Source organism: Coregonus lavaretus (assembly GCF_964263955.1).
Source record: "Coregonus lavaretus genome assembly, chromosome: 1".
Classification (NCBI taxonomy): Eukaryota; Metazoa; Chordata; class Actinopteri; order Salmoniformes; family Salmonidae; genus Coregonus; species Coregonus lavaretus.
In genome coordinates this window covers 9,586,905-9,642,794 of record NC_139988.1, presented here as the reverse complement: position 1 = coordinate 9,642,794, position 55,890 = coordinate 9,586,905, and the positions used below count along the sequence as shown (strand labels likewise).

General features: G+C 43.2%; 4 protein-coding genes across 4 annotated transcripts; 1 reads left to right on the top strand and 3 right to left on the bottom strand.

Annotated features, from left to right (window-relative positions):
- The first annotated feature begins 18,357 nt into the window (after positions 1–18,357).
- LOC311136606 (ras-related protein Rab-4A) lies at positions 18,358–23,619 on the top strand. The gene is made up of 8 exons (XM_084170797.1): positions 18,358–18,526; positions 19,028–19,108; positions 19,286–19,400; positions 19,809–19,871; positions 20,233–20,387; positions 21,056–21,151; positions 21,311–21,455; positions 22,790–23,619. The coding sequence occupies exons 1-7, from the start codon at positions 18,511–18,513 to the stop codon at positions 21,424–21,426; spliced, it is 642 nt and encodes a 213-aa protein (XP_084026923.1). The 5' UTR covers positions 18,358–18,510; the 3' UTR covers positions 21,427–21,455; positions 22,790–23,619.
- A 1,184-nt stretch (positions 23,620–24,803) lies between these two features.
- LOC311136617 (centriole, cilia and spindle-associated protein-like) lies at positions 24,804–28,914 on the bottom strand. Its single transcript, XM_084170807.1, has 4 exons — positions 28,866–28,914; positions 27,828–28,187; positions 27,103–27,377; positions 24,804–26,629 (listed from the first exon to the last, which is right to left on the bottom strand). Exons 2-4 carry the CDS (start codon positions 28,162–28,164, stop codon positions 26,459–26,461), a joined length of 783 nt encoding a protein of 260 aa, XP_084026933.1. The 5' UTR covers positions 28,165–28,187; positions 28,866–28,914; the 3' UTR covers positions 24,804–26,458.
- A 983-nt stretch (positions 28,915–29,897) lies between these two features.
- LOC311128387 (actin, alpha skeletal muscle 2-like) lies at positions 29,898–31,908 on the bottom strand. Its single transcript, XM_084160505.1, has 6 exons — positions 31,746–31,908; positions 31,266–31,590; positions 30,976–31,137; positions 30,634–30,825; positions 30,354–30,535; positions 29,898–30,199 (listed from the first exon to the last, which is right to left on the bottom strand). Exons 1-6 carry the CDS (start codon positions 31,872–31,874, stop codon positions 30,056–30,058), a joined length of 1,134 nt encoding a protein of 377 aa, XP_084016631.1. The 5' UTR covers positions 31,875–31,908; the 3' UTR covers positions 29,898–30,055.
- Positions 31,909–32,709: 801 nt separating this feature from the next.
- LOC311120439 (ATP-binding cassette sub-family B member 10, mitochondrial-like) lies at positions 32,710–53,748 on the bottom strand (the record flags this gene model as incomplete). Its single annotated transcript, XM_084157848.1, has 16 exons — positions 32,710–32,827; positions 42,299–42,439; positions 42,738–42,772; positions 42,858–42,901; positions 43,073–43,253; positions 43,371–43,450; positions 43,557–43,766; positions 43,880–43,975; positions 44,301–44,436; positions 44,652–44,798; positions 44,979–45,180; positions 46,825–46,951; positions 47,123–47,314; positions 47,681–47,861; positions 48,892–49,127; positions 53,454–53,748. 16 exons carry the CDS (start codon positions 53,746–53,748, stop codon positions 32,710–32,712), a joined length of 2,421 nt encoding a protein of 806 aa, XP_084013974.1.
- Positions 53,749–55,890: the final 2,142 nt, after the last annotated feature.

Below are 55,890 nucleotides of genomic sequence, written 5' to 3'. Positions count from 1 at the left end.
TATGCCATTTAGCAGACGCTTTTATCCAAAGCGACTTACAGTCATGCGTGCATACATTTTTTTTTGTGTATGGGTGGTCCCGGGGATTGAACCCACTACCTTAGCGTTACAAACGCCGTGCTCTACCAGCTGAGCTACAGAGGACCACGATAGAAACTGGTTTCTCACCCCACACCCCAATTTGACCCCAAGAATGGGAGGAATACTTTACAACCTCCTGGAGATGCCTGACATCAACATGTTTAGTTCAGTTTATATACTGGTCAGTTACATTTCAACACATTCAATGAACGGAGGTGATCAGACGTCAAGGTCAAAAGGAGCTGGGCGCAATGGATGAAAAGATCAGTCAGGACACAGACAGTGTCTGGAGGCTGCAGACAGCATGTATTCCAACACTGCTCACAGGACCCAATCTGTTATCTGCAATGAGGTGGCTATTACAGTCATTTAAAATGTAAATGATATTCCACTGTCTGTCCTATCTGGTGGTAGTTTGTTATTCAGCAAATTAAAGAGATGCCTGTTGGAACCTGGTGGACCAATCAAATCAACAACCTGGATGTTTATGGTAGCTTGCCTATTTCATGTTTCCACTGTAAATATGATTTTTATTAGATATACATTTTCGGAAACCCTTTACAACCTCCCCTGGTTTTATGAACATTGATCCACTATGACCTGTGGGGTGAGAAACCTGCTGGGTCATCTCTTTTATGTACCGTATTTTCCGCACTATAAGGCGCACCGGAGTTTAAGCCGCAGCAGCTAAATTGAATGATGTGTACATACAGTATATAAGCCGCACTGGACTATAAGCTGCAGGTGTTTTAATGTTTAATTACCATATGTAAGGGTTCGTGCACAGAGGGGATTGTCGGGAAAGAGATGGCTGCTTGAGGAAGCTCCCATTTATTAACATTTCAACAAACAAGTTGCATATTTGCATAACGTATTCAAGTGTTACCATTTAGTGCAATAGTAGCTACAGAACATATACTGTGCTGTGTAAACTGTACTGTATCACATAGCGTTTCAGACACACAAACTTTTCAACTTTTTAATCCATAGATTAGCCGCACCGTTATATAAACCGCAAGGTCGAAAAATGGGAAAAAAGGCGCGGCTTATAGTCCGAAAATTACGGTAACTATAACAAACATTAGACTTCATTAACCCACACTTTAAATGGAATATAGAGTCTCACTGTGTGATGATAATGAATAGAGGTTGATATCACATGCACTAGTCTGATTATACACACAGATGTCCTCTTCTACCAGATAAATGTTTGCAGGGAAAGAGCAGAGAGCACTGCTTTGTCACAGCATGTGATTGACATAACAAAGGGAAGTTTATGCTCCGTCTTGTTGGAAGCGAGATATGCTTATCACCAGTGTGCATTAGACAGGCCTCTGCGTGAACAGCCCCTCTGTATGCATGCTATGTGGTGCCTTATACCTGATTCACATAGGGTTTGTGGTATGTTGCTTGAAAAAATTATTGTGCAATGTTTATATGGTCCCTTTTCAAACAGCCCAATTTTGACTACATTCTTGTCGGCATTCGCATTTTATATAGCCATTGCTTAGCCACAACTGAGTAAGAGACATTCAACTTTGACCTTGTTGTTGTGACCTTTGTCATGGTAACCTGACATCATGTGACAGCAAGCTCTAAATTTCTCAGACAAAATTGCACTGCTTTCATTTCTTCACATTCACAACAGTAAGTTAGCAGCTCACCATACTTCTAAATAATTTGTAATTACCTTGTAATGTTTGAATTTTTCTGTTATGGTGAATAAAATGTTGTCAGATATGTTCTGGTAATTATGAGCTGGCTAGCCAGCTAGGTAGCTAACAAGTTAGCAACAAACCAAAACATTGTCTAGAAAGTTGCTTTTAGCTGCCTGGCTTGTTAGATTGACATATCCTAATAAATGTTTAAACGGATGGGTTGGTGCAAAAAATAGAGCAGGTAATATTGCTGTTTGGACCAGGCTGCTGAGATGTCATACAGACTGACGTTGCTTATATGTGTATTTCACACTACGTTGAAGTCAAAATTGGAATATAATGCTTGTATGGATGTCAACCCCAACACATGTTCATATCAACTGCGTTACAGTTAAAAACAACATTGACTACCACCACCGATTTCTGTATGCTAGCTATGCTAACCAGCTTATATGAACAAGAGTTAGCATTTAGCAGTCACTTCCTCTAAACCTGTAAAAGATCCAACTTCTACATGTTATGCAGCGAAAACAGCCAAATATATCAAAATCGGACTTTAGTAACCACATTGTGGGACCTATTACAATACACAATCGTAACGTATTTTAAGAATATCCACTTTGTTAGATCAGATTTGTTGAATGTGCTCCAATCTGGTCAATGGAACGTCTGCGTTTGTTGTCGGACAACAACAATAGAATGTTCATGATTTAATGCGTGCCAAACAAAGACAATAAGATGAAAAGGCAACGTTTATACTGAGGGGCTGGCGGGACTTTTAAATGCATTACCACAATCATGACTAGGTTGGTTGGCGGAAATAAAAGTACAGGCTTTGTTGCCTGCAATACCTTACAGATATAAAGAAAAGTTGGCGGGAATGCTAAAGTTGGTCGGTTTTCGTCTCTGTTTGAAAGGGATATTTGTAAAATGGAATTGAATTTAGGAGAGGGAGGAAAAGTTGAAAACAAATTGTATGGTTTATTGAAACCATTTACATCTCAGTCAAAACCACTTGATGTAATAATAACTATGTCTGTGATTATATTCTGGAATCAGTTGTGCAACGTTCTGTCTGTTTGCTAAAGGGAGTTTGTAAGAACAAGGGAAATCTACAAGTTGAATGTTCTTCATGCCAGTGAATATTCATCTTCATCCAAAACTCTCTGTAGGCCCAAGGCTGTCTCATGATCAGTCTTATCAAATTGCATCGTTAAGTCATGGTTACACTTACATCATAAAATTGAGAAATCACAAATGTTTTTGTATGAGAACAGATCACAGTGTCAAAAAAGATTTGTTGAGTCAACTTAAAAAAGTTTGTTACCCTGCTGCCTTAAGTCAAGTCCAATCTGAATTTCATGTTGAGTTAACGTCATCTAAAGTTACTCCAACCTACTGTAGTATAATAACAGAAACGGACACATTTGGATTTAATGACTTGTTGAGTGAACTTGATACTTTTAGTCAAAAGTAGCATTCTTGTAAAATTATTCACTGTGAGCACACTTGGGACTCAACCTCATCTGGGATTTGAACTCACAACCTCTCAGTTGGGCAGCAACTTGAATTTCCTGCTACACCACCAGCACCAGGTCTGTGGGCATGAAAAAGATCGGCCAAGAGTACGTTAAGCACTTTGCTAAAACACTGTAAATGTTTTTGTTGAGTCACCTTAAAAAAGTTTGTTTCCCTGCTGCCTTAAAATGTTAAGTCAAGTCCAATCCTGATTTCGTGTTAAGTTAACTTAATCTAAAATGACTTCGGTGTCAGAGGAAGGCCCTAAAAATGGTCAAAGACTCCAGCCACCCTAGTCATAGACTGTTCTCTCTGCTAGCGCACGGCAAGCGGTACTGGAGCGCCATGTCTAGGTCCAAAAGGCTTCTTAACAGCTTCTTACCCCTAAGCCATAAGACTTCTGAACACCTTATCATGGCTTCCCGGACTATATGCATTGCCCCCCCCCCCCCCCCCACCCCACCCCTTTTACGCTGCTGCTACTCTGTTTATTATCTATGCATAGTCACTTTAACTCTGCCCACATGTACATATTACCTCAATTACCTTCGACTAACCGGTGCCCCCGCACATTTGTATTTATTACAGATCCCCATTAGCGGCTTCCAAGACAGCAGCTACTCTTCCTGGGGTCCAATCACAGTTTACATACAATAAAACAATACATAACACAACACATTATTACACACTACTCTACCATAACATATTTTCAATACAAAATCAATATAGCAAAATAACAATATTAAAATGTGTGTGTGTAGAGTGCGTGTGTTAGCATGTGTTTGCAAATGCTGTGTGTGTGCCTGTGTGTGTCTCTTCACAGTCCGCGCTGTCCCATAAAGTGTAGTTTTATCCGTTTTTTTAATCTGATTTTACTGCTTGACTGAGTTACATGATGTGGAATAGAGTTCCATGTAGTCATGGCTCTATGTAGTACTGTGCGTTTCCCGTAGTCTGTTCTGGACTTGGGGACTGTGAAGAGACCTCTGGTGGCATGTCTTGTGGGGTATGCATGGGTGTCCGAGCTGTGTGCCAGCATTCCAAACAGACAGCTCGGTACATTCAGCTTGTCAACACCTCTTAAAAAAACAAGCAGTGATGAAGTCAATCTCTCTTCCACTCTAAGCCAGGAGAGACTAACATGCATGTCATTAATGTTAGCTATCCATGTACTTTTAAGGGCCAGCCGTACTGCCCTGTTCTGAGCCAACTGCAGTTTTCCCAAGTCCCTCCTTGTGGCACCTGACCACACTACTGAACTGTAGTCTAGGTGCGACAAAACTAGGGCCTGTAGGACCTGCCTTGTTGATAGTGTTGTTAAGAAGGCAGAGCAGCGCTTAATTATGGACATACTTCTCCCCATCTTAGCTACTGTTGTATCAATATGCTTTGACCATGACAGTTTACAGTCCAGGGTTACTCCAAGCAGTTTAGTCACCTCAACTTGCTCAATTTCCACATTATTCATTACGAGATAGAGTTGAGGCTTAGGGTTTAGTGAATGATTTGACCCAAATACAATGCTTTTAGTTTTGGAAATATTTAGGACTAACTTATTCCTTGCCACCTATTCCGAAACTAACTGCAGCTCTTTGTTAAGTGTTGCAGTTATTTCAGTTGCTGTAGCAGCTGATGTGTATAGTGTTGAGTCATCCGCATACATAGACACACTGGCTTTACTCAAAGCCAGTGGCATGTCGTTAGTAAAGATGGAAAATTGAGAAGCATCCATTAAAGAACACCCTCTGTGTTTTGTTAGACAAGTAACTCTTTATCCACATTATAGCAGGGGGTGTAAAGCCAAAACACATACGTTTTTACAGCAGCAGACTATGATCGATAATGTCAAAAGCCGCACTGAAGTCTAACAAAACAGCTCCCACAATCTTTTTATCAGTTTGAAGCTTTCTCTTGAGGGGGCAGCCTGATGAAAGCCAGTCAATATTTAAATCACCCAGAAAGTATACCTCTCTATTGATATCACATACATTATCAAGCATTTCACACATGTTATCCAGATACTGACTGTTAGCACTTGGTGGTCTATAGCAGCTTCCCACCAGAATTGGCTTTAGGTGAGGCAGATGAACCTGTAGCCATATTACTTCAACAGTATTTAACATGGGATCCTCTCTAATCTTCACAGGAATGTGGTTCTGAATATAAACAGCAACACCTCCACCATTGGCATTTCTATATTTTCTGTAAATGTTATAACCTTGTATTGCTACCACTGTATCATCAAATGCATTATCTAAGTGAGTTTCAGAAATAGTCAGAATATGAATATCATCTGTTGCTAGCAAATTATTGATTTCCTGAACCTTGTTTCTTAAGCTACATATGTTAACGTGGGCTATTTTGAGAACTTTTCTTCTGGGATGCTTAATTGTTTTTATTGCTTTACTGGGAAGCTTAGCAGAAAGTTCTTTATGTTAGTGCAGGATGAGCTGCACACAGTGGCCTTCCTCCTCAGGTACACCGGCTCTGTGCTAACAGTATAAATCTGATTCTTAGGCACATGATTGCTGCATACAATAGCTGTAGGATCAGCAGAGGCATTCAGGGCAGTTAGAGGGACATAAGTTAGGTGACTTATATTGTGTCTACCGACGCCCCTGGTGTAATGTACATTTGCTGAAGCATTTTGACAACTCTGCGTCACAATGGTAGGGATTAGAGCTGGGCTTGAGTCATGTCTAAGTCATGGTCTCAACACAGCCTTATAATGCTGTGAAAGGATCCAGGAAGCCAAATGATTTGGGTGGATCCCATCCTCCTTATAAAACGTGTTTTGTTTCCAAAAGGTACCGAAATTGTCAACAAAAGTTACACCCATTGAGCTGCAATAATCACGTAGCCAGTTGTGAAGAGCAAGAATCCTGCTAAAGCGTTCAATGCCACGATTCAGAGAGGGCACAGGGCCAGATATGATGGGTTTTTTGTTAGTGTCTAGCAGAGAGTCAATCAGTTCTTTAAAATCCAGTTTCAACTGTTCAGAGCTGCCCTTCATAATTTCATTTAAACCCACATGGACTACGATAGAATCGATTTCCATGTCCTGACTCAGTACATTCGGGAGCAGCTTAGTAATGTCATTTACTCGAGCTCCGGGATAGGACATTGTTTTTGCACCAGGAACGGTCACATTTCTTACCATGGAGCTGCCCAAAATCACGGCCGGCGAGAAGGACGAGGAAATCCGCCCACTCCCACGCTTCACAGGATGGTGCAGGCCTCCGACAGATGGAGAAGCCCCGCTCGATCCAGAGCAGGGACAGAAGGTTGCCGACGTCGACTTCGAAATTGTTGTAGTAGGCACTACGGCCGCAGACACAGGCACCCCCAGCGACGAAGGTGCAGGAAGATCAGGCTCCAGGACAGGGTAACTATTCGTTGTTTGTATCCGCTCCAGGCCTCTCGTTGGGAGTGTAGACTGCTTTGCGGGAGGTCGCTGTCTTCGGCGTCCATGGCTCGTGACATGCGACCATCGTTGATTGCCTTTCTCCTCATGCTGTGCTCCTTCGATGGCTGTACCGGTACCCCCTGTATATAGGCTCCCTACTGTTATTTTATTTTACTGCCGCTCTTTAATTATTTTACTGCCGCTCTTTTTTTTCTTCTTAAAACTGCATTGTTGGTTAAGGGCTTGTAAGTAAGCATTTCACTGTAAGGTCTGCACCTGTTGTATTCGGCGCATGTGGCAAATACAATTTGATTTGATTTGATTCAACCTACTCTTACTGAAAAAACACATGACGTGTTCCAAAAACATGTTTTCATGTGATCACGTGAAGTTAATGTGATAACATTTGACAACATGTAAAGCAACATTTGATAACATGAAACTACACATGCGATCACATGTGAAGTGTTCCAAAAACACGTTTTCACATGATTTCACATGAAATAATGAGATTTTTCTGCAGGTCATAATATCATGTAATTGTTTCCAAAGAAGAAAACTTCAGTTTCATGTTATAGAGCTGAATGCCATTAATTACAAGTCTGTCTCAGGGCATAATATCCTCATTTCAGACTTCAAGGCTTTGAAAACCAGTGAATCCAGCATCAATGGGGTACATGAGACCTGTAAATTGACTATATAATCTCTAGAAGTGTAATTTAGATGTGTTTTCATGTACCGTCTTACCCCTGTTGAACATGTTTATGGTTTACGAGACATTGTTTATTACATTATCATCAAGCCACTGTCTCATACCTCTGGCCCACTCTTGTGTGTATCCCACACACACCCTGCCACTGTCTCCTACCTCTGGCCCACTCTTGTGTGTATCCCACACACACCCTGCCACTGTCTCATACCTCTGGCCCACTCTTGTGTGTATCCTCCACACACACCCTGCCACTGTCTCATACCTCTGGCCCACTCTTGTGTGTATCCTCCACACACACCCTGCCACTGTCTCATACCTCTGGCCCACTCTTGTGTGTATCCTCCACACACACCCTGCCACTGTCTCATACCTCTGGCCCACTCTTGTGTGTATCCCACACACACCCTGCCACTGTCTCCTACCTCTGGCCCACTCTTGTGTGTATCCCACACACACACCCTGCCACTGTCTCCTACCTCTGGCCCACTCTTGTGTGTATCCCACACACACACCCTGCCACTGTCTCATACCTCTGGCCCACTCTTGTGTGTTTTGGAGTGAGAGTCAGAGAGTGGAAAGCCTGGGACATGACGTAAACTGCCAAGGACGTCCACAACAGATCTGTCAGATGTTTTTTTTTCCACATACTGAATTTTATCTCCTGTATCCTCCACACACACCCTGCCACTGTATCCTACCTCTGGCCCACTCTTGTGTGTATCCCACACACACCCTGCCACTGTCTCATACCTCTGGCCCACTCTTGTGTGTTTTGGAGTGAGAGTCAGAGAGTGGAAAGCCTGGGAACATGACGCAATCTGCCAAGCACGTCCACAACAGATCTGTCAGATGTTTTTTTTCCACATACTGAATTTAATCTCCTGTATCCCACACACACACCCTGCTATGCCCTCTACCACCCCAGCTCCAGCTCCAGTTGCGGAAACCAGCTCCAGTTGCTTGGTTAGACAGAGGACGAGAAACACTGTGGCGAAAGCAGAAGACAACTTAGGTTCATGAATAAAGCAGCAGGTTATAAAGACAGTATTTCAACAAATGTTTGTTCCAATGGCTAATGAGTCTACTGCAGACTAGACACACATTTCACATCCAATCCTAGAAATGCTAGAGGTGAGGCTAACAGCAGAGACATCCTAACAGAGTCCCATCCTCACACTCATCATCCATTCTGGTAATGGGAGGGTGGAGCCCATAGCATGTGCTACATTGGTGACAGAGGGTGGTTGACCATGAATGGAGGGAGATGAAGAAAGGCTGAATTGGTCGGTAGATGAACCAGTGATGTCGTAGACCCTCTAATCCCTTCATCTTTGTTGTCTACTGTTTCTATGTGGTCTTCATGCTCCGTTGACCCCACCAGGCGCTCCCCTAACGCTCCCTCAACGTTTCCCTCGTTAGATTCTAATTACAGCACACTGGGACTGTTCCCCTAGCCTCACTCCCCCTAATGCTTAATGAAATCTGAAAGGTCAATGCGTTCTGCAGTGTGACGCCTTTCGCATGGAGGAGGCGGCGAGGACTTTGTAGTCTCAATGGCAGAGCAGCACATCTGCTGTGATTTAGGGGTGTCTTGATTCAGACATTTTCATGTGAACCCAATGGAAGCTTCTGAGCCTCTTCCCCACTCTCTCCAGGAATGCTTAGAGAACCTCCTCAAGCAGACCAAGCTGCAGTTAGACCGTTATTCTAAATGTTGCACGAATTGTCGAGGATCTGTACTACCAAATAAAGGGAAATGTTGCCGTGAAGTTCACTTTTGGTTGGAAGGTAACTTTGGCCTGAGTAGGTGGTCAACTCCCTAACGGTCAGGTCTTTGGTGTTTCCCATGGATGTGTGTGGGTGGGTTGGGGGATGGTTCTATTCTCAGCAAGGGTGACCTCTAAAGAGGACTCTCATTGATCTAGTAAACAAGAATCCAAAGCTTCTTCTCATTGAAATCAGCACATCTGATGATGAAGAGAATGACTGGTTCTATTGTTTTTCCAAGCACATTTTGCCTGTTTGAAGCCAGAGTACTAATACAGCACTTCCCCATCTTTAATCTGGCTATCGCTGAGTTATTCATTACCTTCTAATAAGTCAATTTGAAGAGTGTCCTCATGGGGAAACTATTTCCATTGACTATCCTATCCCACTGACAGCACATACCTGTCCGTAGTACGTAAGTCATGATAAACTGTCTCCCATGTGTGTGAATGGGTGCAGGCCCTTTTCATACTGCAGATCACCCATTCTAAAAAATGGGCTCAATAGGGCCACCAATGAAACAATTGACTTGTGGAACAGTAGGCTGACAGCTGCATCTGCCCCATTTCATATTCACATCTCAGATGAGGGGGCCCTTGCTTGGTCACTTTTTTTGCACAGTGACCGGTGTTCAACTTAATACACATTGTCCATTGCAGGGTGTCATGGTGTCCTTGTTCCTCAGTGCCCCCAACCATCAAACATTTACCAGCCAGCGTCACCCAGCTTTAAAGCCACTGCCCTCTGATGCTCAAACAATGAACTAGAGAGGGTGGAAGGAGGGCGGGTGAGAGATGAGGGGTTGGTGTGATAGGCAGAGAGGGGAGACGCCATTCCTGTAATTGTGGAAGCCTCTGCTGGACTTTGTAACAGGCGCTGTCTTGCTGACAAGGATGACACACATAAACTAGATATTCCATCCCCCGGCCCCTTCAAACACGGGGTGTGACATGACAATGACAGGATGTAAATCTACCCAGGCTGGAGGTTTACAAATCAGCTCACATGACAACTTCCTGTCCTCTTAGGATAAGCAGTGTCAGGGTTCCAATCAAGGCCCAGAATGCTCCCCTTGACCCACAGCAGACATGCCAAGTGATCCCAGCTCCCTTTGTGTGTGTTTAGTGAACGCTTAAGTGATCAAAAAGAGCCAAGTCCCACCCCCTTGCCCTCCTCTTCCATGGCTTAGTCTTTTACTGCTCTCTATCCACTGCCTCCCAGGCTATCCGTCCCCCAATATTGATGTGAGGTGGAACAATGGCAAACTCTGTGTACCATGAAGGACTGTGGGGGCATCGCCGCCTGAAAGAAGGCATTCAACTTGGGCCTTTCAGAGCAGTAGGAGGGAATGTTTCTTTGTTTGTTAATTTTCTTTCTGGTAATGTAACTCTGTGCCAATTTAATGGAACATACTGTCGGCATTGATTCAAATGGATATGTACTGTACAGTACATGTACTGAGTGCTAAAACTGTTTGCCCGAATGAACCTCTAAGCTACAAATCTACTGGTCATCATAGCACATCTAATCTGTGTGCTTATTTGTATTACATAATGAAAAATATCCCACATCATCCCACTACAAATACCAGGCAGATAGTGTGTTATAATGGACTTTGTGACTGGGAGGTCTGCAGATTGCAGTGACTGTGCACATCAAGTCTTATTTGCTTGAATCTGTCTTGAGCATATTCAGCAGACTCTTACCTTCTAGCTGAGGAAAGCATTTCAGTCAGAATTCTCTCTAAATCTGGACTATTCAAGGCTTAAGAGGGGATGTACTTCCCTGACAAACTTGTTATCCAAGTAGTTTTCAACAAAATGACACACTACTGGTTTGGAGTGATCTTGATGCCAAACCATTTCAAGTCATCGTAACATTACAATGTTATTGTCCAGGCATTACAAACTGTGGCCTTTACAGGCTAGATCAGCTTATGAATACATGCAGTGTGAGCCATTAAAGAGATGTTGTTGGCAGCAGAAATGTCCAGCTCACTGTGGTCCTGGGGTCCTGTGGTCCTAGGGTCCGGGGGCCTGTGGTCCTAGGGTCCGGGGGCCTGTGGTCCTAGGGTCCTTTGGTCCTAGGGTCCTGGGGTCCTGGGGTCCTGTGGTCCTGGGGTCCTGGGGTCCTGGGGTCCTGTGGTCCTAGGGTCCTTTGGTCCTAGGGTCCTGGGGTCCTGGGGTCCTGTGGTCCTAGGGTCCTGGGGTCCTGGGGTCCTGTGGTCCTAGGGTCCTGTGGTCCTGGGGTCCTGGGGTCCTAGGGTCCTGGGGTCCTGTGGTTCTGGGGTCCTATGATCCTGGGGTCCTGTGGTTCTGGGGTCCTGGGGTCCTGTGGTCCTGGGGTCCTGTGGTCCTGGGGTCCTGGGGTCCTGTGGTCCTGTGGTCCTAGGGTCCTGGGGTCCTGGGGTCCTAGGGTCCTGTGGTCCTAGGGTCCTGGGGTCCTGGGGTCCTAGGGTCCTGTGGTCCTAGGGTCCTGGGGTCCTGTGGTCCCCCCCAGAGCAATCTGTCAAGTTTAAGGAAAACTTTCAGTTTCTCTGGAGCCTGTACAAGGAGACCATTCAGGGTGTCTGCATCACTGTTTGACAGTGGTGTTAAGAGTGCTAGGCCTCAGCTCTCCATCAGTTCCAGAGGAGTCATTCTTCTGGAGGGTAAATAAGGTTCATACCATTAGGTGGCCAGTTTGCCTGTGGGAAAGCAGCCGACCATGTCCCAGCAGGGTTCAGCAATGTCTGCAGGCAGCTCAACTGAGAGCCATCATTGTTAATATACTGCCAGGAGTCTTAAGGTCTCCCCCAGATTACCGTTTTGTTTTGTTCAGTGTGGTATCGAATTACCACGAGTCATCTATCTTGTATGGATGCTGTCTTTCCTCAAATCACTCTCAACTCTTAAACATGGCCAAAGAAAGATAATTCTTTAGTTAGTTTGGTTGTTTGGAATTTCTGTCACAATGTTGATACTGCGTTGTTGACGGTCTGGTCCCTTGTGGCCATCTGTTGTTGAGAGCTGGTTGTTTTGGAGGGGCTATTTGTTTAAAGGGACAAAGTCCGTTGATGTGTTTATTTTCACACAATTATTTCAAAAACATTTCTACAGTAACCCTAACCCTAACTACAGAGGGCTTACAGCATTCACCCAAGTCTGTGTGGTGAATGAGAGAGAGTATCACAACCAGGTCTACTCTGAATATCATCTGAAGAAGAAATTATATTACAGTTATATTAGTTATATAGTTACATTAATCTGCCCATACAGATAAAGCAACATCATTTACACCTCCGTCCCCTTTCTCTGTTGTTCTTCCATAGCTGTAATATATGATCATACCCCAATTTAGATATTAGACCAGAAATAGATGTGACAAGTAGGAGCATATAGACAATGTCCACCACCCAGTCATTACCATTGTCTTTCCCTGTGCTCTGCCCCAGGGTCTGACCTGACCTGAACACAGATGCTAGCCTCTCACTGATTCACAGAAAGAAACCTCCCATATGTTGGAACAACATCCTGATTACATTTTTAGATTCCAAGGACAGGTCATTTCCCCTCTTCCTGATTTCTATAGTTTTCTAGTGATACCATTGGTCCTCGGGGGGAGCAGGTTCCATGGCGTTAAACCAGCTTACAAGTTGTGAAAGGGAAGACCTCCGATTTAATTTTCAGGCTCTACGGTAGGCCCGTCTACTGTATATTGAGATTTCATAGGCTGTTCCCTGTCGACACTGTACGGCAGAAAGTTAGTAGTTTAATGTTACAACATGCTGGTTGTAATATGGTTGTACTGCAGCATGAAGTAGGAGCCAACATGATTCATTTTCCACTATAAATAAATAGCATCAAACTATTTTCTGTTGCAATGGGAAAATATTTTTGTGAAAACATACAACACTAGAAGCTATCCAACAATAGTTTTGTAAAATTAAATAAATTACAATTTCTTCAAAACCTAGACGTGAACCAATAGAATTTTGGATATGTTTTTTTACCCCAGTGTCATTGGTAGTCTGCATTGTCTTATTTCAACATATTCGTAGTAGCACTTACTTAGAAATGGAGGGCACCGTGTCTGGTCAGATCTCATTGAAATGTCAAGTAGATGTCCATAACATATACAGTACATTAAGGAGAGTCCAACTAAACAGGAAATCTGACGTAGCGACAGTAAGACTTCTGTACACATCCTTAGGCATGATGTAACATACCACTCCTATTCATCTGGGGATAAGCTACCTTGTTTATTGTATACATGACAAAACAACAACAGTAGAATTGAAGAATTTCATTGGCTACCAATAAACCTATTTTAAATCTCAAAATAGCACCTATTGAGGTTCTGTCCTCCACATTTGACATATGGGTGGGGGAAGGTAAGTGGGGGCTTGGGATGTCTGGTTATAACTCATCAGAGAACTTCATAATTGTCATTGAGTACATTTTCGAACCATAGGACCCAAGCCCTCAGAATTCAACACACCAGCTATGTGAAATCCAAAGGCGTGAGCAGTGTCCCCATGGTGGTTCCTCAACCTCTCTTTCCCCCTGCCTTAAAACGTTTTTGCTTCTGTTGATTTTAATTGACAATTCTGGGGCCTGGATGTTGCCGTGGGGGTCCTTGTGAGCCTCCTCTGTGAAAGACTGGGTATGGGGTACAGGAATTTGTAGCAAACTGAGTCAGAGACCATTCTGAGTATGGCGGATATAGCTAATCTACTAGCGCACCCTTGTGGTGGTTTGGCTGTCTGCATTAGAATACTTTATTGCATGGAGTATTCTCTTCATTTCCAATTTTGAACCATAAAAATAATAATAACGTTGACGCTGCCTGAAGAAGACTTTTGCAGTTAAAACGCGTTGCATGCATCCTGATGTCTTGTAAATTATAGGCTATATATCACACTATAGGCTATATAACCCTATAGGCTATACAGTTGAAGTCGGAAGTTTACATACACTTAGGTTGGAGTCATTAAAACTCATTTTTCAACCACTTCAAATTTCTTGTTAACAAACTATAGTTTTGGCAAGTCGGTTAGGACATCTACTTTGTGCATGACACAAGTATTTTTCCAACAATTGTTTACAGACAGAATATTTCACTTATAATTCACTGTATCACAATTTCAGTGGGTCAGAAGTTTACATACACTAAGTTGACTGTGCTTTTAAACAGCTTGGAGAATTCCAGAAAATTATGTCATGACGTTAGAAGCTTCTGATAGGCTAATGGACATAATTTGAGTCAATTGGAGGTGTACCTGTGGATGTATTTCAAGGCCTACCTTCAAACTCAGTGCCTCATTGCTTGACATCATGGGAAAATCCAAAGAAATCAGCCAAGACCTTAGAAACAAAATTGTAGACCTCCACAAGTCTAGTTCATCCTTGGGAGCAATTTCCAAACGCCTGAAGGTACCACGTTCATCTGTACAAACAATAGTACGTAACTATAAACACCATGGGACCACGCAGCCGTCATACCGCTCAGGAAGGAGACGCATTCTGTCTCCTAGAGATGAACATACTTTGGTGCGAAAAGTGCAAATCAATCCCAAAACAACAGAAAAGGACCTTGTGAACATGCTGGAGAAAACAGGTACAAAAGTATCTATATCCACAGTAAAACGAGTCCTATATCGACATAACCTGAAAAGCCACTCAGCAAGGAAGAAGCCACTGCTCCAAAACCACCATAAAAAAGCCAGACCACGGTTTGCAACTGCACATGGGGACAAAGATCGTACTCTTTGGAGAAATGTCCTCTGGTCTGATGAAACAAAAATAGAACTGTTTGACCATAATGACCATCGTTATGTTTGGAGGAAAAAGGGGGTGCTTGCAAGCCGAAGAACACCATCCCAACCGTGAAGCACGGGGGTGGCAGCATCATGCTGTGGGGGTGCTTTGCTGCAGGAGGGACTGGTGCACTTCACAAAATAGATGGCATCATGAGGAAGGAAAATTATGTGGATATATTGAAGCAACATCTCAAGACATCAGTCAGGAAGTTAAAGCTTGGTCACAAATGGGTCTTCCAAATGGACAATGACTCCAAGCATACTTCCAAAGTTGTGGCAAAATGGCTTAAGGACAACAAAGTCAAGGTATTGGAGTGGCCATCACAAAGCCCTGACCTCAATCCTATAGAAAATGTGTGGGCAGAACTGAAAAAGCGTGTGCGAGCAAGGAGGCCTACAAACCTGATTCAGTTACACCAGCTCTGTCAGGAGGAATGGGCCAAAATTCACCCAACTTATTGTGGGAAGCTTGTGGAAGGCTACCCAAAACGTTTGACCCAAGTTAAACAATTTAAAGGCAATGCTACCAAATACTAATTGAGTGTATGTAAACTTCTGACCCACTGGGAATGTGATGAAAGAAATAAAAGCTGAAATAAATCATTCTCTCTACTATTATTCTGACATTTCACATTCTTAAAATAAAGTGGTGATCCTAACTGACCAAAGACAGGGAATTTTTACAAGGATTAAATGTCAGGAATTGTGAAAAACTGAGTTTAAATGTATTTGGCTAAGGTGTATGTAAACTTCCGACTTCAACTGTATATACCACTTTAGACTATATATACCACTTTAGACTATATATACCACTATAGACTATGTATACCATTATAGGCTATATATACCACTATAGGCTATATATACCACTTTAGACTATATATACCACTTTAGACTATATATACCACTATAGACTATGTATACCACTATAGGCTATATATACCACTATAGGCTATATATACCACTTTAGACTATATATACCACTTTAGACTATATATACCACTATAGACTATATATACCACTTTAGACTATATATACCACTATAGACTATATATACCACTATAAGCTATATATACCACTATAGGCTATATATACCACCATAAACTATATATACCACTATAGACTATATATACCACTATAAGCTATATATACCACTATAGGCTATATATACCACTATAGACTATATATACCACTATAAGCTATATATACCACTATAGACTATATATACCACTATAGATTATATATACCACTATAGACTATATATACCGCTTTAGACTATATATACCACTATAGGCTATATATACCACTATAGGCTATATATACCACTATAGACTATATATACCACTATAAGCTATATATACCACTATAGGCTATATATACCACTATAGACTATATATACCACTATAAGCTATATATACCACTATAGGCTATATATACCACTATAGATTATATATACCACTATAGACTATATATACCGCTTTAGACTATATATACCACTATAGGCTATATATACCACTATAGGCTATATATACCACTATAGACTATATATACCACTATAGGCTATATATACCACTATAGGCTATATATACCACTATAAGCTATATATACCACTATAGGATATATATACCACTATAGACTATATATACCACTATAGGCTATATATACCACTATAGGCTATATATACCACTATAGACTATATATACCACTATAAGCTATATATACCACTATAGGCTATATATACCACTATAGACTATATATACCACTATAAGCTATATATACCACTATAGGCTATATATACCACTATAGATTATATATACCACTATAGACTATATATACCGCTTTAGACTATATATACCACTATAGGCTATATATACCACTATAGGCTATATATACCACTATAGACTATATATACCACTATAGGCTATATATACCACTATAGGCTATATATACCACTATAAGCTATATATACCACTATAGGATATATATACCACTATAGACTATATATACCACTATAGGCTATATATACCACTATAGGATATATATACCACTATAGACTATATATACCACTATAGGCTATATATACCACTATAGGCTATATATACCACTATAGACTGATATTCTCCTTCTTATATGTATTCTTTGCATATATTATCTGTAAATGGTTTACTATAGTGTTCTGCATCGTACTGGCAGCCTACTTGTTTTCATTTTGTGGACAATATCCATTTTATTCTGAGACAAATAAAATGCCTAGGTCTATACAGAAGCTCATATACAATCTGATTCAATCATACATGAACCATTACATAGGTATAACATGTGGGGTAATACTTATGTAATTTCCTTTGCATTTCACCTTCAATGTACATGTACTTTACTCTGTAGGAATAGGACAAACAGCAAACAATTCAAGAAAATTACCTATAAACAAACAACCTGTTCTCCTCTGTAGCTCAGCTGGTAGAGCACGGTGCTTGTAACGCCAAGGTAGTGGGTTCGATCCCCGGGACCACCCATACACAAAAATGTATGCACGCATGACTGTAAGTCGCTTTGGATAAAAGGGTCTGCTAAATGGCATATTATATTATTATTATTATTACAGTATAAACTGGGTGGTTCAAGCCCTGAATGCTGATTGGCTGACAGTATAACATGTTCTACAGTGTAACATGTTTACCACCAAGCTTCTCTTCCTATGAGAAGCTGCAAGCAGCAGGTTCTTTGTGTACTGATCAATCTTTCTAAATAGCTATCCTTTACTATAGATCGGATCAACTAGACATCTAACTATAACATAGACCTAGACTAGACCAGCTTAATATCTAACTTCATAATTGATTTAGGTCTAGGCCAACTAAATTAAACCAATCATACCAACTAGACGTCTAGCTAGTCTTTAGTATATCAGTATCCAGACCAACTTACTTGGCCTCTATCCCTAGATCCAGACCAACTAGACTTAAGATCGTGGCCAACTATAGGACCAACTAGATTGTAGAAAGCCAGAGTAGCAGTCTGTTTGTGCTATCGTACCAACGCTTTGTCACTCATTGTCATGCCAAACATGTATGGCTTGACAATGATAGCAGATCTGAGACCAGGCTTGCTCTAATCTAGACAAAATACTAACAACATGTCTAACTAGACAATAGATCTAAAACAAGTAGTAATAGTTGAAACAAGCACACACATTTTCTGAAGAAAATTGACCTGTTACTGTTTAAAATATAGATTTGGGTGTTAGAAATAGAAGTAATACAAAAGTAGCCTAATCTGATTCCTCTAAAATAGTAATACATTAAGTAAAACATTTATTTCCACATAACTGTACTTGCAATAATATATTATAATATTTTTATATAATATATTGATATTTTTATGTTGATTGATGCAACTTTTATTTTGAAAAAGCGTTCTACGGAAGTGAGAGTGAAAAACCAGTAGGATTCACGGATATCATTAGGGATTTTCCTTCTATTAATTTTTTTATTTCGAAGCTGCTTTGCCTCAAGAAAAACAAGAGGACATAACTACTTTAGCTAGCTAACAAAACACAACCCTGGCCATGTCTGAGACATACGGTAGGAAATCTTGACTAGTAAGGTCGCATTACAATAGATATCCAGAGGCGACGATGGAGCAGGTGTAACGTTATTGCAATGTCTCCATCAAAACAAATAGCCTATGCTAGCTAGCTAACGTTAGCGTTTCCTCGTTGATGGGGGTATAGCTTTAGCTAGATAGCTTGCATCTCTGTCAAATGTCATCATTAGGTAATTGGTTTCTTATCTAGACAAACCTCTGCATTTCAGAGAGCTACAGTAGCTAACGTTAGTTAACTAAGGTTAAATGTCGGCGCAAAAGCAGCTAGCTATACATGAAGCAAAAAATAGCGTTAGTTCAGCTAACGTAGCAAGCTGATGAAGCAGGTGCTTTGCTGCTGGATGATTGGCATTGCTAATGCGTTGTCTGTGTACCGTTACCTAACTAGTTAACTAGCCTAATGAATATGCATTATCTAATGATGACAATGAATATGAAATATGAATACAAATTAACTTTGTTTGTTTTCCCTCTTCTAGATTTCCTGTTCAAATTCCTAGTGATTGGGAATGCAGGAACTGGAAAATCATGTCTTCTTCACCAGTTTATTGAGAAGAGGTGTAAGTTCTGTCCAATTCCTGGATTGTACTGACATGTACTTCCTATCTAGTTAGCTATAACATGTATTTGAGGGACAAGCTACACTTTATGGTTAAAAGAGCCTTGAATCAATAAATATGTTGTGATCAAATTATGTGTTGTGATATTAACATGAAACAATTTAATTTAAATCGCAGTCAAAGACGATTCTAATCACACCATCGGAGTGGAGTTTGGCTCAAAGATAATCAACGTAGTGAACAAATATGTCAAACTCCAAATCTGGGACACTGCAGGACAAGAGAGATTCAGGTACGATACGAGACAGCATTTCACACACCTACTCCTACTGTGGCAGGGCATCAGACATTTTTCTCAAACCAGCTTGGACCGTTTAATCTCCAGCCGATCATTAGAGAACTGGTGCCAGATCCTTGGAACAGTAAGTGAGTAAATAATGGCCGATATGGGGGACATACTAAAGCGGAGCGCAGCTGAAATTTTTATGTGGGGGAGTTACTAATGTGGAGCGCAGCTGAAATTCTGATGTGGGGGCGTTCCTAATGCTGCTATGTATAGCTATCTATAGTTAGAGTAGGAGATGGAGAATGTCACATTTTAGAATGTCAATTTTAATAAATGCAATTTTGATGTGTAAAATGTTCCAATTGGTACAATGATGTATTTCAAAGTGATGTTAGAATTGCTCTTCTCTCCCAGATCTGTGACGCGGAGTTACTACAGAGGAGCTGCAGGAGCGCTGCTTGTGTATGACATCACCAGGTAAATGACCTACACATAGGTGATCAGGAGTGTGAGGATAAATAATCCATGCTTTATTATGGGTGGACCTTCAAGGGGTATGCTGTCATCCATCTTTGTGAATAAACAAAAGAAATGTTTCTAAAAAAGACAAATATTGAATTGAGTACATGAACACGACTCTAGGGGGCCTAGAGTCATTGGTAGCACAGTGGCTCCCATCAACCTTTTTGGAAAACACTGCTCTAACCTTTCTAAAGTCAAATTTGACTTCACATCTGTGTGTCTTCACTGCTCTCCTCCTCCTCTGTCTGTCTATCTATCTATCTATCTATCTATCTATCTATCTATCTATCTATCTATCTGACCTCATCGTCCTCAGCCGGGAAACCTACAACGCCCTGACCAACTGGCTGACAGACGCCAGGATGCTGGCCAGCCAAAATATTGTCATCATCCTGTGTGGTAACAAGAAGGACTTGGACGCAGACAGGGAGGTCACCTTCCTGGAGGCGTCTCGCTTTGCTCAGGAAAATGGTGCGTTTAGTATGAGTGATGATCCCTCTTAACGCTGAAATCTAAGGGCTGTATGTATCAACCGTCTTAGACTGGGAGTGCTGATTTAGTAGCAGGTCCTCTCTATGTAATTTTATTCATTGTGATCAAAAAAGCTAAACTGACCCTAGATCAGCACTCCTACTTTAAAACGCTTGATACATATCACCCAAAATGTAGCTCCTACCCTCTAAACACTGCCCGTAGACCTGAACGTCTTGGAATTCCACAGATGGCAAGGTGAAGAAATGACCATAAGATCCTAATTTCTGCTTGTTTTCCATGCCCCACTAGAGGTCACTGTAGGACAACTCACTGTGTGGGAACTAGTGCCCACAGAACCTTGGCAGTTTCATGTCCTCCACAGCTAAATGCTGACTTAGGGCTCTATTCAATCCGTATCACAGAAGTTCAGCGTTGCAGCGTGATTTAAGTTTAAAGGCAATGTTCCCGCATTAGCAGTTACTGTATTCATGGTGAGCACTGCACATGTCGGCTAATTCAGAAATTAACTTTCCATTTCTATTGCGCAATCTGTAACGCTTCAGTTTTACTTATTGAATAGAGCACTAAGGCGAATTCTCCTGGGTTTCATATCCATCAATGATAATCAATGTTAATATTGTGTCCTGCTGTCTTGTCTGTTTCAGAGCTGATGTTTCTGGAGACCAGTGCTCTGACAGGGGAGAATGTGGAGGAGGCCTTTGTGCAGTGTGCCAGGAAAATTCTCAACAAGATAGAGTCGGGTATCTGTCGGCTATCAGTGTCTTCTCACCTTAACCAACAGCAATGAAAGTTTACCAGCTGAACTGTTTCTCTCTCTCTTTGTATCTCTCGCTCTCTCTTTCGATCTGTCTCTATCTATCTATCTATCGGTCTCTCTCTCTCTCTCTGTTCTCTTCCAGGAGAGTTGGACCCGGAGCGGATGGGATCAGGGATCCAGTACGGAGACGCGGCGCTGCGACAGCTGCGCTCCCCTCGCAGGGGACAGGCCGAGAGCGCCCAGGAATGTGGCTGTTAGTGAACACGCTCAGTGTGCCCAGATCCAAGGTGAGAGACTCCTCCCCCTTACTGCTGGCTGCCTACTGCAAAGGGTTCTGCTCTGGGACTTGCCCTGGCGTTACCACACTAATAACTCAATAAATAGCTCAGTTTAGTGACATCCAAACTGCTGCCTGTCAAAATAGCAGGCACGGATACAGTTGTAATCATAGATGTTGCTTTTCACATTCACATGTTATATAAGAGGCCATTCAAAAGTCCTCTCCATTTTACAGTTGAGGCTGTGTTTCATTGCATGGAGCAGGTGAAGCATTAATTTGTCATTTTGAGATGCATATCCATGAGCTTTAAAGATTTGTCCATAATGCACCAAATGCTGAAACAGGGCTAGTTTGATGGCCATTGTCTGTTACTTCAAGATCATCACATGCCCCCTTGGAGACAGGGGTTCGAGCCCTGGCTTGGCTGACTGTCTGTGCCCTTAACTACTTCATGTACCCCTCTCTATATCTGTTCTTACATCTGTCCTGTCAAAAGAAATTGACAGTAAAATGGGGATCAGAACTCAAATAAAATAAAAAACCATCAGAATGCTGATACATGTTCTTCTCAAATGGTTTCCCTGAATGGTTTGCAATGATGTATTTTCTGTTGCTGCAAGGTGATCTCTGAAACTACTTCAGGGCTAAGTGAAAGGCGGTGTTCCAAATGTAACTCCCTAAGTCCAGAGTCTCTTTATGGTAATGTGTCTCCCCCCTAGGATTGAGTCCAGTCTCCCCCCTGGGCAATGGGGGGGTTGGATTGAGGCCAGGAGGCTGTTTTTAGGTATTTCACGGAGAGGGAGGAGCCGTCTATCTATTTCGGTCCTCCAGCTCCCAAGTGGCTAATGTGTGGATAATGCAGAACCATAGCCACCCAAACCGACTCCACCTCTTTTGGGAGAGGGGAGGGTAAAGTTCATGAGAATGACGAGCCTCCCTACTAAGAAGCTGTCTGGATTCGGCTCCACGCAACTGTGGTCGATACAGTGTTCTCTCTGGGCAGATATATATTTAACCCGAGATTCTGCTGACTCCTGTTGGGTCAAGGGTCTCTGAAGTGCCTTATTTGGGTGTTGTAGTGTTTCACAAAAAATGCCAGGCATAAATAGAGGGGTACAATGTCTACAGACAGGAATGCTCAATTAGCTTGTCAATTACAGAGCGTAGAGTTGAGAACCAGCCAAATATTTCCAGCACGCAATTGTAACGAATTGTAACTCTGTTAATTGCACATTGACACAGCGGTGTCTCGGCTAAAGGGGCTCATTTACAAGATCCCTACACACGTGTGTGCCTGGGTGTGTATTGGATTCAAATCTCTCTGTCCTTGTTTCCATGCAGGTTAGTGAAGACTCAGATGACAGATGTAAGGACATGATATAGGGCTCATCATGGCGGAGCGACTCTTCCCTGACCTTCTTTTAACTTCCCAACTTCCGGATGTTCCGTCAGTGACCCACAGAGAGTCCCGGATTTCTGGACCCAATCTGGAATGCTGAGCTTGTTCCTGCACCCCTCAGACACAGGCAGAGATGCCCCTGTTCCAATCTCCTTTAAGAGTGGACCAAGCCTTTCAATCATCTTGGCTGTATTCACAATGCGTCTCTAAGTAGGAGTGCTGATATTATTTATTTTTCCTTTTAGATCATAATGAATAAGAAAACATGGACAGGGGGACCTGATCCTAGATCAGCACACTTAATCTGAGACGCTACATGATTACGGGCCCTGGCATTTTACTTACACCCCTGTACTGCTGCCCTATCCCTACACACAGCATCTTGCATTATGTACAGTATTATCTGTATAAAGAATAGATCATTTAAGTCCCTCAAAGCATGTTTTATGGACTGAATATCACAGTATTTCATTATTAGCTGCAGAATAATCTATCAATTATGACATCACATTTTCCTTTGTCATGTTACGGTGAGAATTATCAATCAGCACTGTCTCACGCTTGCCGGTTTCATTGACCCGTTGTTTGTCATGTTACGGTCAGAATTATCAATCAGCACTGTCTCGCCTGCTGGTTTCATTGACCCGTAGTTTGTCATGTTCTTTGTGTTGATATTATTAGTTGTTTTTTTCCCTAATTGTTATGAGTCAGGCTTTTTTAATTTATTCTCAATAATATAGCTACTCTTTTTAAAATAAAGTATTTAAAAATGGTTTGTAAATTGTTACAAGGTAATTCCTCTGTTACTTTATTACTTAAGTTTGTCTGTAATATCCATTTAGAATACTTAGTAACACTACAAATGAAGTTGCTGTTCTACCAGTGTAATAACACTAATTACTATAGTAACATTCTACCTATGTAATAGCACTAATTACTATAGTAACATTCTACCTGTGTAATAACACTAATTACTATAGTAACATTCTACCTGTGTAATAACACTAATTACTATAGTAACAGTCAACCTGTGTAATAACACTAATTACTATCAGTCTACCTGTGTAATAACACTGTAATTACTATAGTAACAGTCTACCTGTGTAATAACACTAATTACTATCAGTCTACCTGTGTAATAACACTGTAATTACTATGGTAACATTATACCTGTGTAATAACACTAATTACTATAACAGTCTAATAATTAGTAATAGCTGTGTAATAGTATAGTTTTGGAGTTGTGCAGGTTTTGTTATTACACAGGTGGATAAGCTGACTCACAGACAGGGAGCTAATGCACGGTGATCTAGTTCCCTTTTGACACCTTGCACCAAAGTTAATATAATTGACGACAGTCATTTAGTTCAATGACCATTTTCCCAATGCCGATCGGGACTTGTGAAATGGCAGGCTTCAGAATGTAATTGTGCCTCTCAGCTTAGATTGACCGTTTGCTGGAGCAAGATTGCTATATCATATTAATATGGTTCCCGAGACATGTAACACTTCTCCAGGCGCGACACGACTGCAGAAATTACAACCTGCAATGCCACCATTGTGTTGAGATGACTGACAGTAAATCCACTGATCCCCTCTCCTCAGGGTAGGACCGTTCTACTACAGTTTTCTGAAGATTATGACGCTCATCATGAGGAGAGAAGGCACTGCCAGTTACAGTACAGAAAATGCCCATCACTACTACATGTTGGTATGTCCTCTCCCCACCTTCCCTCTTGTCCCATTAATGTTACCCATGCGAGCATAGTACAGGATGACAATGGATGGCATTGTCTATATTTTTGTTCATTGACATGCTCCAACATTAGATTTAATTTTAGGCATATTTGTGGTCATGCTGAGGAATTGATGAGTATCCAGGTGAAATTTGCCTTTTAATCTCATTACTGTACTAGATATTTTCTGGTGGATGTTTTCCAAGTCAAACAATTCAGTAAAAAAAAGTAGTTTATTCATTGTTTTAAGCCTAGCACACAATATCAAAATGCAATCTGATCTCAGTATCAGTACCATTAAATGTGTAAAAGCGTCAACATTTAAGTTTGATCATACAAAATAACACTTAAACAAGAAAATGGTGACATTTTTAATCAGTTGGAGCTCGACATGAGCTCCCTCCTTACAGACTGTCTGTGATCTAGACACACTAGTCCTACTGGCTTTATTCCAAGTAATGTAGCCTCACATCAACATACTTCGCTTTAAAACCGACAAGTCATTATACTGACAGGAAGATTTTCCAAAGCTTTGAGTAAATCAAGACCTCAATGTTATGGCTGCAGTAAATTGTTATTGAGCTATACTTCACAATAACATTAACATTGACATTTTGTGTACTGCAGCTTACTTACACAATACCAGTGAATCATCCGGTGCTGGTAGATTATAACATTTCATGCATGCATCCTGTGGTTATGATCACTGTAATCGAAAGCATTGGCCCTGTTGTAGCTATTTGAAACATAATATTAATTATCTACGACTTATTGCATCTATGTTTTGCTTTTTTGCTCATTATTTAATCAACATTAGCCCTAAAGGTTGTCTTATTGTATTTTATGTGGAAATAAAACTTGTGCTTGTTAAAACATAATACTGACAAATAAAATGAACAACAGAAGACCATAACATAACACTCAACCACCCAAAAAAGAGAGATTTGACCATGAGAACATCCACATAAACGAAACGTTGACCTTCATTATCTACAGTATGTACAGAACGTTGTCACTGAGGTCAATGTGCTATTGAGGTCACTTTTGGGAGAATTTGATCTATGCCTCCTAGGGTTGGGTAGTGTCCAGATTTCCATACCTTCACACCGTTGCTGTACCACACCGGGGTATACGGTATTACCGGCAGTGCACAAAAGGAGCGCTATTTCTTTCCAAACTTAAAAAGATCCCTGCTGCCTAAATTAGCTTTGTGTGTTGTTTTTTTAAGTTTGGAAAGAAATAGCGCTCCTTTTCAGTTGTAACCAAGAAGCTTGATCTTGCAAGCTAGCCACTTAGCTAGCAAGTTAGCAAACCAAATGCATAGCTGGAGCCCTGAGCTGGAAATAATTCATTTGGCACATTTTAGATAGTTAACTTATAGTTAGTTACAAGCAGTGGCGTAGCACGCACCCTCCACGAGATGGTATTGAAAATCATACCGTCTGTATTTCAAAATACCCCGGTATACCACCTAAACCTAAGGCCGCCTGAGAGGAACCCTTGGCTGGGTCCTGGCGGTGCAAAGAGCAATAAGCTGAGACCAGGACTATCTAGTGCCATACTGTGTAGAAATACCTTTGGACAGTGATATTGTATTTCACAAACAGAGAGGACTATTTACTGCACATTGTTACTGCAAGACAAATCTGTTCACTCAGAGGGTTTTGTGCATTACCGTTCTAAAACTGAATTACGTTAATGCATGATTTGGACGCAATACTTTGTAGTGACTAAGGAATATATTAACATTAAAAAGTTTGAAAAGCATGGTGAATGCAAACTTTGGAAACAAAATAATTCTATATGTTTTATATTTGATAAAGAAGACCATATTCCCCATCTTATGTTTTTCATAAGTATTGCCCTCTATATCTATCAGGACCTGGCAGAAAAGCAGCGCATGTACTCCGTCATCCAGGGGTCAAAGTCAGGTTTGGTCATGGTCTCTTTCTCCAGCTCTGCAGACCGCACTCTCTGCTTGTCCACTTTCTGCACCTGCTTCTCAACCTCCCGTCTGGTTTTGGCCCGTAATGCAGACTGGTGGATCTGAGGACCACAGCATAAGAGTTAATGCAGACTGGTGGATCTGAGGACCACAGCATAAGAGTTAATGCAGACTGGTGGATCTGAGGACCACAGCATAAGAGTTCATGCAGACTGGTGGATCTGAGGACCACAGCATAAGAGTTAATGCAGACTGGTGGATCTGAGGACCACAGCATAAGAGTTAATGCAGACTGGTGGATCTGAGGACCACAGCATAAGAGTTAATGCAGACTGGTGGATCTGAGGACCACAACATAAGAGTTAATGCAGACTGGTGGATCTGAGGACCACAACAAGAGTTAGTGAAATGAAGTAAAGGAATACTATGGGTCGGTTACCGGAGATTCTCCATTGAATATTATTTTTAGTTCAGGACTATGTTTAATCTGGGTCCGAGAAACCGCCCCATTGACCTACTACACTGAATCAAACACTTGACAGACCTTTTGGAATTTGCATTAGTGAGTAATCACCTCCTTGGTTGATGCAGCTGGACCCACATTGTGAGTCTTCTTCCTAGCCATCTCAGCTGGCCTGTCACCCCCTCCATACAGGGCAAATGGGTGCCTGTTTTTCTTGTCAGTCTCTTTGGGCTTCCGTAGCTGGCTACATGCCCTGGGGGGCTTTCTGGACCGTTTGGCTGTAGTTTGGGCCTCTGGCTTCTTCCCTAACTCAGAGGCAGTTAATACTTGTCCCAGCTTCTCTTCCTCTGTCTCTCCACAGCCTCTGTCCACAGCAACCTGTACATCTAGGAAGGGATGAGGAATACTTATGAGTTCTATCATTTTATTAGTATACCTTTTAGTTTTTAATATGTGCAAGTGTTGTAGGAAGAAACAGTTAACAGACAGAGGGTGTGATACAAAAGGTTTATATCATGCCATGTTAACTTATCAGTTATAACATAAACAGTTGCATGAGAGTCCTATTGTTTAATTCTTTATTTGTTTTATTTTATTAACTTTATTTGACCAGGCAGGGACAGTCTACAACAAAAACATGAGTCTCTGGTAGCTGTTAACAGCTAATTTCCATCTGCATAAACATTGTTTTAAACATATCAAATATATTGGTGAAATTGTGCAAGACTGTGTAAGAAAATTACTGAGGATATATGGATAATGAAACAAACATTAAAAAAATTATATTCTAACTGATTGATAATAAACTGTAAACATTGACCTTAAAAATGCTTTACCAATGGGTGGCGAGGTCTGCGGAGAAGCAACTTCTTCATGCACTTCTTCTGAAATTGGGATCTTCTGTTCAAATGGTTGTTTAGGTGGAATCTTTCTCTCACGTTCTCGTTGTGATTCTTCTTTTAGGACCAATGGCTCAACTTTATTATTTTGAGGAGTGGACCTGCTGGATTCCGAGTCACTGTCACCGTTCCAAAACCACGGATTATGTGTTTGTTCCAAAAGCCTTCTCGTCAGTCTGTACTTTACCATCTCCTCATAACACTTGGCGTAGGTTTCCCATTTTGGGTCCTTGAATCTCTTCATATACTCCGTTCGGATCCTCTTTGTAACCATTCTTAATTTCCGTTTGTTAAGACCTTTCTCAAAAAGAAAATGTGATTGAATTAATTCCTGCCCTGTTACATTGTAAAAGTGTTACATAGTAGCGAGCAATACCAGACTATACCTAGCCTACTCATCCCGCGCCAGACATTTAAACGAAAACATAGGGGCTGTAGTACGAATCCTAGAGAAAAGACGCCAATAGCTGAACAGCTGTGGTGGTGTGATGCAAAGTTGACACACCCGTTAATGCGGCCGCCCTCTCAAAAAACGTCGTCATAAAGAGGACGTTCTTCAAACGACTCTTCTAGATGTTATGCCATAATATTTTCAGTGTAAGAGAAATTGGTGGTTTTATCATTAATTCTTATTTGAAGCTATAGCCAATTAGCCATAAAGCTTCTTGTAATTGTTATTGCATTGTATTCACTATTTAATTGATTATTAAACTGTTATGACATGATTATTATTGTAAATTAAGCTGATAATAGCATATCAATCTCCATATTCTATTGTCAGAATACACTAAGTAGGAAAATCAAACGACTATATAATGTAGATAATGTAGCCTGCACTGCAACGAATGCAAAATGTGCAAGAGAACTAGATTATGCACACTGTAGCCTATGCGATTTATTTCTCCACAGAACTATAGAATGTCTGAAAATGTATTGCAAATCGGAGGTTTGAACATTCTAATTTATTATACTTACAGCGTATAGATTTACTGGCTCGGATTTCACGGAAGCAAAACACAACAGATGGTGTTTGGTGTGCTGTAATCATAGGCTTGCTACGTCTAAGCCCCGCCCGTAGTTGAGATGCATTTAAAAGGCCAGTTCCTCCGAACAGGTGGCCGAATAAATGAGAATAGGGTGAGAATACACATTGTATAAAATGAGTCTGATCAGATACTTTTAAATAGGTGGTAAATGTTGGCTAGAATACAGGAATGTAGTTGCTCAAATTAATGTCTGCAGAATGCGCTGAGTAACACTACTCCCGGAGAGCTGGTGCGCAGGGTTTTGCTTCAGCCCTACTCTAACAAGGTCCTGATGAGCAGCCGATTAGTAACCTGCAACCAGTGTGCTAGATAGCTAGAGCAATGTTTGGTCAAAATCGTGGGTAGGCCTACCTGTCTTTTAAAAAGGAGGGATGGGGCGGGCGCTTTGAAGAGTTTGAAATGTGTGAGAGAGATTTGCCCAAAGCGGTGTTCAATTATTTCTAAAAATGCATTCTAAAAAAGGCTTCTTCATGGTATGTCCTTGGAATATGAGATTAGTGTAAAATCTGTGTTGCTGCGAAGTTTAAAGTTCGCGCGAAGGAGAGCATGCATGGCACATTCAAGCGAAGTAGTGGCGGAGAGTCACCTTTCACTCTCGCCAAGCCAAATCAAAGAGTAAAATCTCTTAGACTCCACGCAAGTCAGTTTGCATGAAGAAGTTTTATTGCGCGCGTAAACGTCCGAATGTGTGTAATTTGATAACAATGAATGTGGTTGACCTTTGTATTTCCAATAGCCTATTATCTCACAGTGCCATGCATTCAGAATGAAAATCCTAAATTTGCCATGCATTCGACCTGTGCATGTGCACGAGTAGGCAAGCCAATTGGTTTATTGCATGATGATCATGTTATGTGTTTTCTAACATAGGCTGATGATTATAAAACAGAAATGTATGAAAATACCAAATAATGGACTTTAATAACTTAGTATTTATGTACATTCACGTTCACATGTTGAATAATAACATGACATGTTTCGTTCTTGTTGATGTTGGTTGACATTTGAAGATTTTTTCCCCAGGTAACATGGTTACAAAATAATATTGTGACAAAAAAAGTCCAGTAACAACATGTTGTTCCTCTTCGCGATCCAGAGAAAGCGGAGACGATGAAAGGTTTAGAAGCACTTGCGGTGGACAATGCTGGGACCTGCCTCGTCATATTCCTGCTTGGTGATCCACATGGCCTGGAAAGTGGACAGGGAAGCCAGGATGGAGCCACCGATCCAGACAGAGTATTTACGCTCGGGTGGAGCGATGATCTATAGAGAAAGAAGTTGAGTATGAGTAAAAACATGACATATTAAGATGACATATTAAGATGTTATTGTTGAGATCTAAATGTTTATTATATTTTTTCAAAAAAGTGATATAAATGTCAGAATATTGTCATTGGGTTGTCGATGATATAATTACCTTGATTTTCATGGTGCTGGGGGCCAGGGCGGTGATCTCCTTCTGCATACGGTCAGCAATACCAGGGTACATGGTGGTACCACCAGACAGGACGTTGTTGGCGTACAGGTCCTTACGGATGTCAATGTCACACTTCATGATGCTGTTGTAGGCGGTCTCGTGAATACCGGCAGACTCCATACCTGTTCAGATCATATCGTATTAGAAACATCATCTCTTTAATTCGACCAACATAATAGGCATATAGATTAGCCCTACTCGTTATACGATGATTACATACCAATAAAGGAAGGCTGGAAGAGGGTCTCTGGGCAACGGAAACGCTCGTTACCGATGGTGATGACCTGACCGTCGGGAAGCTCGTAGCTCTTCTCCAGGGAGGAGGAGGAAGCGGCAGTGGCCATCTCGTTCTCGAAGTCCAGGGCCACATAGCACAGCTTCTCCTTGATGTCACGCACGATCTCACGCTCGGCTGTAATGAAGAAGTATTTTTGCTCAGAACATTGAACAAATTATTGCAATTATGCACAGCCAAATGCGCACGTCTTGTGCGTCTTTGCTCATTTGACAGATTACGCATGGCATTCTCATGGTGCGTAAAACAAGAAAAACGAAATCTCACCAGTTGTGACGAAGGAGTAGCCACGCTCAGTGAGGATCTTCATGAGGTAGTCAGTCAGATCGCGACCAGCCAGATCCAGACGCATGATGGCGTGGGGAAGAGCATAACCCTCATAGATGGGCACGTTGTGGGTCACACCATCACCGGAGTCCAACACAATACCTTGAACACAAACGAAAACGTCAATATTCAGTTGAATGAACTCATAATATTGAGACATGGTTGGCTACACGTAACCGATACGTTGTTTTAGATGAATTATTTATATGCATAAACGCTGCATTCCTTACCAGTGGTACGACCGGAGGCGTACAGGGACAGCACAGCCTGGATGGCAACATACATGGCGGGGACGTTGAAGGTCTCAAACATGATCTGGGTCATCTTTTCACGGTTAGCCTTGGGGTTCAGGGGGGCCTCAGTGAGCAGGGTGGGATGCTCCTCGGGGGCCACACGCAGCTCATTGTAGAAGGTGTGGTGCCAGATCTTCTCCATATCGTCCCAGTTAGTAATGATACCGTGCTCGATGGGGTACTTCAGAGTGAGGATACCTCTCTTGCTCTGAGCTTCATCTCCTACGTAGGAGTCCTTCTGACCCATACCGACCATGACACCCTAGAGGAAAGAGGAGACTCGTTGGTTTATATGGTGACGAAGCCTAATCCCAGTCAAAACATTACACGTAAACGCATAGATGGACAATACAGGATTTACAGGGGAAATTGCGTAATATGGGCCTGTTGCAGACGTCATTGGAGAGCAGATCTTACCTGGTGACGAGGGCGACCAACGATGGAGGGGAAGACAGCCCTGGGTGCGTCATCACCGGCGAAGCCAGCCTTCACAAGGCCGGAGCCGTTGTCGCACACAAGAGCGGTAGTCTCGTCATCGTCACACATCTTGGGTTCTTAATAATACACGTAAAAAAGTATGTTCATATTTCTGTATGGCACACGCACGCGCTACACATCACAGAACAACATAACGCAAGATGCACACCGAAACTGTCTAACGAATGATGTACTGTACAAGCCACAGATGACAGCTAACACACAGGACTTGTTGAGATAATCATAACATTTACTCATGCTACTATGTCGATATTGTGTTGAATTGAGTTTGGGCACAAGTCATTTGAGTTGTGTCAACATTAGATTCACGCATTGATGTTGTCGCCTGCTGGAAATGTTATCCTTATTGTATACCAATGTTATAGGCCTACACTCATTTTTTCTATGAGTGAAATTATCTCTCCATTGTTTCTCAACTCCATGAAACTCCTCCAACTTCTTTCACAACACAATGTCAAGGTAGCCAAGTCTATTAGGCTTCTACAGACAAGGGTTTACCAAGTAATCTGATAGAAAGGAAAATGTGTATTTTATCGCTGTTCTACCCTTCCCTAATTTTGTAGCTATACAATTCCATGAGTAATTTCTTCAGGTGAAGAGCCTGTGACATCACTATCAGTATATTTTGTAATATTAATTGGCCCCGCAGATGTCAAATAAAAAATGAGTATATCCATTGAGATCAATCCATGAATAGTAGATCCAGTCTGAGGTTTGAGTTGATTCCAGGTCCTTACCTTGTCTGTCTCAGATGAAGCTCAGAACGCGGAAAACAACTGCTGCTGGATCGAGCTACAGTGGCACTTCCAACCTTATATACTCACCGCGTTCGGCCTATTTCCCTTACCCACCATTGAGAATGTCTACGTATTCCATTGGACACTTACCCAGCCGTCATCCATATTAGGTTCTTCGGGGTGACAGGGGGAGACTTCGTAGGCAGGCTACAGGGCTCCCCGGTTTTGAAGTGAGCAGGGCTCTCCATGTATGGGACTGTGGTCCTGATTCCAAGCCACGGTGCCAGAGCCGTATATGGAGAGCCTGGGATTTGTAAGACACCCTCATGGCAAGCAAACTATAACTGCAAACAGGATCCCGGTTGGAAAGCCCTTCCCTTATCAAGGACCGCAACTTTATAGCCATATAGGAATGACAACACCAAGGAAGGAAGGTAGTTTACGTTCTTGTTCTGACATACTACTGCAGGTTGATAACAAAAATTGTAATGTTGCTTTGAGCTTGGAATTCCTTCCATATAATTTTATTGCAATTGCACAGCTGTTTTAACAATGGGTTGGTCTGTAATTTTTGCTAGTTGGATCTTTCCGATTTTACTCGATTTAGAATTCTAGACCACAGTGGGTTATCCAAACAATAACAGATGCCCCATTGACTCAGGCCTGTAGTAGCATACGTTTAATCAAACTATTTGCATGGTGCTAGTCGCATGCATGCAAAGTTATTTTTTGAAATGTTGATTTTGTGACAAGACCAAATAAATATATTATTATTCCATCAGCTGTACCCAGACCTCTTTTTGGCCATCAGTGTGTAGGTGTACCCTGACCTCTTTATGGCCATCAGTGTGTATGTAGGTGTACCCTGACCTCTTTATGGCCATTGCCTGACAGATTCTCTGAAACAGATCATAACAGCTATACTATGCTGACTAAGCATGTTATGGTAAGCAGCATAGTAGGATATTTATTGTCTACTTAACATTAGGGTTGTAAAAAAAGACACGTTCCAGTAGGTGTAATAAATTTATTAAACAGTATATATATTTGAGACATTTCAAGACATAGTGGCGAGGTAATCTGCTCACAGCAATACCCCAGTCAAATAATTTGTTGACAGCCTGACCACATGCCATAATAAGCTATCCAAGAATCTCATATCCAACCTTAGAATGCTGTGTTTAATGAAAATGAATAGCTGCTGAGCAATCTTTTTTTTTTATTTATTTTTTTATTGTTTTTATTTATAAAATTTTTTTTTTTTTTTTTTTTTTTTTTTTTAGTCATTTAGCAGACGCTCTTATCCAGAGCGACTTACAGGAGCAATTAGGGTTAAGTGCCTTGCTTAAGGGCACATCGACAGATTTTTCACCTAGTCGGCTCGGGGATTAGAACCAGCAACCTTTCGGTTACTGGCACAACGCTCTTACCCACTAAGCTAGACTTTTCCATTGAAATACTGTGAAAATCAGTCCTTCCATTAACTTGGTCTTATGTATTGTGTTGTACAAAATAAATATAGCATTTATTTGAGTAATTCTACAGCTGAGGCTGGTTTAGTTTGAAGGGTCTGCGATCCCAGCTGCTGCCACTCAACTGTCTGCCCCAGCAGGTGATGCCCCAGTTTAGCCACTCAGAAGACCAATCCAGCCTGGGCTAGAGAACCGTACACTCAAAAAAAGTTAGAAATAAAACCAAAAAGGGTTATATTGCTTGTTAGTATATTGTGTATTAAGGCACCCCTAAAGGTTTTTATATAGAACCCCAATTAACCCTTTTTCTTGAATAGCCTAGAACTTTTAGGGGTGCCATATATGAAGCAAGTATCTTTTTTCTAAGAGTGTAATAGGGCCAGAATTCAATCCGATCACCTAATTTTATTTTATTTTGTTTTATTTAACCAGGTAAGCCAGTTGAGAACAAGTTCTCATTTACAACTGCGACCTGGCCAAGATAAAGCAAAGCAGTGCGATAAAAACAACAACAACACAGAGTTACATATGGGATAAACAAAACATACAGTCAATAACACAATAGAAAATCTATATACAGTGTGTGCAAATGTAGTAAGTTATGGAGGTAAGGCAATAAATAGGCCATAGTGCAAAATAATTACAATTTAGTATTAACACTGGAATGATAGATGTGCAGAAGATGATGTGCAAATAGAGATACTGGGGTGCAAATTAGCAGAATAAATAATATGGGGATGAGGTAGTTGGGTGGGCTAATTACAGATGGGCTGTGTACAGGTGCAGTGATCGGTAAGCTGCTCTGACAACTGATGCTTAAAGTTAGTGAGGGAGATAAGAGTCTCCAGCTTCAGAGATTTTTGCAGTTCGTTCCAGTCATTGGCAGCAGAGAACTGGAAGGAATGGCGGCCAAAGGAGGTGTTGGCTTTGGGAATGACCAGTGAGAAATACCTGCTGGAGCGCATACTACGGGTGGGTGTTGCTATGGTGACCAATGAGCTAAGATAAGCCGGGGATTTGCCTAGCAGTGATTTATAGATGACCTGGAGCCAGTGGGTTTGGCGACGAATATGTAGTGAGGGCCAGCCAACGAGAGCGTACAGGTCACAATGGTGGGTAGTATATGGGGCTTTGGTGACAAAACGGATGGCACTGTGATAGACTACATCCAATTTGCTGAGTAGAGTGTTGGAATCTATTTTGTAAATGACATCGCCGAAGTCAAGGATCGGTAGGATAGTTAGTTTTACAAGGGCATGTTTGGCAGCATGAGTGAAGGAGGCTTTGTTGCGAAATAAGATGCAGATTCTAGATTTAACTTTGGATTGGAGATTGTCATGGATTCAGCCGAGGCTGCTCCTCCTCCTTGCTCGGGCAGGCTTCAGCGTTCGTCGTCCTCGGAGTACTAGCTGCTGCCGATCGATGTTTCGGTGTTTGTCTTGTTTGGTCTTTATTGTTTACACCTGTTTCCCATTATGTTTTATTGTGTTCCCTTTATAACCCTCTGTTTCTCATTGTGTATTGTGCGTAATTGTTTTGGTCTTTGCGACAGTTGCCCATGTGTGCGGGTCTTATTATTTCCTCGCTGTTTGAGGTTGCCTGTGTACTTTGTATTTTGCACTGCATCCAGTAAAGTTTCTGCCAGTAGCTCGGTGTCCTGCTCTTGACTTCGCCTACCGCATACACGTCGCTGTGACAGAATTACGCACCTTTAGACATGGAGTCAGCAGGAGCGGCGGTGCCAGCTGGATCAATAGAAGAGCGCGTAGAACAACAAGCGGCTATGATCCAGGCTCTCGGCACCGCCATGGAACAGGTGGTGAAAACCGTGGAGCGATGGGAAAGAAGAAGTTGGTCTACACCTCCTCCGACGATACCACCACCATCAGCTATGCCCATCGCTTCATCTCCGGGGTCCAGTGGGATTTGGCTCTCGCTCCCGAGGGCTTATGATGGCACAGATGCCGGGTGTCAGGGTTTCCTGCTACAGGTGGAACTCTACCTGGCAACCATCCACCCGGCGCCCTCGGGATATGAGAGCGTGTCCACCCTCATCTCCTGTCTGTCCGGCAAGGTGCTGGAGTGGGCCAACGGCGAGTGGGGGGGAATAGACGCCGCTACAGTCAACTATGCGGAGTTCACCCGCCGCTTCAGGGCAGTATTCGATCATCCACCAGAGGGTAAGGCGGCGGGTGAACGTCTATTCCACCTTCGACAGGGGAGGAGGAGCGCGCAGGAGTTCGCACTGGACTTCCGGACACTGGCTGCCAACGCGGGATGGAATGAGAGGGCCCTCATCGACCACTACAGATGTAGCCTGAGGGAGGACGTGCGTCGGGAATTGGCCTGCAGGGACACCAACCTAAACTTCGATCAACTGGTGGACATGTCGATTCGCCTGGACACCCTGTTGGCTACCCGCGGACGTCCGGACTCGGGGCCATCCATTCCATACCCCAGCACTTCCGAGCCGACCCCGATGGAGCTCGGAGGTGCTGGTACTAGGAGAGAGACCAGGAGAGAGGCCGTCCCCTGCACCAACTGTGGCCGCAGAGGATACACTGCTTGTCGGTGCTGGGGAGGGTCTCCTCGGAATCGAGGCAGTAGGCCGCGCACTGATGAGTCATTCCAGGTGAGTAGGCGCCCAACTCACCCAGAGCTCCCTGTTGCGCATATGTGTATTAAAGTTGTGTTTCCCGAGGTTTCTCCTCATTCCCAGCATAAGGCGCTAGTCGATTCAGGCGCAGCTGGGAATTTTATCGATCGCCATTTCACCCATAAGTTAGGGATTCCTATAGTTCCAGTGGATGTGCCCTTCCCTATCCATGCTCTAGATAGTCGCCCTTTGGGGTCTGGGTTGATTAGGGAGGTCACGGTGCCGCTCAGGATGAAAACGCAGGAGGGCCATGAGGAGATAATTTGGTTGTATTTGATTGACTCTCCTGCGTTTCCCGTGGTGTTGGGGCTTCCCTGGTTGACGTCTCATGACCCCAACATTTCATGGCAACAGAGGGCTCTCAAGGGATGGTCTGATCAGTTTGTCGGGAGGTGTGTGGGTGTTTCCGTAGGGGCCACGACGGTGGAAAGTCCGAACCAAGTTCCCACCATGCACATTCCACCTGAATATGCCGATTTGGCTCTCGCCTTCTGTAAAAATAAGGCGACTCAATTACCACCCCATCCCCCGTTCCATGTGTCTCTCCTCAGGCCGGTAGTAGCTGGTCCACTCCAGGAGAGTGAGGTACGAGAGGCTCCTCCGCCCCCGTTGGACATCGAGGGGGCTCCGGCGTACTCAGTCCGTTCCATCTTGCCTGCAGTATCTCGTGGAGTGGGAGGGGTACGGTCCGGAGGAACGGTGCTGGGTCCCTAGGAGGGACATCCTAGATCCCTCCATGTTGAGGGATTTCCACCAGAGTCAAGGGGGTGGGTACTGTCATGGATTCAGCCGAGGCTGCTCCTCCTCCTTGCTCGGGCAGGCTTCGGCGTTCGTCGTCCCCGGAGTACTAGCTGCTGCCGATCGATGTTTCGGTGTTTGTCTTGTTTGGTCTTTATTGTTTACACCTGTTTCCCATTATGTTTTATTGTGTTCCCTTTATAACCCTCTGTTTCTCATTGTGTATTGTGCGTAATTGTTTTGGTCTTTGCGGCAGTTGCCCATGCCTTATTATTTCCTCGCTGTTTGAGGTTGCCTGTGTACTTTGTATTTTGCACTGCATCCAGTAAAGTTTCTGCCAGTAGCTCGGTGTCCTGCTCTTGACTTCGCCTACCGCATACACGTCGCTGTGACAGAGATGCTTAATGTGAGTCTGGAAGGAGAGTTTACGGTCTAACCAGACACCTAGGTATTTGTAGTTGTCCACATATTCTAAGTCAGACCCGCCGAGAGTAGTGATTCTAGTCGGGCGGGTGCAAGCAGCGTTCGATTGAAGAGCATGCATTTAGTTTTACTAGCATTTAAGAGCAGTTGGAGGCTACGGAAGGAGTGCTGTATGGCATTGAAGCTCGTTTGGAGGTTTGTTAACACAGTGTCCAATCAGGGCCAGATGTATACAAAATGGTGTTGTCTGCGTAGAGGTGGATCTGAGAGTCACCAGCAGCAAGAGCGACATCATTGATATACACAGAGAATAGAGTCGGCCCGAGAATTGAACCCTGTGGCACCCCCATAGAGACTGCCAGAGGTCCAGACAACAGGCCCTCCGATTTGGTACATTGAACTCTATCTGAGAAGTATTTGGTGAACCAGGCGAGGCAGTCATTTGAGAAACCAAGGCTATTTAGTCTGCCAATAAGAATGCGGTGATTGACGGAGTCGAAAGCCTTGGCCAGGTCGATGAAGACGGCTGCACAGTACTGTCTTTTATGGATCGCGGTTATAATATCGTTTAGGACCTTGAGCGTGGCTGAGGTGCACCCATAACCAGCTCGGAAACCAGATTGCATAGCGGAGAATAATAATAATATGCCATTTAGCAGACGCTTTTATCCAAAGCGACTTACAGTCATGTGTGCATACATTTTTACATATGGGTGGTCCCGGGGATCGAACCCACTACCCTGGCGTTACAAGCGCCATGCTCTACCAATTGAGCTACAGAGGACCAGGTACGGTGGGATTCGAAATGGTCGGTGATCTGTTTGTTAACTTGGCTTTCAAATACTATCGAAAGGCAGGGCAGGATGGATATAGGTCTGTAACAGTTTGGATCTAGAGTGTCACCCCCTTTGAAGAGGGGGATGACCGCGGCAGCTTTCCAATCTCTGGGGATCTCAGACGATACGAAAGAGAGGTTGAACAGGCTGGTAATAGGGGTTGCGACAATTTCGGCGGCTAATTTTTAGAAAGAAAGGGTCCAGATTGTCTAGCCCAGCTGATTTGTAGGGGTCCAGATTATGCAGCTCTTTCAGAACATCAGCTATCTGAATTTGGGTGAAGAGGAAGCGGGGGAGGGCATGGGCAAGTTGCAGCGAAGGGTGCAGAGCTGGTGGCCGGGGTAGGGGTAGCCAGGTGGAAAGCATGGCCAGCCATAGCAAAATGCTTGTTGACATTTTCGATTATCGTAGAGCTGCTAGAGCTGCCGTGGTCAACTGTAAGTGGTGTTATTGTGAAGTGGAAACGTCTAGGAGCAACAACGGCTCAGCCGCGAAGTGGTAGGCCACACAAGCTCACAGAAAGGGACCGCCGAGTGCTGAAGCGCGTAGGACATTGAAATCGTCTGTCCTCGGTTGCAACACTCACTACCGAGTTCCAAACTGCCTCTGGAAGCAACATCAGCACAATAACTGTTTGTCAGGAGCTTCATGAAATGGGTTTCCATGGCCGAGCAGCCACACACAAGCCTAAGATCACCCATGCGCAATGCCAAGCATCGGCTGGAGTGGTGTAAAGCTCGCCGCCATTGGACTCTGGAGCAGTGGAAACACGTTCTCTGGAGTGATGAATCACGCTTCACCATCTGGCAGTCCGACGGACGATTCAGGGTTTGGCGGATGCCAGGAGAGCGCTACCTGCCCCAATGCAAAGTGCCAACTGTAAAGTTTGGTGGAGGAGGAATAATGGTCTGGGGCTGTTTTTCATGGTTCAGACTAGGCCCCTTAGTTCCAGTGAAGGGAAATCTTAACGTTACAGCATACAATGACATTCTAGACGATTCTGTGCTTCCAACTTTGTGGCAACAGTTTGTGGAAGGCCCTTTCCTGTTTCAGCATGACAATGCCCCCATGCACAAAGCGAGGTCCATACAGAAATGGTTTGTTGAGATTGGTGTGGAAGAACTTGACTGGCCTGCACAGAGCCCTGACCTCTACACCATCGAACACCTTTGGGATGAATTGGAATGCCGACTGCGATCCAGGCGTAATCGGCCAACATCAGTGCCTGACCTCACTAATGCTCTTGTGGATGAATGGAAGCAAGTCCCCGCAGCAATGTTCCAACATCTAGTGGAAAGCCTTCCCAGAAGAGTGGAGGCTGTTATAGCAGCAAAGTGGGGACCAACTCCATATTAATGCCCATGATTTTGGAATGAGATGTTCGACAAGCAGGTGTCCACATAATTTTGGCAATGTAGTGTATTTGATCACTGAAAGTGGTCACAAAGGTGTATGAGTAGAATGGATGAGGCAAAAATCCAAGGAATTGTTTTGGATAGCCCAGATTTGTCTGAACTGAATTTTACAGTAAATTATACTGAACAAAAATATAAACGCAACATGCAACAATTTCAAAGATTTTACTGAGTTACTGTTCATATAAGGAAATCAGTCAATTGAAATAAATTCATTAGGCCCTAATCTATGGATTTTGCATGACTGGGCAGGGGCTAAGCCAGGCCCAGCCAATCAGAAAGCATTTTTCCCCACAAAAGGGCGTTATTTCAGACAGAAATAGTCCTCTGATGTGGAGGTCCTGGGCTGGCGTGGTTACACGAGGTCTGCGGTAGTGGGGCCGGTTGGACATACTGCCAAATTCTCTAAAACAACGTTGGAGGCAGCTTATGGTAGAGAAATGAACATTCAATTCTCTGGCAACAGCTCTGGTGGACATTCTTGACATTTTAGCAGACGCTCTTATCCAGAGCGACTTACAGTTAGTGAGTGCATACATTATTTTATATACTGGCCCCCCATGGGAATTGAACCCACAACCCTGGCGTTGCAAACGCCATGCTCTACCAACTGAGCTACATCCCTGCCGGCCATTCCCTCCCCTACTCTGGACGACGCAGGGCCAATTATGCGACGCCCAATGGGTCTCCCGGTCACGGCCGGCTACGACAGAGCCTGGATTCGAACCAGGATCTCTAGTGGCACAACTAGCACTGCCTTAGACTACTGCACCACTCTGGAGGCATTGTGTTGTGTGACAAATCTGCATATTGCCTTTTATTGTACCTAGCACAAGGTGCATCTGTGTAATGATCATGCTGTTTAATCAGCTTCTCGATATGCCACACCTGTCAGGTGGATGGATTATCTTGGCAAAGGAGAAATGCTCACTAACATGGATGTAAACAAATTTGTGCACAACATTTGAGAGAAAGAAAGCTTTTTGTGCATATGGATCATTTCTGGGATTTTTTATTTGAGCTCATGAAACATGGAACCAACACTTTACATGTTGGTTTATATTTTTGTTCAGTGTAGTTCAGTTAAAATTATAACTTTTTTAAACACACTTCACACACAGATTGGAGAGAAAAAAGCAACAGGGTAATAGCACCCTCTTTTGGTAAGAGGAAATATTTTCTGAGAATATGCGATGACAGTATGATACAGAACCAAAATATAAACCTGTCATGTAACTTCAATACTGCAACTGCTGTAGTAGTAGGGCTATTAGTGGGGGTCTATTTGAAAAAGTATTCACAGAATATCGATTCGATTTTATTTTCACAGATGCCTAATGATTTAGAACACAAAATCATCAAAATATAATATTTGATTACATTATTACAACATACTGATTTTACCCAAGAGCCTTGTGTAGAGAACATTTATATAGGACTTATGCCCCAAAACATCTGAATACAATAGTGATATAGGGATAGTGGAATCGGTTTAACGGGGAGAAAATGTAGCTATTAGTAAAAGTGATTAATATTACAGCAGGGACTGGCATCTCCAGTTCTCGGGGGGCCGGAATGGTGTCACACTTTTTCCCCATCCTTAGCAAACACAGCTGATTAAACTAATTGCATTCTAAACTGAATATCATAATTAGTTGATTATTGGAGTCAGGTGTGTGTTAGCTGGGGCAACGCACAGATTTGGTCAAATTTTACCTACTGAATGTTAGATTGTTCAGACATGTTCACCAAACTGGTAGCAAAGAAAGACCCACCTTTGAAGATGAATTCTGTGATTATATCTTATGTAAATCGAATATCCTGCATAAATTCCATCACAATAAAATTATAGCCAGTGACTAAACAGGTAAAATAGCAGAATATTTTCATGGATATGCACATCATTTTCCTAACTGATCAGTGGCGGTTCATTCATTGCTTTATCAACTGCAGTGAAATATGTTATTTGATTATCTTCTACATTTATGACAATGTACAGTACCAGTCAAAAGTTTGGACACACCTAGTCATTCCAGGGTTTTTCTTTATTTGTACTATTTTCTACATTGTAGAATAATAGTGAAGACTTCAAAACTATGAAATAACACATATGGAATCATGTAGTAACCAAAAAAGTGCTAAACAACTAAAAATATAATTTATATTTGAGATTCTTCAAAGTAGCCACCCTTTGCCTTGATGACAGCTTTGCGGCGTGGACGGCGTCAGCGTTCTGGATGGTGGTGAGGCGGTGGGCGATGATCAGCACAGTGCGCCCATCCATGAGCCGCTCCAGAGCCTCCTGGACCAGGAACTTATTCTCTGCATCCAGGGCACTGAGGAATAGGGGGAAAACGTTTATTTATTTAATAAAAATGAATAGATTAGAATTAGATCAGAGATCCATTGAGTTCTCTTCAAATACTTGTTTCGGTCTCTCACTATTGGGACGTGAGAGACCTCACTTGTTATCAGACAACCAGGGTTATGCAAGTAACCTCAAGTTATAGCTCACATTATATTGTTGGGTTGTTTGACCTTTGACATCACCCAGCTCATTGACCTTGCTTAACTGTCCAAAATGAAGAGGAAGTGACTGAAATGAAACGTGATGTGATTCTGCACTTCTCTTACCTTGTAGCCTCATCAAGTAGAAGTATTTTGGGGTTCTGAAGGGAGGAAACATTATTACATTAGCTCAAATGATTAAAAACATCAATTGTTGATGCATGTAATCGGGTGTAATTAAATTACCTTCAGCAGAGCCCTTGCAATAGCAATTCTCTGTTTTTGACCACCTGTTGGTTCAAGTAAAATAAGTAATTCCATTCCAGCTGTTAAAGAAGCTATGGTTTTAGCTATGAAGAAGAACTCCATAACAAAACCCATATCTGTCTGTAGTCAGATCATTCAGGGTTGAGAATATCCAGTGAAGTCCAACACCATCATTAGGAAATCCATGTATTTACCTGACAGTAGAACACCCTTCTCTCCCACCACAGTGTCAAAGCCTTCGGGGAAACCGTGGACAAACTCGTAGGCATTGGCGATCTGTGCAGCCTGCTGGATTTCCTGAACTGTGACCGTGTCAGAGTCGGGAGCTCCATAGGCAATGTTCTCATCAATGGAACAGGAGAAGAGCACAGGCTCCTGCAGACCCACAGAGGGAGAACAGTACAGGGACAGACCACATGTCACAACACAGCTCAGCCACAACAATGGGAACATGTGGTCAACTAATAATAATGTCATCATGTGACCAATTACCTGACTAACAGTTCCAATGTGACTCCTCAGCCAATAAGGATTCAAATCTCTCACATCATGCCCGTCAATAGTGATCACACCTACACAGCAAAACAGGGATCTCAAAATCAGAAGACTGTTGATGAAATGGAAGAGACAGTGACATGAAGCTGCTGTAAGAGATGACCTCCTGGCTGCAGTCCTCACCTGAGTCTGGGTCATAGAGCCTGAGCAGCAGGGAGACCAGGGTGGATTTGCCCGATCTGCTCGGGCCTACCACCGCCATGACAGAGCCGGCAGGCACGGAGAGACTAAGGTCCTGGAAGATAGGGGCATCTTTGTGGGTTGGGTAGGCAAAGGAGACATTCTGGAACTCCAGATTACCCTTCAGTTGCTCTGGCCTCAGCACAATACCCTCTACAGAAAAATGAGGAGGAACATGGACATGCCAGTTTAGATGCAGAGGAGTCTAAGGTGTTTTGCACAATGCTGTCTCAGTGTGGTCTAGAATGGAGGGGCATGATGCTGACCATTAAGGGGAAACTCAGGCTTCCTGTCCAATAGCTCCCACAGCCGTGCCCCTGCTCCAAAACCCTTCATCAGCTCAAAGTAGAACGAGCTCATCCCTGTTCAACAAAACAGACAATTAAACAGAAGCTCAGAGATAGAGAATCCGTTTTTTTATTTAAGTGTGATTTGTTCATTGATTAATTTACATTTTAGTCATTTAGCAGACACTCTTATCCAGAGTGACTTACAGGAGCAATTAGGGTTAAGTGCCTTGCTCAAGGGAACGTCGACATATTTTTCACCTAGTCGGCTTGGGGATTAGAACCAGCGACCTTTCGGTTACTGGCACAACGCTCTTAACCACTAAGCTACCTGCCGCCCCGGGCTGGGGTTTTCCTCAGAATGCATGGATAGGCAATGAGACAATTATATGCACCCTACCTGCAATGCTAATGCCCACCCAGAAGGCGTACATGTGGAAGGAAGAGAGCTCTCCCACAGTTATGTGTTCGGTGGCCATCAATAGCCCTCCCTTATACAGCACAGAGAAGATGATGATGTTGCCACTGAGTCCTGTCTAAAAAAGACCCATAGGAAAGCAGTTACAGCCCAATGGCCCCTGAAGGAATACAGGCCAGAAAAGCAGAAGCTTCCATCACAGATCACACAACTCTGTGATTCCTGTCTTTCAAGAGACCAAAGGGGTGGAGTACATTTCAACTGATGTCATTGACAAAATGTCAACCATCTCTTTAGGGGAAATTGGGCAACATTGAATGGCTGAATGCTCACCACGCCAAAGAACCCGGCCAGCAAAACGGCTTCCTGTTTGGCCAGGTGGAGAATGTAGTTGGCCTTCTCTGTATACTTAGCCACCTCTGTCAGCTCCTTACCAAACGCCCGAACTGTCCTCATGTTGCTGATACGCTCTTCTGCCAACTACATGAGAACAGAACAACAGAGTCTCAGTCTGTTCAATTGGTTTCAATTCAACATTTTGGGGTTAAAAGACCCGGATGTTGATTAGGTTGTATTTGTACTCTGCTTGAAGAGTAATCTAGGGGAAACACAGCCTCAGTAATGACTGTAATGATGAGCCGTTAGCAGGCCTTATCTTACCTGTGTGGCCTCGGCCAGAGAGTCCTGTGTGCGTTTGGATATGGAGCGCAGGTATCTCCCGTATATGACAGCCAGGCCAGCCATAGGAGGCACGATCATCAGCACAAAGGTTGCTAAACTGGGTGACACGTAAAACTGTTGGCAGAGAGGGAAGGAGAGGCCAGGAAACATGAGGCAATTTAGCTCGTCTTTTAAGCTTGCTCTGTTACCTTTGGAACCTGTAAAGCCACTAATGACTAAAGAGGATGTGTGAACATATTTATCAACTTATTCAACTTTACTATATTTAGTATAATAATGTGTTATGGATATTTTGCTATGCATAATTTGTTTCAGGAAGTGACTGAAATGAAACGTGTACAGTAACCAAGGAAGAAACTCATGGAAGTAACTCGCTAAATTCTAATTTCCTGTTGTGACAGAAAGAACTTTGGTCAAACCAATCTACGTAGAGTAACCAGAACAATGAAGAAATGTAAGCCGGGTGTACACCACACGATTTGGCCATGATTTAGCTTTCCCAGACAAGTTTTTGAGATTGGAGACAAAATCCCCACGTCGTTGCCTACTCGGGGCACGCGGCTGTCACCTACGCTCGTTTAATGTTTTCGGGTCAAAGACACAATCTGAGGGCTACCGATCTCGTCTTTGAGCAGTCCCAGACGTCCATATATTTTAAAACATATTTGATTTTACTGGCACAAAATCTAACTTAAAAAGGCACTCGCACATCTGAGCTATCTCTTTTGTAGGTGCATGGCAACAGTTGAACAAGATGAAACCCGCACACTGTTCTTGATAGTATCCCTGCTCTTTAATAAGCTTTAAGTATCGGCCTCAAGGCCTTCATCAGAGCTTTTGTGAATTTTTTTAATTAGCACCCTTATGTAGACATAGCCCCACCCACATCCGTTCCATGCATCGAATGGGGTTGGAGTCGAGGGAAAACAAGTGCTACCAAATATAACAATGTGCATTTCATAAATATTCTAATACAGTGTGTACATAAAACGTATTAAACACGTATGTATAACCACAATGAGGACATCAACCCACTAAGCAAGTTTTCATAAATCATTGGTTACAGCGCAAGAAAAACGTCAGAGTAATCTGTAATGGGGGCATTAATTCATATTCACATTTACAACATAACATACATAGATATTTTCAAACATATTTGATTTTATTGGCGCAAAATCTGCAATGCTCTTGTAGTGTGAGATTTACAACAAGTTTTGAGAACGGTGATCAGCAACAGCCAATGAGAGCTCAGCAGAGAAGAAGCGAGTGAGATTACGTTTAGCATCACCCAGAATGTGTAGACTCTTGAGCAGGAGCGATGACTACTACTAGTATGCGTTTGGACTTGCCTTTAACCAAAGTGAAAGTGTCAAATCGTTACAGCTCTGAAGTTCACAAGGAATGTTATTCAATTAAACTCTGTATGGTGAATGTCTGACTGAAAGTTTATGAGGCTGCTTTGAGCCATAGCTCGTAGCTACGCTAAATCTAATCACAATGTTTTTGTGAGACAGCATGATATCGAGAATCCTCACAACCAAGTGAATAATATTGTAGTGTGTGACCACCGTCTGTGCCACATCGTTTAGTGTGCGCACCACAATGTTGGCAAGACAACAAACTACAGGAAAGACGGTCGTTTAATGTGAAAGGCTCAGCGATGTTAGGATTTTTAAAGTCTTGTGTCCACCCGAGGAAAGCCTACCTGAAGGGATGAAAAAAATCACATCTTCTTCCTCATGACAATAAACCAGTTGACTTGCATTCTGATGAGACTCAGAATCTTAGAACTGACCCCAGTACAGAGAAAAAGGGTCTTTAACACCCCAAAGCCGTGTCCGCAGACAGGTGGTTAATGAGCTCCCCGGTACGAGTCTTATCAAAGAAACCCACCTCCTGCCTCAGAATGGAGGAGAATAGGGTTACACTTAGATTTCTCACAATCTGTTGCCCTGCAAGAGTCATAACATCATTGTTTTATACATTTCCTCTGTATGGCATCAAAAGTGTAAACAGTCATGACAATTTTCAGAGATAGTAAGTTAAGTTCCCTCATACAGTCACCTGTGTAATTGCTATGGAAACCTACTCTGCATGCACTGGAAGCAAATGGTGACACTCACCTGAGATTTGCATGAGGTAGACACGGGCAGCGCCCCCACAGAGGAACACCCCTAAGAGCGTGAAACACAGAGAGCAGAGGGAGGCACTGAAGTCCTCTGAGGAGCTGGAGTAGATGGTGTCAATAACCTGGCCAAGAAAGAAGGGCGCCGACATGGTGACAGCACTGGAAACCACCAGGAAACCCACAGCCGCTGTGGAGGATAGCATAGATAACAAAATATAAGAGTCAAAACAAGTTACTGCATTATTGTTTAAAAAGGGAAACTTTCATGACAACAAATAGGGCCTAAGGAAGGAATAAGGGATGTAATGAAGTCAACCCTATACAGGCACAAGTTAGTGATAACATTGTTATTTCAGTGTAATGTGTCACTTAGTGTGTTGTGAAATCTGTTATGAATGTATTGTAATGTTTTTAAAATTGTATAACTTCCTTAATTTTGCCTGACCCCAGGAAGAGTAGCTGCTGCATGCTAATGGGGATCCATAATAAATACAAATGTTTGTCATTTTAGAAGTTGTCAGTGGTGGTACAGTGAACCAGTGACATGACCTACCTGACAGTCGCAAGCGCTCAGGGTGGGCAAGTTGTAATATCCTTTTGACATCCTCAGTGGGTATCCAAGTTGGGGTTTGTTTCGTTTCTGTTGCTTGTTCTGAGTCTGTTGAGGAGCTGTAGTTTGCAAAGTTGACCGTGGTTGTCCATGAGCTCCTCAACAAATGGCGCGGTATGGGGAACTGTCCAAGTGGAACACAAGGCACGAGAGAGGTGCATCTCCTCGGGTGTAAAAGCGAAGCGCGTGCCAAAGGCTTTTCCCACTCACCTCTCGCCCCTTTCGTTGTCCCCTGGACGTCTGGCATTCTAACCAAACTAGTCTATGTGTTCGGGATTGAACGTTGCGTTTCAAAAGATGTACTCCTGGACATCTTGACAACAGCATCAGTCCCATTCTGGTGCACCCAAGCCAGTTAGCGAGCGACTCAGACAGAAAAGCAAAATAATTCAAAACTCAAGTGCGCTAGCGTTTCAGAGCCCTCTTTAGGACGCTATTTCCGGCTTTTCAAATGTGAATAAACCATAAAACTATAAAAGAGGTCTTAAAACACACCTTTTTAGCTTTGCTTTTCCTTTTTCCTTGTGAAGCTCATTGTGTTGCATGTCTGAAATAAGCTGTATAAATAAAGCTTGATTTGAATTGATTGGCTACATGCTACATGCAAAAAACAAGTTTATTTGACCAGTACACTCCAGGCATGGTACATTTATATTTCACAATCATGAAGATACTTCCTATTTCAAGTCCATTCACCAGCTCTATTATTCCAAGTTGTCTTAATTTAACTTTAAGGAAACGTCTCCTTCTACTGGCCAAATAAGATTACATCTTTTAGTCTCAGAATTGTATTGACTCAGGTTGATCTCTCCCTTTCCACAGACCAGCTTTCAGGTATGGCTTCCATTTACTCTGGTATTCACTTGAAGCTGAAAAACCCCAAGACACCCTGGGTGGACAAACTGAAGCTTGATGGTTTTGCACTGATGGTACAAGTGTTTTATTGAATGTTATGATTTCTGACCATTTTTCTTTCCAGGTTATAATTGAAAGGATTCAGGAGTTGCATCAGAGACCCCCTCAGCGTCTGTCTCCACTGTGCTGAGCTGCTGTCAGGGCATCCTGTCCTCCCCAGTCCTCTCTGTAACATGCACCACTAAGTACAAGCTACTGGTGGAGCTGCTGGCCAAGCTGTGTCAGAGCAAACCACAGACCCCCTCACACCCCAGGTGTTTGAGGTCCTTCTTCTTACCCTGAGCAGCTACCTCACGGTCCAGAGGCAGCAGGACAACGCCAACCGTGTGTTTCTCCACGTCACAACACACATGCTCCAGCACCAGGTCCTGGACGGCCGAGGATGACCTACTTGTTCGCCAGCACCTGATTAGGGACATCCGTGGTAAGGTGGACACCATCCTGCAGTCCTCTTCCTGCCAGACCATCTCCAGGCCTATAAGGAGGAGCCAGGGATGAAGAACGGGCTGGCAGGGAAGGGCCTACTCTCCCCAATCAACTCCATACTCACAAAGCTCTGTGCACAACGGTACTGTGACACCACTCTCCATTATGCTGCCAGGCCAAGTTCCCTCCCGCTGCTCTTCAGGTTCTCTCTGGACGGGTTCTCTCTGGACGGGTTCTCTCTGGACATCTACTGTAAAGGAGAGGATAATAAACAACTCTGCTTTTTTGACACAGTTAATCACCGCCTTGGATTTCACAAACCAGGTGACTCTCAAAGACACGTTTGATGGTGAAAACTGGAGCTTAGCTCTGCTGGCTTTGGAGAACCTCTTGAATTTATGCTTGATGGGAGACATTTACAATGTGTCGGCCGACAGGATAAAGCACGAGGAGGTTCAGTTGATTTTCTACAGGAAGGTGGTGAGGCTGTTGTTCGACAATGCCCAGCCCATCATATCAGCATGGTACGAACCATGTGGACGACAGGTAAAAAAAGAGGACTGAGCACGTCCCCATTCTCATCGACGGGGCTGTAGTGGAACAGGTTGAGAGCTTCAAGTTCCTTGGTGTCCACATCACCAACAAACTATCATGGTCCAAACACACCAGACAGTCGTGAAGAGGGCACGACAAAGCCTATTCCACCTCAGGAGACTGAAAAGATTTGGTATGGGTCCTCAGATCCTCAAAAAGTTATACAGCTGCACCATCGAGAGCATCCTGACTGGTTCCATCACCGCCTGGTATGGCAACTGCTCAGCCTCCGACCGCAAGGCACTACAGAGGGTAGTGCGTACGGCCCAGTACATCACTGGGGCCAAGCTTCCTGCCATCCAGGACCTCTACACCAGGCAGTGTCAGAGGAAGGCCCTCAAAATTGTCAAAGACTCCAGCCACCCTAGTCATAGACTGTTCTCTCTGCTACCGCACGGCAAGCGGTGCCGGAGCGCCAAGTCTAGGTCCAAAAGGCTTCTCAACAGCTTCTACCCCCAAGCCATAAGACTCAGCTAATCATGGCTACCCGGACTATTTCCACTGCCCCCCCACCTCCACCCCCACCCCATCTTTTTACGCTGCTGCTACTCTATTAATTATTTATGCATAGTCACTTTAACTCTACCCACATGTACATATTACCTCAACTACCTCAACTAGCCGGTGCCCCCGCACATTGACTCTGCACCGGTACCCCCCTGTATATAGCCTCCCTACTGTTATTTTATTTTACTTCTGCTCTTTTTTTCTCAACACTTTTTTGTTGTTGTTGTTTTATTTTACTTTTTTTATAAAAAAATAAATGCATTGTTGGTTAAGGGCTGTAAGTAAGCATTTCACAGTAATGTCTACACCTGTTGTATTCGGCGCATGTGGCAAATAAAATTTTATTTTATTTGAAATCACTGCTAGGCAAATCCCCGCCTTATCTTAGCTCATTGGTCACCATAGCAACACCCACTCGTAGTATGCGCTCCAGCAGGTATATCTCACTGGTCATCCCCAAAGCCAACACCTCCTTTGGCCGCCATTCCTTCCAGTTCTCTGCTGCAAATGACTGGAACGAACTGCAAAAATCTCTGAAGCTGGAGACTCTTATCTCCCTCACTAACTTTAAGCATCAGTTGTCAGAGCACCTTACCGATCACTGCACCTGTACACAGCCCATCTGAAATTAGCCCACCCAACTACCTCATACCCATATTGTTATTTATTTTTCTAATTTGCACCCCAGTATCTCTATTTGTACATCATCTTCTGCACATCTATCACTCCAGTGTTAATACTAAATTGTAATTATTTTGCACTATGGCCTATTTATTGCCTTACCTCCATAACTTACTACATTTGCACACACTGTATATAGATTTTCTTTTTTTCTATTGTGTTATTGACTGTACGTTTTTGTTTTCCATATGTAACTCTGTGTTGTTGTTGTTTTTATCGCACTGCTTTGCTTTATTTTGGCCAGGTCGCAGTTGTAAATGAGAACTTGTTCTCAACTGGCTTACCTGGTTAAATAAAGGTGAAATAATAATAAAGTTGGATGGGTTCCGCTGGGGTAAAGCAATCTTTAAGTCATACCACAGATTCTCAATTGGATTGAGGTCTGGGCTTTGACTAGGCCATTCCAAGACATTTGAATGTTTCCCCTTAAACCACTTGAGTGTTGCTTTAGCAGTATGCTTAGGGTCATTGTCCTGCTGGAAGGTGAACCTCCCAGTCTCAAATCTCTGGAAGACTGAAACAGGTTTCCCTCAAGAATTTCCCTGTATTTAGCGCCATCCATCATTCCTTCAATTCTGACCAGTTTCCCAGTCCCTGCCGATGCAAAACATCCCCACAGCATGATGCTGCCACTAGCATGCTTCAATGTGGGGATGGTGTTCTCAGGGTGATGAGAGGTGTTGGGTTTGCGCCAGACATACCGTTTTCCTTGATGGCCAAAAAGCTCAATTTTGAGTACCTTCTTCCATTTGTTTGGGGAGTCTCCCACATGCCTTTTGTCGAACACCAAACGTGTTTGTTTATTTTTTTCTTTAAGCAATGGCTTTTTTCTGGCCACTCTTCCGTAAAGCCCAGCTCTGTGGAGTGTACAGCTTAAAGTGGTCTTATGGACAGATACTTCAATCTCCGCTGTGGAGCTTTGCAGCTCCTTCAGGGTTATCTTTGGTCTCTTTGTTGCCTCTCTGATTAATGCCCTCCTTGGCTGGTCCGTGAGTTTTGGTGGGCGGCCCTCTCTTGGCAGGTTTCTTGTGGTGCCATATTCTTTCAATTTTTTTATAATGGATTTAATGGTGCTCCGTGGGATGTTCAACATTTCAGATATTTTTTTATAACCCAACCCTGATCTGTACTTCTCCACAACTTTGTCCCTGACCTGTTTGGAGAGCTCCTTGGTCTTCATGGTGCCGCTTGCTTGGTGGTGCCACTTGCTTAGTGGTGTTGCAGACTCTGGGGCCTTTCAGAACAGGTGTATATATACTGAGATCATGTGACAGATCATGTGACACTTAGATTGCACACAGGTGGACTTTATTTAACTAGTTATGTGACTTCTGAAGGTAATTGGTTGCACCAGATCTTATTTAGGGGATTCATAGCGAAGGGGGTGAATACATATGCAGGCCCCACTTTTCCATTATTTATTTATTCAAGTTATTTTTTTCATTTGACTTCACCAATTTGGACTATTTTGTGTATGTCTATTACATGGAATCCAAATAAAAATCTATTTAAATTACAGGTTGTAATGCAACAAAATAGGAAAAACGGCAAGGGGGATGAATACTTTTCCAAGGCACTGTAGCTATCAGCAATGTCAGAGCTAGTAAAAGAAAAAGAGATCAGACTTGGTAGTACAGTGGGGGAAAAAAAGTATTTAGTCAGCCACCAATTGTGCAAGTTCTCCCACTTAAAAAGATGAGAGAGGCCTGTAATTTTCATCATAGGTACACGTCAACTATGACAGACAAAATGAGGAAAAAAATTCAAGAAAATCACATTGTAGGATTTGTAATGAATTTATGGTGGAAAATAAGTATTTGGTCAATAACAAAAGTTTCTCAATACTTTGTTATATACCCTTTGTTGGCAATGACACAGGTCAAACGTTTTCTGTAAGTCTTCACAAGGTTTTCACACACTGTTGCTGGTATTTTGGCCCATTCCTCCATGCAGATCTCCTCTAGAGCAGTGATGTTTTGGGGCTGTCGCTGGGCAACACAGACTTTCAACTCCCTCCAAAGATTTTCTATGGGGTTGAGATCTGGAGACTGGCTAGGCCACTCCAGGACCTTGAAATGCTTCTTACGAAGCCACTCCTTCGTTGCCCGGGCGGTGTGTTTGGGATCATTGTCATGCTGAAAGACCCAGCCACGTTTCATCTTCAATGCCCTTGCTGATGGAAGGAGGTTTTCACTCAAAATCTCACGATACATGGCCCCATTCATTCTTTCCTTTACACGGATCAGTCGTCCTGGTCCCTTTGCAGAAAAACAGCCCCAAAGCATGATGTTTCCACCCCATGCTTCACAGTAGGTATGGTGTTCTTTGGATACAACTCAGCATTCTTTGTCCTCCAAACACGACGAGTTGAGTTTTTACCAAAAAGTTCTATTTTGGTTTCATCTGACCATATGACATTCTCCCAATCCTCTTCTGGATCATCCAAATGCACTCTAGCAAACTTCAGACGGGCCTGGACATGTACTGGCTTAAGCAGGGGGACATGTCTGGCACTGCAGGAGTTGAGTCCCTGGCGGCGTAGTGTTTTACTGATGGTAGGCTTTGTTACTGACTAAATACTTTTTTTCCCCACTGTATGTGCCAGGCTCCTCAACAGTGGGGAAATCCTCCTCTATTTCTCTGCTCTTCCTCAGGTGTCGCCTGTTCCTCCTGAAGACTTGTCCCTGTTCTGTCTTCACCTCATAGGACCTTTGCTCCACTGGTCTGACTACTGTGGCCCTCTGCCACCAGTGTTTCTGTCCTGTGAGTGGCTGAACTCTCACCCTGTCATCTCGTTGCAGCTCTGTGAGATCCTTAGCAGAGGTGTCGTAGTACTTTGCCTGTTTCTGCTGTCTTTCTTCGAACTTCTCCAGCTGACAGTTTGCCATCCCCTGTCTCAGAAGATTTTCACTCATTATAAGTAGTGTCTTTGTACGTCTTCCCATGAGCACCATTGCAGGGCTGCTGTCTGTTCCCTGTGACTGGGTATTTCTGTGATCCAGCATGGCCAGGTATGGGTCAGCACCTGCTCTCTTTGCTTTTGCCATCAGTCTTTTGGCTGTTTTCACTGCCGATTCCACTTTCCCATTACTTTGCGGGTATCCTGGAGACGATGTTTTGTGTGTAAAGTCCCAAGCCTTACTGAAACTTCGGAACTCGTCTGAAGAGTACTGGGGACGATTGTCTGAGTAAAGGATGTCAGGTATCCCATAGCGTGCAAAGTGTGTCTTCAGTTTTCGAATGACCGTTTTCGACTGTGTGTTCTCCAAATGGTCCACAGTTGGAGAGATAATCAACTGTGACCATGTAGTCTCTGTCGTTGAACTGGAACAGGTCAGTCCCTATTTTTTCCCAGGGACGCTTTGGTGCTTTGTGGGGCCTCAACGTTTCTTTCTGCTGCTTCATACCCCATGCCGTGCAGGTGCTACATTGTGCCATGTATGTTCTCAGCTGTGCATTCATGCCTGGCCAGTAGACACACTCGCGAGCTCTTCTCAGACATCCCTCTGTTCCTATGTGTGAGGAATGGATTCTCTGCATTATCTCTGACCTGAGGGCAGTAGGCACAACGGCTCGCTCACCTCTGAAGATAACTCCATTTTGCACACTCAGCTCATCTCTGTTGTGAAAATACATGGCTACTTCCAAGGGTACATACCTTTCACTTCAGGCCACCCCTGCAGGATCATATTTTTCAGTGTCTGGAGCTCTCGGTCCAGCTCAGTGGCTCTCTGGATGTGCTTTAGTCTCTCGACTTGACCCAGGGAGGTAGCGTATCATATTGATTGATTCCACTTCGACCTCCACAGGGCCTCTGTTGTCTTGTTCTGTGAGGTTCGCCCTGTTCAGGGTGTCGGCCAGAACCACATGTTTTCCCGGAACGTATCGGAGACTGACCTCATAGTTTTGGAGTCTCATGAGCATGCGTTGTAGTCTTTTTGGTGCGCTGAGAGGCTTTGTCATGATGCTCTCTAGACGCTTGTGATCTGACTGCACTTCCACAGTTCGTCCATATGTGAATTGGTGGAACCTCTCCATGCCAAACACCACTGCAAGCTGCTCCTTCTATATCTGTGCATACCCTTTTTCAGTCTCTGTCAGGGCTCTGCTGGCGTATGCTATTGGTTGTCCTCCCTGCATCAAGGCTGCTCCTAACCCACTCTCCGAAGCATCACACTGTAGTACAAGCTGCTCTGTTGGGTTGTAGTATTTCAGCACAGGGGTCTGTGCAATGGTATCCCTGATTTTATTGAAAGCCTGCTCATGTCTCTCTGACCACTCCCACAGTGAGTCCTTGTGTGTTAGCTGTCGCAGTGGCTCGCAGAGCTCCGTGGCATGGCTGCAGAACTTGGCTAGGTAATTTACCATGCCCAGGAAGCGCTGCACCCCCTGCACATCTGTAGGCCTAGGCATCTGTTTAATGGCTGTCACTTTTCCTGGGTCCACTTTCAACCCCTCTGATGTTAGCAGGTGGCCAATGTAGGGCACTTCCTTCAGCCTGAGCTGCAGCTTCTCCAGATTCAGCTTGATATTGAGCTTCCTGCATCTGTCCAGGAGCATTTTTAGGTTTTTGTCGTGGTCCAGAGTCGCCGCTTCATCGTTGTCTCCTTCTCCCACAATCAGGATGTCATCTGCAATGATTTTGACTCCTGAAAGACCTTCCATTGCCTGGTTCAACTTCCTCTGAAAGATCTCTGGGGCTGGACTGATTCCCATTGGCATGCGCAGCCACCTGTAGCGTCCCATTGGAGTAGAGAACGTGGTGAGATAGTTGGATTCCTCCTCCAGTTCCACATGCCAAAATCAATTTTTTACATCACAAACAGAGAACACACGTGCTCTGTTCAGATCTGGCAGCACGTCTTCAACAGTGGGAAGTGGGTAATGGCTCCTCTTGAGCGCCTTGTTGAGAGGTTTCGGATCAATGCACACTTTTAGTTTTCCAGACGGTTTCTTCACTACGATCAGGCTGCTAATCCAATCTGTGCTTTTTTCAACTGCTTTTATCATCCTTCTTTTCTCTAGACCAC

Bases quoted from the DNA above. Each gene is read 5' to 3' on its own strand.
- LOC311136606 (XM_084170797.1), top strand. The intron at 19,109-19,285 runs GTAAGTTCTGTC...TTTAAATCGCAG, and splicing joins CCAGTTTATTGAGAAGAGGT to TCAAAGACGATTCTAATCAC. The intron at 19,872-20,232 runs GTAAATGACCTA...CATCGTCCTCAG, and splicing joins CTTGTGTATGACATCACCAG to CCGGGAAACCTACAACGCCC.
- LOC311136617 (XM_084170807.1), bottom strand. From the start codon at position 28,164: ATGGTTACAAAGAGGATCCGAACGGAGTATATGAAGAGATTCAAGGAC. The intron at 27,378-27,827 runs GTAAAGCATTTT...ATCCCTTCCTAG, and splicing joins GCAGACCTCGCCACCCATTG to ATGTACAGGTTGCTGTGGAC. The intron at 26,630-27,102 runs GTGATTACTCAC...TGTGGTCCTCAG, and splicing joins CAGCTGCATCAACCAAGGAG to ATCCACCAGTCTGCATTACG.
- LOC311128387 (XM_084160505.1), bottom strand. From the start codon at position 31,874: ATGTGTGACGATGACGAGACTACCGCTCTTGTGTGCGACAACGGCTCC. The intron at 31,138-31,265 runs GTAAGGAATGCA...TTTGTGTTCAAG, and splicing joins CGCCTCCGGTCGTACCACTG to GTATTGTGTTGGACTCCGGT. The intron at 30,200-30,353 runs GTAATTATATCA...CTTTCTCTATAG, and splicing joins CCAGCACCATGAAAATCAAG to ATCATCGCTCCACCCGAGCG.